This window comes from Carcharhinus amblyrhynchos, chromosome 34 (assembly GCF_965287045.1).
Source record: "Carcharhinus amblyrhynchos chromosome 34, sCarAmb.v2.hapA, whole genome shotgun sequence".
NCBI classification, from domain to species: domain Eukaryota; kingdom Metazoa; phylum Chordata; class Chondrichthyes; order Carcharhiniformes; family Carcharhinidae; genus Carcharhinus; species Carcharhinus amblyrhynchos.
In genome coordinates, this window is record NC_137357.1 from 2429989 (window position 1) to 2502077 (window position 72089).

Genomic DNA, 72089 nt, shown 5'->3' on the forward strand with positions numbered 1-72089 from the left:
AGGGTAAATTAGCAGGGTAAATACGTGGGGCTATGGGAACAGGCCCTTCTACGCCGGAGGGATTCGATGGCGTTCCACCATCTGCCGTGGTGGGATTCGAACCCAGCTCCCCAGAGCTTTGGCTTCTGGATTAATAATCCAGTGTAATACCAAGAAGACAGCGCCTTCCCCATGTATTGCTACAGAAGGCTGTGGAGACGGAGAGGTTCTTAATCAGTAAGGGGATCGAAGATTCCAGGGAAAAGGCGGGAGAGTGGGATTGAGAAACCTATCAGCCATGATTGAGTGACGGAGCAGGCTTGATGGGTTGAATGGCCTCATTCTGCTCCAATATCTTAGTGTCTTCAGTATGCTTGATAAATACAAGCTATTTTCGAATGCCAACGGCTGTTGAGGTGGGTGGCACAGTAGTTAGCACTGTTGCCTCACAGCGCCAGGGACCCGGGTTCGATTCCCGGCTCGGGTCACTGACTGTGTGGAGTCTGCACATTCCCCCCGTGTCTGCATGGGTTTCCTCCGGGTGCTCCGGTTTCCTCCCACACTCCAAAGATGTGTAGGTTAGGTGGATTGGCCATGCTAAATTGGCCCTTAGTGTCCAAAGATGTGTAGGTTAGGTGGATTGGCCATGCTAAATTGCCCCTTAGTGTCCAAAGATGTGCAGGTTAGGTGGATTGGCCATGCTAAATTGCCCCTTAGTGTCCAAAGATGTGCAGGTTAGGTGGATTGGCTATGCTAAATTGCCCCTTAGTGTCCAAAGATGTGTAGGTTAGGTGGATTGGCCATGCTAAATTGCCCCTTAGTGTCCAAAGATGTGTAGATTAGGTGGATTGGCCATGCTAAATTGCCCCTTAGTGTCTAAAGATGTGCAGGTTAGGTGGATTGGCCATGCTAAATTGCCCCTTAGTGTCCAAAGATGTGCAGGTTAGGTGGATTGGCCATGCTAAATTGTCCCTTAGTGTCCAAAGATGTGCGGGTTAGGTGGATTGGCCATGTTAAATTGCCCCTTAGTGTCCAAAGATGTGTAGATTAGGTGGATTGGCCATGCTAAATTGCCCCTTAGTGTCCAAAGATGTGCAGGTTAGGTGGATTGGCCATGTTAAATTGCCCCTTAGTGTTCGGGGGGGGGTGGGGTACTAGCTTGGGTAAATGATTAGGGCATAGGGCCTGAGTGTTTGGTGCAGATTCGATCGACCTTCTTCTGCACAGGCAAGGATTCTATGCTTGAATATTTGGTATCAAGATACATGTGAAAATCAGGGCGATCTCTGTTCCAATCCACATTTGCAGCTGAATGTCTGACGCAGCCTTTTGGCTTTGCTGGAAATGATTCATGCAACTCAGTTCCGTTTATGTGTGTCTCAGAAGAGCCGGCAACAGAGCCGAAACTGGAGTTAATCCTTAACTTGGTGTTGCTGGGGACGGAACTTGGGACTCTTAATGGTATTAGCCCTGCTGACTGCTAAGTTATCCGCCTCTGATTGCACGTAGCCCTGTGGGGTCAGAAGTGTAATCATCTGATGTTACTTTTCAACAAAATAGCAGGTAAACAGCCCTGTTGCCCATGGATATAGACTTCAAACCCAGGGTAACAGACACTTGCGACTGGGTTACTGAGTCTGAGTGCACCAGCCTTGCAAATCATTGCTACACAGTTCTGCCTGTGCGTAGGGAAGTGGCAGATCAAATAAAGGGGCTCGTTTCTCCGCGACCTCCCCACCCTACAGCAGAGGAGACCCTCCAGTCCCAATACCAAGCCCTCCCCCCCATATCCCACTTATTTACTCAGCTAATCCCTCTGACTCGAAGGGACAATTTAGCATGGCCAATCCACCTAACCTGCACATCTTTGGACACTAAGGGGCAATTTAGCATGGCCAATCCCCCTAACCTGCACATCTTTGGACACTAAGGGGCAATTTAGCATGGCCAATCCGCCTAACCTACATATCTTTGGACACTAAGGGGCAATTTAGCATGGCCAATCCACCTAACCTGCACATCCTGGGACACTAAGGGACAATTTAGCATGGCCAATCCACCTAACCTACACTTTTGGACACTAAGGGGCAATTTAGCATGGCCAATCCACCTAACCTACACATCTTTGGACACTAAGGGGCAATTTAGCATGGCCAATCCACCTAACCTGCACATCTTTGGACACTAAGGGGCAATTTAGCATGGCCAATCCGCCGAACCTACATATCTTTGGACACTAAGGGGCAATTTAGCATGGCCAATCCACCTAACCTGCACATCCTGGGACACTAAGGGACAATTTAGCATGGCCAATCCACCTAACCTACACTTTTGGGCACTAAGGGGCAATTTAGCATGGCCAATACACCTAACCTGCACATCTTTGGACACTAAGGGGCAATTTAGCATGGCCAATCCACCTAACCTACACATCTTTGGACACTAAGGGGCAATTTAGCACGGCCAATCCACCTAACCTGCACATCTTTGGACACTAAGGGGCAATTTAGCATGGCCAATCCCCCTAACCTGCACATCTTTGGACACTAAGCGGCAATTTAGTATGGCCAATCCACCCTAACCCGCACATCTTTGGACACTAAGGGGCAATTTAGCATGGCCAATCCACCTAACCTACACATCTTTGGACACTAAGGGACAATTTAGCATGGCCAATCCACCTAACCTACACATCTTTGGACACTAAGGGGCAATTTAGCATGGCCAATCCACCCTAACCTGCACATCTTTGGACACTAAGGGGCAATTTAGCATGGCCAATCCACCTATCCAACACGTCTTTTGGACTGTGGGAGGGAACTGGAGCTCCCGGAGGAAACCCACGCAGACACAGGGAGAATGTGCAAACTCCACGCAGGCAGTGACCCGAGCCGGGAATCGAACCCGGGACCCTGGCACTCTGAGGCAGCAGTGCTAACCCACTGTGCCACCGTGTGACTCATTGAACCTAACCTCACCTTTACCCACTATCCACACACGAACACATCCCAAAATAATTTCCTATATCGAGACTGATACTGTACAATCTGAATACTAAAGGCTAGTTACCTTTACAAAGGAACAGTCTCCTCTTGCAAAAGGACTTGCAAAGCTTCCAATATTGCTGGCAGCTGCCCCACCCCGCCAGGGACCCAGGTTCGATTCCCGGCTCGGGTCACTGTCCATGTGGGAGTCTGCACATTCTCCCCATGTCTGCGTGGGTTTCCTCCGGGGGCTCTGCTTTCCTCCCACAGTCCAGCAGATATGCTAGTTAGGCGCTAAATTCTCCCTCAGTGTGACCCGAACAGGAGTGTGGCAACTCGGGGATTTTCACAGTAGCTTCATCGCGGTGTTAACGTCAGAGTAATTGTGATATGTATATATAACTTCGATGTATTATCACTGCCTTTTTCCAAACTGTCGCTGTGCCTCAGGGATCAGTGCTGGGATCTTTGCTGTTTGTAAAACATACAAATGACGTGGAGGAAAGTGTAACTGGATCGAATCGTAAGTTTGCGGATGACACAAAGATTGAGGGATTTGCAAATAGCGATGAGGACCATCAGAGGATACAGCAGGATATAGATCGGTTGGAGACTTGGGCAGAGAGATAGCAGATGGAGTTTAATGCGGATAAACATGAGGTGATGCATTTTGGAAGATCGAATACACATGGGAAACAGCAGAACCCTTCAGAGTGTTGATAGGCAGAGGGATCCGGGCGTACAGGTACACAGGTCACTGAAAGTGGCAACGCAGGTGGAGAAGGTAGTCAAGAAGGCGTACGGCAATGCTTGCCTTCATCGACCGGGGCACTGAGTTTAAAAATTGGCAAGTCACGTTGCAGCTTTATAGAACCTTAGTGAGGCCGCACTTGGAATATAATGTTCAATTCTGGTCGCCACACTACCAGAAGGATGTGGAGAGGGTACAGAAAAGATTTACCAGGATGTTGCCTGGTATGGAGGGGATTAGTCACGAGGAGAGGTTGGAGAAACTTGGTTTGTTCTCACTGGAGTGACGGAGGTTGAGGGGGAGACCTGATAGAAGTCTAGAAGATTATGAGGGGCATGGAGAGAGTGGATAGTCAGAAGCTTTTTCCCAGGTGGAAGAGTCAGTTACTCGGGGGACACAGGTTTAAGGTGCGAGGGGCAAGGTTTAAAGGAGATGTCCGAGGCAGATTTTTTACACAGAGGGTGGTGGGTGTCTGGAATTAGCTGTCGGGGAAGGTAGTGGAAGAGGATACGATAGTGACTTTTAATGGATATCTGGACAAATACATGAATAGGATGGGAATAGACAGATCTGGGCCAATTGGGAGTGGCTTAGTGCTTAAGAGCTGGGATAAGTTGAGCCGAAGGGCCTGTTTCCATGTTGTAAATCTCTGTGACGCTACGATACGGGGAGAAAGTGCAGACTCCACACAGACAGTGACCCGAGCCGGGAATCGAACCCGGGACCCTGGCACTCTGAGGCAGCAGTGCTAACCCTCAGGATTGAAGACAAAGCTGAGGAGGAATTTCTGTGTTGTTAACCTATTAAATTCACTGCCCCAGAGAGGCTGGTTCTTTGATTCCATTCAAGACTCTGTTCGATTTCTTTTTCGACAAGGGTTTCACTGATGATAGGAGAGAGGGGGAGATTGGCATGAAAATTGAGTTAAGACGAGAATCAGATCAGCCATAATTTGTATTCAGTGTTGGGTAAGGATAGAGTAGCCAAATGGGCTTATTGCTGTTCCGACTCCCACTGAGGCTCTGAACCAAGCCAGAGAAATGTTGAGCAGTTGAAAAGGGAGAGAACACATAGGGGAGTAATGGATCTGCCCACCAACACCTCCACTTTCTCAGGAGGCTAAGGAAATTTGGCATTTACTTTGACACATGCCCCATAGAAAGCATTCTTTCTGGGTGTATCACAGCTTGGTCTGGGCTCCTGCTCTGCCCAAGACCGCAAGGAACTACAAAAGGGTTGTGAATGTAGCCCAATCCATCACGCAAACCCAACCATTGACTCCGTCTACACTTCCCGCTGCCTCAGGAAAAGCAGCCAGCGTAATCAAGGACGCCCGGACATTCTCTCTTCCACCTTCTTCCATCGGGAAAAAGATACAAAAGTCTGAGGTCCCGTACCGACCAACTCAAGAACAGCTTCTTCCCTGCTGCTGTCAGACTTTTCAATCAACCTACCTTACGTTAAGTTGATCTTTCTCTACACCCCAGCAATGACTGTAACACTACATTCTGCACTCTCTCCTTTCCTTCTCTCCTATGTATTCTATGAATGGTATGCTTTATCTGTATCGTGCGCAAGAAACAGTACTTTTCACTGTATCCCAATACATGTGACAATAATAAATCAAACAATACTTTTCACTGTATCCCAATACACGTGACAATAATAAATCAAACAATACTTTTCACTGTATCCCAATACACGTGACAATAATAAATCAAACAATACTTTTCACTGTATCCCAGTACACGTGACAATAATAAATCAAACAATACTTTTCACCGTATCCCAGTACACGTGACAATAATAAATCAAACAATACTTTTCACTGTATCCCAGTACACGTGACAATAATAAATCAAACGATACTTTTCACTGTATCCCAGTACATGTGACAATAATAAATCAAACAATACTTTTCACTGTATCCCAGTACACGTGACAATAATAAATCAAACGATACTTTTCACTGTATCCCAATACACGTGACAATAATAAATCAAACGATACTTTTCACTGTATCCCAATACATGTGACAATAATAAATCAAACAATACTTTTCACTGTATCCCAGTACACGTGACAATAATAAATCAAACAATACTTTTCACTGTATCCCAGTACATGTGACAATAATAAATCAAACAATACTTTTCACCGTATCCCAGTACACGTGACAATAATAAATCAAACAATACTTTTCACCGTATCCCAGTACACGTGACAATAATAAATCAAACAATACTTTTCACTGTATCCCAGTACACGTGACAATAATAAATCAAACGATACTTTTCACTGTATCCCAATACACGTGACAATAATAAATCAAACGATACTTTTCACTGTATCCCAATACACGTGACAATAATAAATCAAACAATACTTTTCACTGTATCCCAATACATGTGACAATAATAAATCAAACAATACTTTTCACTGTATCCCAATACATGTGACAATAATAAATCAAACAATACTTTGCACTGTATCCCAGTACACGTGACAATAATAAATCAAACAATACTTTTCACTGTATCCCAATACATGTGACAATAATAAATCAAACAATACTTTTCACTGTATCCCAGTACACGTGACAATAATAAATCAAACAATACTTTTCACTGTATCCCAATACATGTGACAATAATAAATCAAACAATATTTTTCACTGTATCCCAATACACGTGACAATAATAAATCAAACAATACTTTTCACTGTATCCCAGTACACGTGACAATAATAAATCAAACAATACTTTTCACTGTATCCCAATACATGTGACAATAATAAATCAAACAATACTTTTCACTGTATCCCAATACACGTGACAATAATAAATCAAACAATACTTTTCACTGTATCCCAGTACACGTGACAATAATAAATCAAACAATACTTTTCACTGTATCCCAGTACACGTGACAATAATAAATCAAACAATACTTTTCACTGTATCCCAATACACGTGACAATAATAAATCAAACAATACTTTTCACTGTATCCCAATACACGTGACAATAATAAATCAAACAATACTTTTCACTGAATCCCAGTACACGTGACAATAATAAATCAAACAATACTTTTCACTGTATCCCAATACACGTGACAATAATAAATCAAACAATACTTTTCACTGTATCCCAGTACACGTGACAATAATAAATCAAACAATACTTTTCACTGTATCCCAATACATGTGACAATAATAAATCAAACAATACTTTTCACTGTATCCCAGTACACGTGACAATAATAAATCAAACAATACTTTTCACTGTATCCCAATACATGTGACAATAATAAATCAAACAATATTTTTCACTGTATCCCAATACATGTGACAATAATAAATCAAACAATACTTTTCACTGTATCCCAGTACACGTGACAATAATAAATCAAACAATACTTTTCACTGTATCCCAATACACGTGACAATAATAAATCAAACAATACTTTTCACTGTATCCCAGTACACGTGACAATAATAAATCAAACAATACTTTTCACTGTATCCCAGTACACGTGACAATAATAAATCAAACAATACTTTTCACTGTATCCCAATACACGTGACAATAATAAATCAAACAATACTTTTCACTGTATCCCAATACACGTGACAATAATAAATCAAACAATACTTTTCACTGTATCCCAGTACACGTGACAATAATAAATCAAACAATACTTTTCACTGTATCCCAGTACACGTGACAATAATAAATCAAACAATACTTTTCACTGTATCCCAGTACATGTGACAATAATAAATCAAACAATACTTTTCACTGTATCCCAATAAATGTGACAATAATAAATCAAACAATACTTTTCACTGTATCCCGGTACATGGGACAATAATAAATCAAACAATACTTTTCACTGTATCCCAATACACGTGACAATAATAAATCAAACAATACTTTTCACTGTATCCCAGTACACGTGACAATAATAAATCAAACAATACTTTTCACTGTATCCCAGTACACGTGACAATAATAAATCAAACAATACTTTTCACTGTATCCCAGTACACGTGACAATAATAAATCAAACAATACTTTTCACTGTATCCCAGTACATGGGACAATAATAAATCAAATTAAAGCAAATATGATGTCACTTGTGGTCAGGACAAGATATGAAATTTGCAAGTGAAATGTGGCAGCAGCAATTAGTATATAACGGACAAACTAATTGCTTCAGACTGCGAAATTTCAAAAAGTACGCCTGCAAATCTTGTGCAAAATGTTCCAAGACATTCAACTAGAACCCCGACAGTGCACAAGGAGGCCATTTGGCCCATCGAGTCTGTACTGGCTCCCGTTGTAGTCAGAAGTCTCACAACAGGTTGAAGTCCAACCTGTTTATTTCCTGACTACAATCCCACCCAGCCACATTTCCGTATCGCCATGTGTTTACCCTGGCTGGCACGTCTGACACTAAGGGGCAGTTTAGCATGGCCAATCCCCCCCCTAACCATCACACTTTGCGAGGAAACCGGAGAAACCCCGGACGGAGAATGTACAGAGTCCACGCAGAGAGTGAGCCGGGAATCGAACCCGGGTCCCCGGCGCTGCGAGGGGGGGCGGGGCAGGGCTAACCCACCCACAGGCAGGCGGCTCTGACGGACTGAATTCTTTCTCACCCAGGACACGGTGGAATCAACCAGCTGGGAGGCATGTTTGTCAATGGGAGACCTCTCCCTGATGTGGTGAGACAGCGGATTGTGGATTTAGCACACCAGGGGGTAAGGCCGTGCGACATCTCCCGACAGCTGCGAGTCAGTCACGGCTGTGTCAGCAAAATCCTCGGCAGGTGAGAACAGAGTCGTACCCGCGCGCGGGGAGGCCCCTCGGCCCATCTAGTCTGGACTGACCCATTGGGAACGCTGAACTCTCAAACTAACCCCACTTGCCAGCACTGGGCCCATCGCCCTGAGTGTTACGATGTGCCTAGTGTTCATCCAAGTACTTTTTGAAGGGTGTGAGACCTCCCCCACCCTCCCAGGCAACGCGTTCCAGACCCTCACCACCCTCTGGGTAAAAGATTTCTTCCTCACGTCCCACTACACCTCCCACCCCTCACCTTGAACCTGTCTCCCTCGTGACTGAGCCTCCGACTAAGGGGGAACGGTTCCTCCTTTTCCCTTCTGCACCGTCTCTCCGGCACAGATTCTCTCCGAGCCCATCCGCTATATTCCCGTAACCTCATGTATTTAGACCACAACTCCCTAACCTGCACATCTTTGGACACTAAGGGGCAATTTAGCATGGCCAATCCACCTAACCTGCACATCTTTGGACACTAAGGGGCAATTTAGCATGGCCAATCCACCTAACCTACACATCTTTGGACACTAAGGGACAATTTAGCATGGCCAATCCACCTAACCTGCACATCTTTGGACACTAAGGGGCAATTTAGCATGGCCAATCCACCCTAACCTGCACATCTTTGGACACTAAGGGACAATTTAGCATGGCCAATCCACCCTAACCTGCACATCTTTGGACACTAAGGGGCAATTTAGCATGGCCAATCCACCTAACCTGCACATCTTTGGACACTAAGGGGCAATTTAGCATGGCCAATCCACCCTAACCTGCACATCTTTGGACACTAAGGGGCAATTTAGCATGGCCAATCCACCTAACCTGCACATCTTTGGACACTAAGGGGCAATTTAGCATGGCCAATCCACCCTAACCTGCACATCTTTGGACACTAAGGGATAATTTAGCATGGCCAATCCACCTAACCTGCACATCTTTGGACACTAAGGGACAATTTAGCATGGCCAATCCACCCAACCTACACATCTTTGGACACTAAGGGACAATTTAGCATGGCCAATCCACCTAACCTGCACATCTTTGGACACTAAGGGACAATTTAGCATGGCCAATCCATCTAACCTACACATCTTTGGACACTAAGGGGCAATTTAGCATGGCAAATCCACCTAACCTCCACATCTTTGGACACTAAGGGACAATTTAGCATGGCCAATCCACCTAACCTACACATCTTTGGACACTAAGGGGCAATTTAGCATGGCCAATCCACCTAACCTACACATCTTTGGACACTAAGGGACAATTTAGCATGGCCAATCCACCTAACCTACACATCTTTGGACACTAAGGGGCAATTTAGCATGTCCAATCCACCTAACCTGCACATCTTTGGACACTAAGGGGCAATTTAGCATGGCCAATCCACCTAACCTACACATCTTTGGACACTAAGGGGCAATTTAGCATGGCCAATCCACCTAACCTACACATCTTTGGACACTAAGAGGCAATTTAGCATGGCCAATCCATCTAACCTACACATCTTTGGACACTAAGGGGACAATTTATTATGGCCAATCCACCTAACCTGCACATCTCTGGATGCTAAGGGGTAATTTAGCATGGCCAATCCATCTAACCTACACATCTTTGGACACTAAGGGGACAATTTATTATGGCCAATCCACCTAACCTGCACATCTCTGGATACTAAGGGGCAATTTAGCATGGCCAATCCACCTAACCTACACATCTTTGGACACTAAGGGGCAATTTAGCATGTCCAATCCACCTAACCTGCACATCTTTGGACACTAAGGGGCAATTTAGCATGGCCAATCCACCTAACCTACACATCTTTGGACACTAAGGGGCAATTTAGCATGGCCAATCCACCTAACCTACACATCTTTGGACACTAAGGGACAATTTAGCATCGCCAATCCACCTAACCTGCACATCTTTGGACACTAAGGGGCAATTTAGCATGGCCAATCCACCTAACCTACACATCTTTGGACACTAAGGGGCAATTTAGCATGGCCAATCCACCTAACCTACACATCTTTGGACACTAAGGGACAATTTAGCATGGCCAATCCACCTAACCTACACATCTTTGGACACTAAGGGGCAATTTAGCATGGCCAATCCACCTAACCTACACATCTTTGGACACTAAGGGACAATTTAGCATGGCCAATCCACCTAACCTACACATCTTTGGACACTAAGGGACAATTTAGCATGGCCAATCCACCTAACCTACACATCTTTGGACACTAAGGGGCAATTTAGCATGGCCAATCCACCTAACCTACACATCTTTGGACACTAAGGGGCAATTTAGCATGGCCAATCCACCTAACCTACACATCTTTGGACACTAAGGGGCAATTCAGCATGGCCAATCCACCTAACCTGCACATCTTTGGACACTAAGGGGCAATTTAGCATGGCCAATCCACCTAACCTACACATCTTTGGACACTAAGGGACAATTTAGCATGGCCAATCCACCTAACCTACACATCTTTGGACACTAAGGGACAATTTAGCATGGCCAATCCACCTAACCTACACATCTTTGGACACTAAGGGGCAATTTAGCATGGCCAATCCACCTAACCCGCACGTCTTTTAGACTGTGGGAGGAAACCGGAGCACCCGGGGGAAACCCACGCAGACACGGGGAGAATGTGCAGGCTCCACACAGACAGTGACCCGAGCCGGGAATCGAACCCGGGTCCCTGGCGCCGTGAGGCAGCCGCGCTAACCCACCGTGCGACCCAGGGAGTGTTGAATCAGTGATGTTTCAAAGAGACTGGTGCGAGAGGGAGATCCCGTTCTATCCTGTTTCATCCTTTGACCCTGGAATGTGTCACAGGTACTACGAGACGGGGAGCATCATGCCAGGGGTCATAGGCGGCTCGAAACCCAAGGTTGCCACGCCAATGGTGGTGGAAAAGATCGCAGAGTACAAGCGGCAAAACCCAACAATGTTTGCCTGGGAGATCCGAGATCGGTTGATTGCTGAGGGAGTGTGTAACAGCGAGACGGTGCCCAGTGTGAGCTCCATTAACAGGTAAGAGATAGCGACATGAGTGCAGTCTCAACCCTTCTTGTCAACTGTGAAGCTTGCAATTTGGAAGGTCTAACCCAGATAGGAAATATACAGCAAATGGTAGAACCCTTAGGAGTATTGATAGGCAGAGGGATCTGGGCGTACAGGTACACAGGTCACTGAAAGTGGCAACGCAGGTGGAGAAGGTAGTCAAGAAGGCGTACGGCAACGCTTGCCTTCATCAGACAGGGCACTGAGTTTAAAAATTTGGCAAGTCAAGCTTTGTAGAACCTTAATTAGGCCACACTCGGAATATAACGTTAAGCTAAAGCACGCTGGCACAGTGGTTAGCACTGCTGCTTCACAGCTCCAGGGACCCAGGTTCCATTCCCAGATTGGGTCACTGTCTGTGTGGAGTTTGCACATTCTCCCTGTGTCTGCATGGGTTTCCTCTGGGTGCTCCGGTTTCCTCCCACAGTCCAAAATATGCCAGTTTAGGTGGATTGGCCATGATAAATTGCCTCTTAGTGTCCAAAGATCTACAGATTAGGTGGATTGGCCATGCTAAATTGCCTCTTAGTGTCCAAAAATATGCAGGTTAGGCGGATTGGCTATGCTAAATTGCCCCTTAGTGTCCAAAGATGTGCAGGTTAGGTGGATTGGCCATGCTAAATTGCCTCTTAGTGTCCAAAAATATGCAGGTTAGGGGGATTGGCCATGCTAAATTGTCCCTTAGTGTCCAAAGATGTGTAGGTTAGGTGGATTGGCCATGCTAAATTGCCCCGTAGTGTCCAAAGATGTGCAGGTTAGGTGGATTGGCCATGCTAAATTGCCCCTTAGTGTCCAAAGATGTGCAGGTTAGGTGGATTGGCCATGCTAAATTGTCCCTTAGTGTCCAAAGATGTGCAGGTTAGGTGGATTGGCCATGCTAAATTGCGCCTTAGTGTCCAAAGATGTGCAGGTTAGGTGGATTGGCCATGCTAAATTGCCCCTTAGTGTCCAAAGATGTGCAGGTTAGGTGGATTGGCCATGCTAAATTGTCCCTTAGTGTCCAAAGATGTGTAGGTTAGGTGGATTGGCCATGCTAAATTGTCCCTTAGTGTCCAAAGATGTGCAGGTTAGGTGGATTGGCCATGCTAAATTGCCTCTTAGTGTCCAAAGATGTGTAGGTTAGGTGGATTGGCCATGCTAAATTGTCCCTTAGTGTCCAAAGATGTGCGGGTTAGGTGGAATGGCCATGCTAAATTGCCCCTTAGTGTCCAAAGATGTGCGGGTTAGGTGGATTGGCCATGCTAAATTGCCCCTTAGTGTCCAAAGATGTGCAGGTTAGGTGGATTGGCCATGCTAAATTGCCCCTTAGTGTCCAAAGATGTGTAGGTTAGGTGGATTGGCCATGCTAAATTGTCCCTTAGTGTCCAAAGATGTGCGGGTTAGGTGGAATGGCCATGCTAAATTGCCCCTTAGTGTCCAAAGATGTGCGGGTTAGGTGGATTGGCCATGCTAAATTGCCCCTTAGTGTCCAAAGATGTGCAGGTTAGGTGGATTGGCCATGCTAAATTGTCCCTTAGTGTCCAAAGATGTGTAGGTTAGGGGGATTGGCCATGCTAAATTGCCGCTTAGTGTCCAAAGATGTGTAGGTTAGGTGGATTGGCCATGCTAAATTGTCCCTTAGTGTCCAAAGATGTGTAGGTTAGGTGGATTGGCCATGCTAAATTGCCCCTTAGTGTCCAAAGATGTGTAGGTTAGGGGGATTGGCCATGCTAAATTGCCGCTTAGTGTCCAAAGATGTGTAGGTTAGCGGGATTGGCCATGCTAAATTGCCCCTTAGTGTCCAAAGATATGTAGGTTAGGTGGATTGGCCATGCTAAATTGCCCCTTAGTGTCCAAAGATGTGTAGGTTAGGTGGATTGGCCATGCTAAATTGCCCCTTAGTGTCCAAAGATGTGTAGGTTAGGTGGATTGGCCATGCTAAATTGCCTCTTAGTGTCCAAAGATGTGCAGGTTAGGTGGATTGGCCATGCTAAATTGCCCCTTAGTGTCCAAAGATGTGTAGGTTAGGTGGATTGGCCATGCTAAATTGCCCCTTAGTGTCCAAAGATGTGTAGGTTAGGTGGATTGGCCATGCTAAATTGCCCCTTAGTGTCCAAAGATGTGTAGGTTAGGTGGATTGGCCATGCTAAATTGCCCCTTAATGTCCAAAGATGTGTAGGTTAGGTGGATTGGCCATGCTAAATTGCCCCTTAGTGTCCAAAGATGTGCAGGTTAGGTGGATTGGCCATGCTAAATTGCCCCTTAGTGTCCAAAGATGTGTAGGTTAGGTGGATTGGCCATGCTAAATTGTCCCTTAGTGTCCAAAGATGTGTAGGTTAGGTGGATTGGCCATGCTAAATTGCCCCTTAGTGTCCAAAGATGTGTAGGTTAGGTGCTAAATTCTCCCTCAGTGTCCAGGAGTGTGGCGACGAGGGGGATTCTCACAGTAACTCCGTTGCATTGTTAACGTCAGCTGGATTGCGACAATAGTAAGTAAACTTAAAATTAAGTGTAAAAATGCCCTTCTGATTGCCAGAATAATCCGGACCAAAGTTCAGCAGCCGTTCCATCTGCCTCTGGAGGAGCACAGTGCGAGTCGGCTCAGCCCTGGACACACACTGGGTAAGTGGGGGCGGAGATGTGTCTGTCACGGTGGGGGATGTGTGTCTCACGAAGGAACAGGGGGTTTGGGGGGTGGTTTCCGAGGGGAGATGGGGAATAGGTGGAGAGGTGGATCAGGAGGACCGGGGGAGAGATCAGTCAGGATCTGAGTGAAGGGGACAGAACAGGATCGAGGGGCTGAATGGCCCGCTTCTGCTCCCTATTCCCCACGTCAGGATATTGGTTGCTTCACTCTGCCATCTGCAAAATTGGGGAGCCTTTGAGGTGCGCTGTGGGTATTACGTAAACCTCCGAAATGTGTTTGAGCGCGGAGGTTTCTCCAAACGTGCGCACGGTGCAGTGTATTCCTGTCACGTACACACACACGGTGCAGTGTATTCCTGTCACGTACACACACACGGTGCAGTGTATTCCTGTCACGTACACACACGGTGCAGTGTATTCCTGTCACGTACACACACGGTGCAGTGTATTCCTGTCACGTACACACACGGTGCAGTGTATTCCTGTCACGTACACACACACACGGTGCAGTGTATTCCTGTCACGTACACACACGGTGCAGTGTATTCCTGTCACGTACACACACGGTGCAGTGTATTCCTGTCACGTACACACACACGGTGCAGTGTATTCCTGTCACGTACACACACGGTGCAGTGTATTCCTGTCACGTACACACACACGATGCAGTGTATTCCTGTCACGTACACACACGGTGCAGTGTATTCCTGTCACGTACACACACACGGTGCAGTGTATTCCTGTCACGTACACACACGGTGCAGTGTATTCCTGTCACGTACACACACGGTGCAGTGTATTCCTGTCACGTACACACACGGTGCAGTGTATTCCCGTCACCTACACACACGGTGCAGTGTATTCCCGTCACCTACACACATGGTGCAGTGTATTCCTGTCACGTACACACACGGTGCAGTGTATTCCTGTCACGTACACACACGGTGCAGTGTATTCCTGTCACGTACACACACGGTGCAGTGTATTCCCGTCACCTACACACATGGTGCAGTGTATTCCTGTCACGTACACACACGGTGCAGTGTATTCTTGTCACGTACACACACGGTGCAGTGTATTCCCGTCACGTACACACACGGTGCAGTGTATTCCCGTCACCTACACACACGGTGCAGTGTATTCCCGTCACCTACACACATGGTGCAGTGTATTCCTGTCACGTACACACACACGGTGCAGTGTATTCCTGTCACGTACACACACGGTGCAGTGTATTCCTGTCACGTACACACACGGTGCAGTGTATTCCTGTCACGTACACACACGGTGCAGTGTATTCCTGTCACGTACACACACGATGCAGTGTATTCCTGTCACGTACACACACACGGTGCAGTGTATTCCTGTCACGTACACACACACGGTGCAGTGTATTCCTGTCACGTACACACACACGGTGCAGTGTATTCCTGTCACGTACACACACGGTGCAGTGTGTTCCTGTCACGTACACACACGGTGCAGTGTATTCCTGTCACGTACACACACATGGTGCAGTGTTTTCCCCCTCACGTACACACACGGTGCAGTGTTTTTCTTGTGTCTCTGTGCGCATGGAGCAATGTTTTGTGTTATTTTTGTAAAAGTATGTTTATTGAAAAATTGAAGCTTAACCATCTGAGAGCCCTGAAATTGCGAAACATTCTCACATGTTGCGGACAAACATTGCTTGGAACTGACTGGCAATATTTTTCCTGCCAGTGAGGGCAGGGAATTTGGCGCTCAGCCGAGCATCCTTTCACTGCAGCAGGACTGGAGAACCCCAGTGGAGAATTCTGGCCTCTATCTTATGGAAAATTCCAGTTTGGCAAAAACCTCCATCGTGAGACTCTTAGCGTCCCTTAACCTCTTCAACCGTAACCTACCCAACTCCGGCGCCGCAATGCCCTCCAAAATCCTTTCATTCCTTACTCCTGATTTAACGCAGACGTTCCAGCTGTCACAGTTTTGATCCCATCAACTCACTTCCCAAAATATTTCCCCTGTCCTTATCAACCTACCTCTCAAATCCACCTCTAAACCATTCTTATCGACCATCTCTCTCCAAACCTGCACATCTTTGGACACTAAGGGGCAATTTAGCATGGCCAATCCACCTAACCTGCACATCTTTGGACACTAAGGGGCAATTTAGCATGGCCAATCCACCTAACCTGCACATCTTTGGACACTAAGGGGCAATTTAGCATGGCCAATCCACCTAACCTACACATCTTTGGACACTAAGGGACAATTTAGCATGGCCAATCCACCTAACCTACACATCTTTGGACACTAAGGGACAATTTAGCATGGCCAATCCCCCTAACCTACACATCTTTGGACACTAAGGGGCAATTTAGCATGGCCAATCCCCCTAACCTACACATCTTTGGACACTAAGGGGCAATTTAGCATGGCCAATCCCCCTAACCTACACATCTTTGGACACTAAGGGGCAATTTAGCATGGCCAATCCATCTAACCTGCACATCTTTGGACACTAAGGGACAATTTAGCATGGCCAATCCACCTAACCTACACATCTTTGGACACTAAGTGGCAATTTAGCAAGGCCAATCCACCTAACCTACACATCTTTGGACACTAAGGGACAATTTAGCATGGCCAATCCACCTAACCTACACATCTTTGGGCACTAAGGGGCAATTTAACATGGCCAATCAACCTAACCTACACATCTTTGGACACTAAGGGGCAATTTAACATGGCCAATCCACCTAACCTGCACATCTTTGGACACGAAGAGGCAATTTAGCATGGCCAATCCACCTAACCTACACATCTTTGGGCACTAAGAGGCAATTTAGCATGGCCAATCCACCTAACCTACACATCTTTGGATACTAAGGGACAATTTAGCATGGCCAACCCAACTAACCTGCACATCTTTGGACACTAAGGGACAATTTAGCATGGCCAACCCAACTAACCTGCACATCTTTGGACACTAAGGGACAATTTAGCATGGCCAACCCAACTAACCTGCACATCTTTGGACACTAAGGGACAATTTAGCATGGCCAATCCACCTAACCTGCACATCTTTGGACACTAAGGGACAATTTAGCATGGCCAATCCACCTAACCTGCACATCTTTGGACGCTAAGGGGCAATTTAGCATGGCCAATCCACCCTAACCTACACATCTTTGGACACTAAGGGACAATTTAGCATGGCCAATCCCCCTAACCTACACATCTTTGGACACTAAGGGGCAATTTAGCATGGCCAATCCACCTAACCTGCACATCTTTGGACACTAAGGGGCAATTTAGCATGGCCAATCCACCTAACCTACACATCTTTGGACACTAAGGGGCAATTTAGCATGGCCAATCCACCTAACCTACACATCTTTGGACACTAAGGGGCAATTTAGCATGGCCAATCCACCTAACCTACACATCTTTGGACACTAAGGGGCAATTTAGCATGGCCAATCCACCTAACCTACACATCTTTGGACACTAAGGGGCAATTTAGCATGGCCAATCCACCTAACCTACACATCTTTGGACTGTGGGAGGAAACCGGAGCACCCGGAGGAAACCCATGCAGACACGGGGAGAATGTGCAGACTCCACACAGACAGTGAGCCGATCCGGGAATCGAACCCGGCTCCCTGGCAGCAGTGTGCTGACCCACCGACCCCTGCAGAACCAAAACGTCTTATCTCTTGGATTGAACACTCCAGTGAATCCTGCAGGTGTGTACCGGCTCCCAGGACAGCGCAGCTTAAACCTCTGCGGCTGGCTGGGCCTCTGTAGGTGCGGAGGAGACCGATGGAGAGATAGGACTGATATCCGTGTCCGGCCAACGCAGATCGCTCGGGGAGAAGCAGCAGATTCTGGGATCCGGAAACTGACTGAGTGCCAGAATGAGCCGGAACTGGTGATCTGTGACCCAGGCACATAATCCCTTCAGAAGAGAAACAGCTTGTACACAGTAACAAGAGAAGAACAATCCATTAACGTTCGGCTTGATGGCACTGAGTTTACTGAATAACAGAGTTTTTTGAGTTCTCCCTCTTGTCTGAGAGTGCACCAACCCGACATCTTAAACAGCACGGTCACATTTTCAAGATTTACTTCCGCCGTTTCGCTTCTAATACGATTTAACTACTTTTTAAACGCCTTCGCGGCAAAAACTGGCACCCAAAATGCGGGCATGATGCTGCCCCGCAGCGCCAGGGACCCGGGTTCCATTCTGGGTCAGTGTCTGAGCGCAGACTGCACCTTCTCCGTCGAGTCTCTCCCTCCGGGTTATCTCCCACAGGAGAAAGATGTGTAGGTTAGGTGGATTGGCCATGCTAAATTGTCCCTTAGTGTCCAAAGATGTGCAGGTTAGGGTGGATTGGCCATGCTAAATTGTCCCTTAGTGTCCAAAGATGTGCAGGTTAGGTGGATTGGCCATGCTAAATTGTCCCTTAGTGTCCAAAGATGTGTAGGTTAGGTGGATTGGCCATGCTAAATTGTCCCTTAGTGTCCAAAGATGTGCAGGTTAGGTGGATTGGCCATGCTAAATTGTCCCTTAGTGTCCAAAGATGTGTAGGTTAGGTGGATTGGCCATGCTAAATTGTCCCTTAGTGTCCAAAGATGTGTAGGTTAGGTGGATTGGCCATGCTAAATTGTCCCTTAGTGTCCAAAGATGTGTAGGTTAGGTGGATTGGCCATGCTAAATTGCCCCTTAGTGTCCAAAGATGTGTAGGTTAGGTGGATTGGCCATGCTAAATTGTCCCTTAGTGTCCAAAGATGTGTAGGTTAGGTGGATTGGCCATGCTAAATTGTCCCTTAGTGTCCAAAGATGTGTAGGTTAGGTGGATTGGCCATGCTAAATTGCCCCTTAGTGTCCAAAGATGTGCAGGTTAGGTGGATTGGCCATGCTAAATTGTCCCTTAGTGTCCAAAGATGTGTAGGTTAGGGTGGATTGGCCATGCTAAATTGTCCCTTAGTGTCCAAAGATGTGTAGGTTAGGTGGATTGGCCATGCTAAATTGCCCCTTAGTGTCCAAAGATGTGCAGGTTAGGTGGATTGGCCATGCTAAATTGTCCCTTAGTGTCCAAAGATGTGTAGGTTAGATGGATTGGCCATGCTAAATTGCCCCTTAGTGTCCAAAGATGTGCAGGTTAGGTGGATTGGCCATGCTAAATTGCCCCTTAGTGTCCAAAGATGTGCAGGTTAGATGGATTGGCCATGCTAAATTGCCCCTTAGTGTCCAAAGATGTGCAGGTTAGATGGATTGGCCATGCTAAATTGCCCCTTAGTGTCCAAAGATGTGCAGGTTAGGTGGATTGACCATGCTAAATTGCTCCTTAGTGTCCAAAGATGTGCAGGTTAGGTGGATTGGCCATGCTAAATTGCCCCTTAGTGTCCAAAGATGTGCAGGTTAGGGGGATTGGCCATGCTAAATTGTCCCTTAGTGTCCAAAGATGTGCAGGTTAGGGGGATTGGCCATGCTAAATTTCCTTCTGAGAAAGGCTATGTCATACCCAATTCCAAATCCTTGCCCGTGAATAAAATGTGTGCGAATCTTTTAACCTTTTGCGTGTTTTCTCTCCAGTCCCCAACTCGACCGTCACACCACCGGAATCTCCTCCCGCCAGCGACTCCCTGGGCTCCTCCTATTCCATCAATGGCCTGCTCGGAATCGTCCAGCAAAACAACGAACCCAAGAGGAAAGCGACTGAAAGTAAGCAAACTGGCGTGATCTGCACCAGAATTGGTCTCTTGACTCTGATCTCTGCTTCCCCACTTTGGCTTGATTCAATTCCCCCAAACCTCTTGTAAAACTCACGCTGCTAATATGGCGATATCCCCCACCTCCAAGCCTGCTACACAAGTTGGCCTGTTGTAACCCTACGAGCTTAATCGGGGAACTCAAACCCCAGAGAGTCGTGCCGAGGGTGATCGCCCCTTAGCATCCCGGCAAAAAATAAATCCCGCCAATCCCTAAACGTCCCTGGAGTCACGTGTAGGCCAGACGTGGGTAAGGATGGCAGATTTCCTTCCCTAAAGGGAATCCGAGGGCTTTCTCCCCACAGTGGGTCCTCAGTAGATTCTTAATTCCAGTTTTTATTGAATTCAAGTTCCACCCTCTGCCGTGGACGGGATTCGAACCCGGGCTCCCCCAGAATGTTAAGAGTCGAGCGATGGTACCACTTGGCCAACACTGCCCCCTACAGGATGTGGGGAGCTCGTTGGAACCCATGTCGATTTGATGGGCGAAACGGACTCCTTTTGCCGCCCATTTTAGATTTTACGCGAAGGGGAAATGCGGGAGAATGTGTGGGGCGGAGATTGGATTCGATGGGGAAGCCTCCTCCTGCTCCGAGTTTCCATATTCCCCCGTCTAACTCCCTCCCACCTGAAATTGTTGACCCTTTATCCATTCCCGGGACACGGCCGTCGCCAACTGGATCCGTCGCCTATCCCTCGGTGCCCCTAGAGAAGGTGGTGGTGGGGAGCCGCCATCTTGAATCGTGGGGTTGGCCCACGATGCCACCCGGGAGGGAACGGCCGATATATTTCCAAGTTGGGATGGGTGAGGGGCTCAGAGGGGAACTTGCAGGGGGTGGTGTTCCCCATGTATCTGCTACCCTTGTCCTTCTAGATGGAAGGGTCATGGGTTTGGAAGGGGTTGTCTAAGGATGCAGTGCATCTTGTAGATGGTACACACTGCTGCTACTGAGTGTCGGTGGCAGAGGGGGTGAGTGCTTGTGGATGGGGTGCCCATCAAGCTTTGTCCGGGATGGTGTCGAGTTCCTTGAATGTTGGTGGACCCATCCAGGCAAATATATAGATGATCTGGAGGAGGGAACCGAGTGTAGGGTGTCGAAATTTGCTGATGACACCAAGATTGGGGGAACGGCAAATTGTGCGGAGGGTGTGGAGAGTCTGCAGAAGGATCTAGATAGGCTGGGCGAATGGGCCAGGAAATGGCAAATGGAATTTAATGTTGGCAAGTGTGAGGTGGTCCACTTTGGTAGGAATAATGGTAGGAAGGATTATTACTTACGGGGCGAAAAACTGCAGCAGGCGACGGTGCAGAGGGATCTGGGCGTCCTTGTGCATGAGTCGCAAAAACCCAGCTTGCGGGTGCAGCAGGTGGTCAGGAAGGCGAATGGGATGCTGGCCTTCATAGCGAGGGGGATTGAATATAAAAGTAGGGAGGTCTTGCTGCAGCTGTATAGGGCATTGGTGAGGCCGCAGCTGGAGTACTGTGTGCAGTTTTGGGCGCCGTACTTACGCAAGGATATTTTGGCCCTGGAGGGAGTGCAGAGGAGGTTTACTAGGCTGATACCGGAGTTGAGGGGGTTGAGCTATGAGGAGAGGCTGAATAAACTAGGCTTGTACTCGTTAGAGTTTAGAAGAATGAGGGGAGATCTCATTGAGACGTATAAGATGATGAATGGGATGGATAGGATAGAGGTGGAGAGACTCTTCCCGCTCAAAAAGGACAGTAGGACGAGGGGACACAGCCTCAAGATAAAGGGGGGGGCGGTTTAGAACGGAGTTGAGGAGGAACTTCTTCACTCAAAGGGTGGTGAATCTCTGGAATTCTCTGCCCGTTGAAGTGGTGGAGGCTACCTCGCTAAATATTTTTAAGAAGCGGGTTGATGGGTTTTTGATAAGAGAGGGGATTAAGGGTTATGGGGAGAGGGCGGGAATGTGGAACTGAGCCACGACAGATCAGCCATGATCTTATTGAATGGCGGGGCAGGCTCGAAGGGCTAGATGGCCTACTCCTGCTCCTATTTCTTATGTTCTTATGTTATGTTCTTATGTAATGGGACACAGTGAAAAGTATTGTTTGACTTATTATTGTCACATGTACCGGGATACAGTGAAAAGTATTGTTTGATTTATTATTGTCACGTGTATTGGGATACAGTGAAAAGTATTGTTTGATTTATTATTGTCACGTGTACTGGGATACAGTGAAAAGTATTGTTTGATTTATTATTGTCACGTGTATTGGGATACAGTGAAAAGTATTGTTTGATTTATTATTGTCACATGTACTGGGATACAGTGAAAAGTATTGTTTGATTTATTATTGTCACGTGTATTGGGATACAGTGAAAAGTATTGTTTGATTTATTATTGTCACGTGTATTGGGATACAGTGAAAAGTATTGTTTGATTTATTATTGTCACGTGTACTGGGATACAGTGAAAAGTATTGTTTGATTTATTATTGTCACGTGTATTGGGATACAGTGAAAAGTATTGTTTGATTTATTATTGTCACGTGTATTGGGATACAGTGAAAAGTATTGTTTGATTTATTATTGTCACGTGTACTGGGATACAGTGAAAAGTATTGTTTGATTTATTATTGTCACGTGTATTGGGATACAGTGAAAAGTATTGTTTGATTTATTATTGTCACGTGTACTGGGATACAGTGAAAAGTATTGTTTGATTTATTATTGTCACGTGTATCGGGATACAGTGAAAAGTATTGTTTGATTTATTATTGTCACGTGTATTGGGATACAGTGAAAAGTATTGTTTGATTTATTATTGTCACGTGTACTGGGATACAGTGAAAAGTATTGTTTGATTTATTATTGTCACGTGTATTGGGATACAGTGAAAAGTATTGTTTGATTTATTATTGTCACGTGTATTGGGATACAGTGAAAAGTATTGTTTGATTTATTATTGTCACGTGTACTGGGATACAGTGAAAAGTATTGTTTGATTTATTATTGTCACGTGTATTGGGATACAGTGAAAAGTATTGTTTGATTTATTATTGTCACGTGTACTGGGATACAGTGAAAAGTATTGTTTGATTTATTATTGTCACGTGTATCGGGATACAGTGAAAAGTATTGTTTGATTTATTATTGTCACGTGTATTGGGATACAGTGAAAAGTATTGTTTGATTTATTATTGTCACGTGTACTGGGATACAGTGAAAAGTATTGTTTCTTGCGCGCTATACAGAAAAAGCATACCATTCGAGTTGGCACAGTGGTTAGCACTGCTGCCTCACCGTGCCAGGGACCTGGGCTCAATTCCTGGCCTTGGGTCACTGTCTGTGTGGAGTCTGCACATTCTCCCCATGTCTGCGTGGGTTTTCTCCGGGTGCTCCGGTTTCCTCCCACAGTCCGAAAGACATGCTGGTTAGGTGCTAAATTCTCCCTCCGAACAGGAACGCGGCAGCTCGGGGATTTTCACAGTAACTTCACTGCAGTGTTAATGTCATGACTTGTGACACTAATAACTACACTTCCTGTGATTTATTATTCGACGCGAGTTCTGACGAGAGAGGCTCTTAAAGTAACAGATACACTGAATTTATAAGATAGCCAGAACCTGAGAGAGTGCGAGTGGAGACAGGGAGGAAGGTGGGGGAAAAATCCAACCAAAAATGAAAGTGGCAGAGGGTGGGATTTCCCAGCTGTACTCGCTCCAAGGACAAAAATTCCCACCTGAAGTCAAAAAACGGCCAAATCCTCTGCCTTGCCCACTACGATTCCTGTTGGGGTGGGAAGATTTCGCCCTCAGTTGGGGTACAGGTTCATAGTTCCTTGAAAGTGGAGTCACAGGTGGACAGAGTGGTGAAGGCGGCATTCGGCATGCTTGGTTTCATTGGTCAGAACATTGAATACAGGAGTTGGGACATCTTGTTGAAGTTGTACAAGACATTGGTAAGGCCACACTTGGAATACTGTGCACAGTTCTGCTCACCCTATTGTAGAAAGGATATTATTAAACTAGAAAGAGTGCAGAAGAGATTTACTAGGATGTGAATGGGACTTGATGGTTCGAGTTATACGGAGAGGCTGGATAGACTGGGACTTTTTTCTCTGGAGTGTAGGAGGTTTAGGGGTGATCTTCTAGAGGTCTATAAAATAATCAGGGGCACAGATCAGCTAGATAGTCAATATCGAGAAAAGATTTACTAGGATGCTACTGGGACTTGATGGTTCGAGTTATAAGGAGAGGCTGGATAGACTGGAACTTTTTTCTCTGGGGCGTAGAAGGTTAAGGGGTGATCATATAGAGGTCTATAAAATAATGAGGGGCACAGATCAGCTAGATAGTCAATATCGAGAAAAGATTTACTCGGATGTGAATGGGACTTGATGGTTCGAGTTATAAGGAGAGGCTGGATAGACTGGGACTTTTTTCTCTGGAGTGTAGGAGGTTTAGGGGTGATCTTATAGAGGTCTATAAAATAACGAGGGGCACAGATCAGCTAGATAGTCAATATCGAGAAAAGATTTACTAGGATGCTACCCAGGACTTGATGGTTCGAGTTATAAGGAGGGGCTGGGATAGACTGGGACTTTTTTCTCTGGAGCATAGAGGGGTGATCTTCTAGAGGTCTATAAAATAGTGAGGGGCACAGATCAGCTAGATAGTCAATATCGAGAAAAGATTTACTAGGATGCTACCCAGGGCTTGATAGTTTGAGTTATAAGGAGAGGCTGGATAGACTGGGACTTTTTTCTCTGGAATGTAGAGAGGTGATCTTCTAGAGGTCTATAAAATAATGAGGGGCACAGATCAGCTAGATAGTCAATATCGAGAAAAGATTTACTAGGATGCTACCCAGGACTTGATGCTTTGAGTTATAAGGAGAGGCTGGATAGACTGGAACTTTTTTCTCTGGAGTGTAGGATGATCTTCTAGAGGTCTATAAAATAATGAGGGGCACAGATCAGCTAGATAGTCAATATCGAGAAAAGATTTACTAGGATGCTACCCAGGACTTGATGGTTCGAGTTATAAGGAGAGGCTGGATAGACTGGAACTTTTTTCTCTGGGGCGTAGAGGGTTAAGGGGTGATCGTATAGAGGTCTATAAAATAATGAGGGGCACAGATCAGCTAGATAGTCAACGTCTTTTCCCCAAAGGTAGGGGAGTCTAAAACTCAAGGGTTTAAGGTGAGAGCGGAGACATATGAAAGTGTCCAGAGGGGGCAATTTTTTCACACAGAGCGTCTGGAACGAGATGCCAGAGGCGGGTATAATTTTGTCTTTTAAAAAGCGTTTAGACAGTTACATGGGTAAGGTGGGTATCGAGGGATAGGCGCCAAATGCGGGCAAGCTTAGTGGTAAAAACTGGGCGTGTTTCCATGCTGGAAACCTTTATGGTTCTATGCATCATGTCTTTGGTCCCTGGCACTGTGAGGCAGCAGTGCGAACTACTGTGCCACTGTTCACATAAGCATTTTGGGGCCACACCACACTGCCCTCCCCCCCCCGATAATCTCAACTTTCCAAATATTTGAATGAGTGAGTGAGCGAGGACCTGGCAGATGGAGTATAACGTTGGCAAGTGTGAAGTTATCCACTTTGGCAGGAAAAAAATTCGGAGGGATTATTATTTAAAGGGCGAAAAGCTGCTACGGTGCAGAGGGATCTGGGCGTCCTTGTGCATGAGTCGCAAAAACCCAGTCTGCAGCGGGCGATCAAGAAGGCAAATGGCCTTTATAGCGAGGGGGATAGAATATAAAAGCAGGGAGGTCTTGCTGCGACTGTACAGGGTACTGGTGAGGCCGCAGCTGGAGTACTGTGTGCAGTTTTGGTCGCCGCACTTGCGCAAGGATATATTAGCCTTGGAGGGAGTGCAGAGGAGGTTCAGTAGGCTGATACCGGAGATGAGGGGGTTGGACTATGAAGAGAGACTAAATAGACGGGGTCTGTACTCGGAGTTTAGAAGGATGAGGGGGGATCTTATAGAGACGTATAAGATAATGAAGGGGATGGATAGGGTAGAGGTAGAGAGATTCTTCCTGCTTAGAAAGGATAGCAGGACTAGAGGGCACAGCCTCAAGATAAGGGGGGGGGGCAGTTTAGATCGGAGTTGAGGAGGAACTTCTTCACTCAAATCTCTGGAATTCACTGCCCATTGAAGTGGTGGAGGCTACCTCACTGAATATATTTAAGTCACGGGTAGATAGGTTTCTCATAGACAAGGGGAGAGAGAACGGGAACTGATCCACTTCAGATTAGCCATGATCTTATTGAATGGCGGGACAGGCTCGAAGGGCTAGATGGCCAACTCCTGCTCCTATTTCTTATGTTCTTATGTTCAATATTGCAATTAGTGTTATTAAACCGTAATCGTTCTTTCCCCATCCACCGTTCTGTTAGCACTTTGATGTTTTACGATGCACAAGGTGTCGTATAAATTCAAGTTGTTCTTGGTGTCACAAAGGAGGCCATTCCCGGTTGGAATTCAGGCAGATTTTCCCAGGCCGGCTCCGAATTATAAATCGCCAGAACGTAGCACGGTTTTTACACAGCTTTCAGAGAATCGTTGCCAGTTAGTAATGCTTCGTCTCCGTTTCGACATCTTAATAACAAATGATTAACTTTCCAAAACTCGAGCCTCCTGACTCATTTACAGGACTCTCAATTTAGCTGAAATCGCGTCCTCTATTTTGAGAGCGAGAACGAGCGCTGGATTTCTAGACCTTTAAAAAGTTAAATCAACCTTATTGAACTGTGCTCCGAAACTCTCAGGGGTCAGCCCAAAAAAAATGAGCAAAATTTGACTCAATTTGCTTTCTTGTTGTCACGTGTATTAGTACCAAGTGGAAGGTACATTTCTTGCGAGCTACACAGACAAAACGGAGAGAAGGAAAGGAGAGAGAGCAAAGGATGTAGGGTTACAGTCATAGCTCGGGCGTAGAGAAAGATCAACTTAATTAAAAGTCTGACGGCAGCAGGGAAGAAGCTATTCTTGAGTCGCAGATCTCAGATTTGTGCATCTTTTTCCCGATGGAAGAAGGTGGAAGAGAGAATGTCCGGGGTGCGTGGGGTCCTTGATTACGCCGGCTGCTTTTCCCAAGGCAGTGGGAAGTGTAGACGGAGTCAATAGATGGGAGGTTGGTTTGCGTGATGGATTGGGCTACATTCACGATCTTTTGTCGTTCCTTGCAGTCTTGGGCAGAGCAGGAGCCCGTACCAAGCTGTGATACATCCAGGAAGAATGGCGCATCTGTAAAACTGCATTAGTTCAGATTAAAGCAAGTAACTCGGAGCAATTATCCTTCTGCAATCTCAGCTGGTAAGCTGTGTGGTGCAGACAAATTGGCACCGTATCTACAGCTGAAATTTAAAACATACCCCACACAAGAAACATGACACAAAATATCTTCCTTGAAGGGTACGCTGGCAAAACCCAGCTTCATCCCTCGTCCACCGATTCTTTCATTGTATCAATGACATCAATACCTTTTGAAATTCAAATGTATAAAAATATACAATATTCCCTTCTGTAAGACAAGCTCCCCGCATTAGTACATAACACACTCTTGTTCAACCTTATTGAACCCTACTCTGAAACACCCAGGGGACAACTGAATGACTGAAGCCTAATTTGAAACAATGTTGCCCACTTTGTTTGCAAGAATAGAAAAGCAGAATATTACTTCAGCACAGAGCGGCTACAGAACGCCGCAGTGCAGAGGGATCTGGGTGTCCTTGTACATGAATCACGAAAAGTTAGCATGTCGGTACAGCAATGTGATGTTACAGTGCCTTTAACAAACATATTTTGTGTCATCTTTCTTGTGTGGGGAATGTTTTAAGCCTCAGCTGTAGTTACGGTGCTGATTTCTCTGCTCCAGACAGCCCACCAGCTGAGATTGCAGAAGGATAATTGCTCCTGGAGTTTGTTTTAATCTGAACTAATGCAGTTTTAATTTTTTTTTGGTTGTCCCCTGGGTGTTTCAGAGTAGGGTTTGATAAGGTTGAACAAGAGTGTGTCGTGTACTATTGGGGGGAGCTTGTCTTACAGAAGGGAATATTGTATATTTTTGTACATTTGGATTTCAAAAGAGCAGCACTCCCTCTCTCTCTCTCTCTCCCTCCCTCTCTCTCTTTCTCTCTCTGTCCCTCACTGGAGATTGAAGTCTGGGACCCACTAGAAAATAGGTCCCTTTCCCCAGAATTGTTTATAGGCGAGTGGACTGGCAGCCAAAGTAAGCCTGTGTGTTTCTGCTAACTGATTCAGAAGGGGAGTCTAAGTCTATAAAAGGATTATCACTTCAATGGAGCTAGACAGTTAAGAATTGTATATCAGTTGGTAAAAGTGATGCAAATTCTTTCTGTGATATTTAAACCCTGTTCCTAGTTAAAATTTATTTGAATAAAAGATTCCTAAAAGGACAGTGGGATCATATCTGGACATCTCATTCTCGACACAATGCCAAAATCTAGGCTGACTTCATAGAAACCCTACAGTGCAGAAGGAGGCCATTCGGTCCATCGAAACAAATGATGGTCAGAGGGTCGCTCCTCGGGTGGTAGGGTCAACTTCAAGAGGGCATGTGTTCAAGGTGAGTTGGGAGGGGGGGTAAGTTTAGGTGGGATGTGTGGGGGAGGTTCTTCACACAGTGGGTGGTAGGAACTTGAAGTTCTTGACCCTTTCTATCGTGTCCCCGTTGATATAGACAAGAGTATGTTCTCCTTATCGCTTCCTCTAATCAATGACAATCTCTTGTGTTTTGTTGGCATTGAGGGAGAGATTTATCATTGCACCAGTTCACCAAATTTTCTATCTGTGTACTCTCTATTCTCTTTACCATTTATATAGACGATCCGGAGGAGGGGGCTGAGTGTAGGGTGACGAAATTTGCTGACGACACGAAGATGAGTGGAAAAGCGAATTGCGCGGAGGGTGTGGAAAGTCTGCAGAGGGATCTGGGTAGGCTGAGCGAGTGGGCGAGGACCTGGCAGATGGAGTATAATGTTAGCAAGTGTGAGGTTATCCACTTTGGCAGGAATAATAGTCGGAGGGATTACTATTGAAAGGGAGAAAAGCTGCTACGGTGCAGAGGGACCTGGGCGTCCTTGTGCACGAGTCGCAAAAACCCAGTCTGCAGCGGGCGATCAAGAAGGCAAATGGCCTTCATAGTGAGGGGGATAGGATATAAAAGCAGGGAGGTCTAGCTGCAGCTGTATAGGGCATTGGTGAGGCCGCAGCTGGAGTACTGTGTGCAGTTTTGGTCGCCGCACTTGCGGAAGGATATTTTGGCCTTGGAGGGAGTGCGGAGGAGGTTCACTCGGCTGATACCGGAGATGAGGGGGTTGGATTATGAGGAGAGACTAAATAGACTGGGTCTGTACTCGTTGGAGTTTAGAAGGGGGGATCTTGTAGGGATGTATAAGATAATGAAGGGGATGGATAGGGTAGAGGTAGAGAGATTCTTCCCGCTTAGAAAGGATAGCAGAACTAGGGGGCACAGCCTCAAGATAAGGGGGGGGCAGTTTAGATTGGAGTTGAGGAGGAACTTCTTCACTCAAATCTCTGGAATTCTCTGCCCGTTGAAGTGGTGGGGGCTGCCTCGCTGAATATATTGAAGTCACGGGTAGATAGGTTTCTGATAGACAGGGGAGAGAGAGCGGGAACTGATCCACTTCAGATTAGCCATGATCTTATTGAATGGCGGGGCAGGCTCGAGGGGCGAGATGGCCTACTCCTGCTCCTATTTCTTATGTTTCCTGCACTCTATCTCGTCATTATTTGAGATCTGACCCATTACAGGGGTCAGCAAACTAGAAAGTGGAGTTGCGGGGAACGGAATTTGGCCACGGGGTGTATAAGGAGAAGAGTGAGGGGCTGACGACGCAACCTTCTGGGGCAGCAGAGCTGAGGATAATTCAAACATCAGTACAATACAGAAACAGCCTCTTCAAGCTGGGTGGCACGGTAGCACAGTGGGTTAGCACTGCTGCTTCACAACCCCAAGGAACTGGGTTCGATTCCCGGCTCGGGTCACTGTCTGTGTGGAGTTTGCACATTCTCCCCGTGTCTGCGTGGGTTAGGTGGATTGGCCATGCTAAATTGCCCCTTAGTGTCCAAAGATGTGTAGGTTAGGTGGATTGGCCATGCTAAATTGTCCCTTAGTGTCCAAAGATGTGTAGGTTAGGTGGATTGGCCATGCTAAATTGTCCCTTAGTGTCCAAAGATGTGTAGGTTAGGTGGATTGGCCATGCTAAATTGTCCCTTAGTGTCCAAAGATGTGCAGGTTAGGTGGATTGGCCGTGCTAAATTGTCCCTTAGTGTCCAAAGATGTGCAGGTTAGGGTGGATTGGCCATGCTAAATTGCCCCTTAGTGTCCAAAGATGTGCAGGTTAGATGGATTGGCCATGCTAAATTGTCCCTTAGTGTCCAAAGATGTGCAGGTTAGGTGGATTGGCCATGCTAAATTGTCCCTTAGTGTCCAAAGATGTGCAGGTTAGGTGGATTGGCCATGCTAAATTGCCCCTTAGTGTCCAAAGATGTGCAGGTTAGGTGGATTGGCCATGCTAAATTGCCTCTTAGTGTCCAAAGATGTGCAGGTTAGGTGGATTGGCCATGCTAAATTGCCCCTTAGTGTCCAAAGATGTGCAGGTTAGGTGGATTGGCCATGCTAAATTGCCCCTTAGTGTCCAAAGATGTGCAGGTTAGGGGGATTGGCCATGCTAAATTGCCCCTTAGTGTCCAAAGATGTGCAGGTTAGGGGGATTGGCCATGCTAAATTGCCCCTTAGTGTCCAAAGATGTGTAGGTTAGGTGGATTGGCCATGCTAAATTGTCCCTTAGTGTCCAAAGATGTGTAGGTTAGGTGGATTGGCCGTGCTAAATTGTCCCTTAGTGTCCAAAGATGTGTAGTTTAGGTGGATTGGCCATGCTAAATTGCCCCTTAGTGTCCAAAGATGTGTAGGTTAGGTGGATTGGCCATGCTAAATTGCCCCTTAGTGTCCAAAGATGTGCAGGTTAGGTGGATTGGCCATGCTAAATTGTCCCTTAGTGTCCAAAGATGTGTAGGTTAGGGGGATTGGCCATGCTAAATTGCCCCTTAGTGTCCAAAGATGTGTAGGTTAGGGTGGATTGGCCATGGTAAATTGCCCCTTAGTGTCCAAAGATGTGCAGGTTAGGGTGGATTGGCCATGCTAAATTGCCCCTTAGTGTCCAAAGATGTGTAGGTTAGGGGGATTGGCCATGCTAAATTGCCCCTTAGTGTCCAAAGATGTGCAGGTTAGGTGGATTGGCCATGGCTGTGGGAGGAAACCGGAGCAACCGGAGGAGACCCACGGAGCGGGGGAGAAGGTGCAGACTCCACACAGACAGTGACCCCAAGCCGGGCATCGTACCCGGATCCCTGGCGCGGTGGGGCAGCAGCGCCCACCCCTGTGCCAGCGTGCTGTCGAGGGAACGAGTGTGATGTGAGCCCAGCCCTGCGTGGATGGCGCCAGGGGCGAGATGCCAGGAGTCGGAAACGTTTGAGAGGTGGTTAGACTTGGCAGGGGAGAACAGCGACTGGCATCGCCCGTCAGGTTTTGACGCTCTCTCTTTCTCTGGCAGGCGAGCAGGACAGCTGCGTGATTGGCGGCGACTCCCAGAGCGGCAGCGGGGGTGCCCGCAAGCAACTGCGCACCGAGGGTTTTGCACAGCAGCTGGAGGTGCTGGACTGCGCTTTTGAGCGCCAACATTACCCAGAGGCCTTCCCAACTGCCAGCCACAGTAAAGGGGAACAGGTGAGCGAGGGGGAGGCCTGGCACCGTCTCTGAAGGCGCCGGCCGTGCCACTGTGCCAAGGAGATTTCGCAGCCGGATGTACGCCCTGTGCTAAGGCCCGCTGACTCAGCTGCCCGCTGTCCCAGTCACTTGGCACTGCCAAGCTTGGGCAAACGAGGGTTTCTCCGCAGACCCAGCTTGATCGAGCGCTGTGGCACAGCGGGTCAGCACACTGCGGCTTCAACAGCACCAGGGACCCGGGTTCGATTCCCGGGCTCGGGTCACTGTCTGTGTGGGAGTCTGCACATTCTCCCCGTGTCTGCGTGGGTTTCCTCCGGGTGCTCCGGTTTCCTCCCACAGTCCAAAGATGCGCAGGTTAGGTGGATTGGCCATGCTAAATTGCCCCTTAACACGCAATTTAGCATGGCCAATCCACCTAACGTACACATCTTTGGACGCTAAGGGGCAATTTAGCATGGCCAATCCACCTAACCTACACATCTTTGGACACTAAGGGGCAATTTAGCATGGCCAATCCACCTAACCTACACATCTTTGGACACTAAGGGGCAATTTAGCATGGCCAATCCACCTAACCTACATATCTTTGGACACTAAGGGGCAATTTAGCATGGCCAATCCACCTAACCTACACATCTTTGGACACTAAGGGACAATTTAGCATGGCCAATCCACCTAATCTACACATCTTTGGACACTAAGGGACAATTTAGCATGGCCAATCCACCTAATCTACACATCTTTGGACACTAAGGGACAATTTAGCATGGCCAATCCACCTAACCTGCACATCTTTGGACACTAAGGGACAATTTAGCACGGCCAATCCCCCAACCCACACATCTTTGGATACTAAGAGGCAATTTAGCACGGCCAATCCCCCTAACCCACACATCTTTGGACACTAAGGGACAATTTAGCATGGCTAATCCCTCTAACCTGCACATCTTTGGACACTAAGGGGTAATTTAGCATGGCCAATCCACCTAACCTGCACATCTTTGGACACTAAGGGGCAATTTAGCGTGGCCAATCCACCTAACCTGCACATCTTTGGACACTAAGGGGCAATTTAGCATGGCCAATCCCCCTAACCTGCACATCTTTGGACACTAAGTGGTAATTTAGCATGGCCAATCCACCTAACCTGCACATCTTTGGACACTAAGGGGCAATTTAGCATGGCCAATCCACCTAACCTACACATCTTTGGACACTAAGGGGCAATTTAGCATGGCCAATCCACCTAACCTGCACAGCTTTGGACACTAAGGGACAATTTAGCATGGGCAATCCACCTAATCTACACATCTTTGGACACGAAGGGACAATTTAGCATGGCCAATCCACCTAACCTACACATCTTTGGACACTAAGGGGCAATTTAGCATGGCCAATCCACCTAACCTGCACATCTTAGGACACTAAGAGGCAATTTAGCATGGCCAATCCCCCTAACCCACACATCTTTGGACACTAAGAGGCAATTTAGCACGGCCAATCCCCCTAACCTGCACATCTTTGGACACTAAGGGACAATTTAGCATGGCCAATCCACCTAACCTACACATCTTTGGACACTAAGAGGCAATTTAGCATGGCCGATCCCCCTAAGCTACACATATTTCGACACTAAGGGGCAATTTAGCATGGCCAATCCACCTAACCTACACATCTTTGGACACTAAGGGGCAATTTAGCATGGCCAATCCCCCTAACCTACACATCTTTGGACACTAAGGGGCAATTTAGCATGGCCAATCCACCTAACCTGCACATCTTTGGACACTAAGGGGCAATTTAGCATGGCCAATCCACCTAACCTGCACATCTTTGGACACTAAGGGGGAATTTAGCATGGCCAATCCACCTAACCTCCACATCTTTGGACGCTAAGGGACAATTTAGCATGGCCAATCCACCTAACCTACACATCTTTGGACACTAAGGGGCAATTTAGCATGGCCAATCCACCTAACCTGCACATCTTTAGTCTGTGGAAGGAAACACACAGAGAATACCCACACAGACACGGGGAGAGTGTGCAGACTCTGCACAGGCAGTGACCCAGAACTGAACCTGGGTCTCTGGCGCTGTGAGGCAGGAGTGCTAACCCACTGTGCCATCTCAACTTTGCTACGCGGGGAAGCAGTAATGGGTGTGGTCTCCTTTGGGTGCAAGTATCTGGATTTACGATCTCGTAATCCTGTTCCTGTTGCAGACTCCTCTGTACCCACTCACTTCCTTAAACAACGGACTGGATGAAGGGAAATCGAGCTTAACCTCTCCGAGCACACCAATCGGCAGGAATATTACAGGATCGCAAGCCTACTCAGTGGTGACTGGTGAGTATTTAGTATTTTTTTGCAAAGAGCTCTGTGATAATTAAGCCAAACAATTGTAACGGAAAGATATGGAAATGAGAGCACGTTACACAGTAAAGATCTCTGCAGCGAGTCGAGAATTAACCTGGGGTGCATTATTAAAATTAACTGTACATTCCAAAACATCATCCTTCACAGACACGGGAACTCGGGTTCGATTCCAGCCTTGGGTCGCTGTCAGTGTGGGTTTCCTCCGGGTGCTCCGGTTTCCTCCCACACTCCAAAGATGTGCAGGTTAGGTGGATTGGCCATGCTAAATTGCCCCTTAGTGTCCAAAGATGTGGAGGTTAGGTGGATTGGCCATGCTAAATTGTCCCTTAGTGTCGAAAGATGTGTAGGTTAGGGTGGATTGGCCATGCTAAATTGCCCCTTAGTGTCCAAAGATGTGGAGGTTAGGGTGGATTGGCCATGCTAAATTGCCCCTTAGTGTCCAAAGATGTGGAGGTTAGGTGGATTGGCCATGCTAAATTGTCCCTTAGTGTCGAAAGATGTGTAGGTTAGGGTGGATTGGCCATGCTAAATTGCCCCTTAGTGTCCAAAGATGTGTAGGTTAGGTGGATTGGCCATGCTAAATTGTCCCTTAGTGTCCAAAGATGTACAGGTTAGGTGGATTGGCCATGCTAAATTGCCCCTTAGTGTCCAAAGATGTGGAGGTTAGGTGGATTGGCCATGCTAAATTGTCCCTTAGTGTCCAAAGATGTGCAGGTTAGGTGGATTGGCCATGCTAAATTGCCCCTTAATGTCCAAAGATGTGTAGGTTAGGGTGGATTGGCCATGCTAAATTGCCCCTTAGTGTCCAAAGATGTGCAGGTTAGGTGGATTGGCCATGCTAAATTGTCCCTTAGTGTCCAAAGATGTGTAGGTTAGGTGGATTGGCCATGCTAAATTGCCCCTTAGTGTCCAAAGATGTGTAGGTTAGGTGGATTGGCCATGCTAAATTGCCCCTTAGTGTCCAAAGATGTGCAGGTTAGGTGGATTGGCCATGCTAAATTGCCCCTTAGTGTCCCAAAGATGTGTAGGTTAGGTGGATTGGCCATGCTAAATTGCCCCTTAGTGCCCAAAGATGTGTAGGTTAGGTGGATTGGCCATGCTAAATTGCCCCTTAGTGTCCAAAGATGTGTAGGTTAGGGGGATTGGCCATGCTAAATTGCCCCTTAGTGTCCAAAGATGTGTAGGTTAGGGGGATTGGCCATGCTAAATTGCCCTTAGTGTCCAAAGATGTGTAGGTTAGGGGGATTGACCATGCTAAATTGCCCCTTAATGTCCAAAGATGTGCAGGTTAGGTGGATTGACCATGCTAAATTGTCCCTTAATGTCCAAAGATGTGCAGGTTAGGTGGATTGGCCATGCTAAATTGTCCCTTAGTGTCCAAAGCTGTTTAGCTTGAAAATTTATTGATTGACATTATAAGTAGGCATACATTAACACTGCAATGGAGTTACTGTGAAAATCCCCTCGTTGCCAGACTCCTGCCCGGGTTACACTGGGGGAGAATTTAGCACCTAACCAGCTAGGACTGTGGGAGGAAAGCGAAACACCCGAAGGAAACCCACGCAGACACGGGGAGAATGTGCAGACTCCACGCGGACAGTGACCCGAGGCTGGGAATCGAACCCCGGGGCCCCTGGCGCTGTGAGGCAGCAGTGTGCTAACCCACTGTGCCACCGTGCTGTCCCTGTATATGGATTGGCCATGCTAAATTGCCCCTTAGCACCGGGGTGGGGGGGGGCCTGGGTTAACGTTCTGTCGAAGGGTGGGCATTTATTGCCCATCTCCAGTTGCCCCTTCGGAAGGTGGTGGCCATCTTGAATCGCCGTGCTGTGGGTTGTCCCACAGTGCCCGCTGGGCAGGGAATTTCATCGGATCCCCAACGCGAAGACGGAGGCCATTCAGCCCATCGAGCTGGCACCGGCCACCTTCCCACCCTATCCCCGGAACCCCCCGCCTGACCCTAAGGGGCAAATTTGGCGCGGCCAAATGCCCGGACGTCTTCGGGCTGGCAGGAACCCGGCGTAGTCGGCAGGAACCCACGCGGACGCGGGGAGAATGTGCAGTCCCCCCCCCCCTCCACCAATCCCCGCCCCCCCAACATAGACCCAAAGCTGGAATCTGGGCACTGTGGGGCAGCTGTGCCAACCGCTGTGACACCCCCCCCCCTCCCTGTGGCACCGTGACCGCAATTTTGACCCAGCGACTACGAAGGAATCCAGCCAGGCAAGTATTCCATCGTGACTCGCGTTCTTGTAGATGGGTTTATCAGGGGGTGAGTTCCTCTCCGCAGGACTCCCGAGCCTCTGGTAGCCATTACGTTGAGTCCCGTTGAGTCTCTGGTCAACGGTAAACCCCCCCCCACAACTATCCTGAGTTCCGTGGTGGTAACATAACTGGATGTCGAGGGCCAGTGGTTACAAGGTGTCTTATTGGTGATGGTCTTGGCTGGCGTGGCATTGTTACTTGTTTGACGTTTGTGTTCCAGGGCGTGAGATGGTAAGCTCCACGCTGCCAGGGTACCCCCCGCACATTCCTGTAAACAGCCAGGGCAGTTACACGTCGTCTGCCATCGCTGGAATGGTGTCTGGTAAGCGCATCTTGTATCGTGTTCACTGAGTCTCAGGTGTCCGGACCTGCAACTGGGTAAATGAGTGTACAGGAAGCTGTCCCTCAACAAAGTTTATTCACAGGGAAGAACTCCACTAACACCGCAGTGAAGTTACTGTGAAAATTCCCCAGTCGCCGCATTCAGGTACACTGAGGGACAATTTAGCATGGCCAATCCCCCTAACCTACACATCTTTGGACACTAAGGGGTAATTTAGCATGGCCAATCCACCTAACCTACACATCTTTGGACACTAAGGGGCAATTTAGCATGGCCAATCCACCTAACCTACACATCTTTGGACACTAAGGGGCAATTTAGCATGGCCAATCCACCTAACCTACACATCTTTGGACACTAAGGGGCAATTTAGCATGGCCAATCCACCCTAACCTGCACATCTTTGGACACTAAGGGGCAATTTAGCATGGCCAATCCACCCTAACCTGCACATCTTTGGACACTAAGGGGCAATTTAGCATGGCCAATCCACCCTAACCTGCACATCTTTGGACACTAAGGGACAATTTAGCATGGCCAATCCCCCTAACCTACACATCTTTGGACACTAAGAGGCAATTTAGCATGGCCAATCCACCTAACCTACACATCTTTGGACACTAAGGGGCAATTTAGCATGGCCAATCCACCTAACCCACACATCTTTGGACACTAAGGGACAATTTATCATGGCCAATCCACCTAACCTGCACATCTTTGGGACACGAAGGGACAATTTAGCATGGCCAATCCCCCTAACCTGCACATCTTTGGACACTAAGGGACAATTTAGCATGGCCAATCCACCTAACCTACACATCTTTGGACACTAAGGGGCAATTTAGCATGGCCAATCCACCTAACCTGCACATCTTTAGATACTAAGGGACAATTTAGCATGGCCAATCCACCTAACCTGCACATCTTTGGACACTAAGGGACAATTTAGCATGGCCAATCCCCCTAACCTGTACATCTTTGGACACTAAGGGGCAATTTAGCATGGCCAATCCACCTAACCTGCACATCTTTGGACACTAAGGGACAATTTAGCATGGCCAATCCACCTAACCTACACATCTTTGGACACTAAGGGACAATTTAGCATGGCCAATCCGCCTAACCCACACATCTTTGGACACTAAGGGACAATTTAGCATGGCCAATCCACCTAATCTACACATCTTTGGACACTAAGGGTCAATTTAGCATGGCCAATCCACCTAACCTGCACATCTTTGGACACTAAGGGACAATTTAGCATGGCCAATCCACCTAACCTACACATCTTTGGACACTAAGGGACAATTTAGCATGGCCAATCCACCTAACCCACACATCTTTGGACACTAAGAGTCAATTTAGCATGGCCAATCCACCTAACCTACACATCTTTGGGCACTAAGAGCCAGTTTAGCATGGCCAATCCACCTAACCTACACATCTTTGGACACTAAGGGACAATTTATCATGGCCAATCCACCTAACCTACACATCTTTGGACACTAAGGGACAATTTAGCATGGCCAATCCGCCTAACCCACACATCTTTGGACACTAAGGGACAATTTAGCATGGCCAATCCACCTAATCTACACATCTTTGGACACTAAGGGTCAATTTAGCATGGCCAATCCACCTAACCTGCACATCTTTGGACACTAAGGGACAATTTAGCATGGCCAATCCACCTAACCTACACATCTTTGGACACTAAGGGACAATTTAGCATGGCCAATCCACCTAACCCACACATCTTTGGACACTAAGAGTCAATTTAGCATGGCCAATCCACCTAACCTACACATCTTTGGGCACTAAGAGCCAGTTTAGCATGGCCAATCCACCTAACCTACACATCTTTGGACACTAAGGGGCAATTTAGCATGGCCAATCCACCTAACCTGCACATCTTTGGACTGTGGGAGGAACCCAGAGGAAACCCATGTGGAAAATGCACACTGACAGCGACCCGAGGCCGGAATGGAACCCGGGCCCTGTGCAGGCAGCGGAGCCGACCAACTGTGGTGCCCACTCACGCCATGAGGGAATCCCTCCCGTAAAGTGGCTCGGAACGAGTTGGCGAGCGACTGGGCCGTGCCAACCACCTCTGACCCTAAAACACAGAGGCCACTTTCCTCTGCTTCCCGCTAATCCTTGACGTTACCAATTGCGGTTGACGATCGAGCTCTGAATGGCCTGTTGACTCTTGCCACTTTCTATCCCGAGGGTGAGACATGCACCTCGTGGGCAGAAGACACTCCGTTGGCGATCGAACTGTTGGCGCACCGCGTTGCTACGAGGTTTGAGGGCCGGTTTGACGAATAAAAGCCCCCCGCCACAGGGTGGAGAACTCTCTCAGTCACTCAATAAACCCAAGTGTTTATCTGTGCCTCACTTCTGGCGATGATTTCAAGAGATTTCCTCCTTCTGATTGCAGGAAACGACTACTCAGGAAGCCCCTACGCTCACTCCCACTACACGTCTTACAACGAGGGCTGGCGTTTTACCAACTCTGGAATAATAAGTAAGCAAACTCCTGTTAAAGTCCGATTCCCTTTCAATGGATCATCGCTGTCGCCTGTTTTCCCAGATCCCTTTAAGAGCATGCGCCCGTTTCGTTTCCACGCTACACGACCCAGTTGGTTGTTTGGTTTTGGGGGTGGGGGGTCGTGCGAGAGGGGGGGGTTGCGTCTCCAGAGACGTACAGGGCAGGCGAAGGCCCCAAGCGTGACGCGGTGGGTAGCGCTGCTGACTCGACGAGGAGCCAGGGAGCCGGGTCCGGTTCCCGATTTGGGTCACCGTCTGTGTGGAGTTTGCATGTTCTCCCCGTGTCTGCATGGGTTTCCCCCATGACCATGCTAAATTGCCCCTTAGTGTCCAAAGATGTGTAGGTTCGGTGGATTGGCCATGCTAAATTGCCCCTTAGTGTCCAAAGATGTGCAGGTTAGGTGGATTGGCCATGCTAAATTGTCCCTTAGTGTCCAAAGATGTGTAGGTTAGGTGGATTGGCCATGCTAAATTGCCCCTTAGTGTCCAAAGATGTGCAGGGACAATTTAGCATGGTCAATCCACCTAACCTACACATCTTTGGACACTAAGGGACAATTTAGCATGGCCAATCCATCTAACCTGCACATCTTTGGACACTAAGGGACAATTTACCATGGCCAATCCACCTAACCTACACATCTTTGGACACTAAGGGACAATTTAGCATGGCCAATCCATCTAACCTGCACATCTTTGGACACTAAGGGACAATTTAGCATGGTCAATCCACCTAACCTACACATCTTTGGACACTAAGGGACAATTTAGCATGGCCAATCCATCTAACCTGCACATCTTTGGACACTAAGGGACAATTTAGCATGGCCAATCCACCTAACCTACACATCTTTGGACACTAAGGGACAATTTAGCATGGCCAATCCCCCTAACCTGCACATCTTTGGACACTAAGGGGCAATTTAGCATGGCCAATCCACCTAACCTACACATCTTTGGACACTAAGGGGCAATTTAGCATGGCCAATCCACCTAACCTGCACATCTTTGGCCACTAAGGGACAATTTAGCATGGCCAATCCACCTAACCTGCACATCTTTGGACACTAAGGGACAATTTAGCATGGCCAATCCACCTAACCTGCACATCTTTGGACACTAAGGGGCAATTTAGCATGGCCAATCCACCTAACCTACACATCTTTGGACACTAAGGGACAATTTAGCATGGCCAATCCACCTAACCTACACATCTTTGGACACTAAGGGGCAATTTAGCACGGCCAATCCACCTAACCTGCACATCTTTGGACACTAAGGGGCAATTTAGCATGGCCAATCCACCTAACCTGCACATCTTTGGACACTAAGGGGCAATTTAGCATGGCCAATCCACCTAACCTACACATCTTTGGACACTAAGGGGCAATTTAGCCTGGCCAATCCACCTAACCTACACATCTTTGGACACTAAGGGACAATTTAGCATGGCCAATCCACCTAACCTACACATCTTTGGACACTAAGGGACAATTTAGCATGGCCAATCCACCTAACCTACACATCTTTGGACACTAAGGGGCAATTTAGCATGGCCAATCCACCTAACCTACACATCTTTGGAGTGTTGAGGTCCTTGATGCTCGAATCCTACCAGTAAAAGTAGTAGTTGACAGGAATCGAACCTTGCCGCAGTGACGTTTAGCCCTTTGTGTGTGTTAGTGTGGTGTTATTTTGCCGCCATGACGCTCCTCCAACCGTCTCTTCTTGTCTCTTCTCTTCTAGGCTCCCCTTACTATTACAGTTCCGCCCCCAGGAGCAGCGCGCCTCCCGCTGCCGCCACTGCGTACGACCACCTCTAGTTTCCATGGCAACCGGGGGACCGTGCGGAGCGCCACCCTGGGGTGCTGTGGCGTCGTGGCGCCCTGCCAGATTTGGGAAGAGAGGGACGGTGGAAACGCTCTATTTAAGTGACGGACGGGGGGGGTGGGGGCGGGGTTGTGGGGTGGGGGGGTAATAATTTCGCCGTCGGACTTCTCTGTGATATTGCCCCGCTGGAAATGGCGGCCTCCGTTCTCCCGTCCTGTGTCTGCAGGTAGTTTACGAGGACGATATCAGACTAGGCCGAGGCCCATTCGAATTACGGAACGCGACAGAGCTATCGGCGTTGTAAACTACACATCTCACACTCAGCGCGGGGCCATAGACAATACGCCTGGAGGGCTAATAATGTGAATCGGGGGTGACGGGGGGGGCGTTGTTGCGGGGCTCCGTCCCCCAAGAGAAACAGTGAACGGGAGATGATGTCTCCGCCGTGCATGGATTCAGCGGCCTGTGAACAGGCCCTCTGCCCTCTCCCGAGGGAGGCGATCGTCATGGGAGACCCAGCGCGTCAGAACCTGCGTCAGCTCTGCCCCCCCCTGGGCTGGGGGGGGGGCGGCCACAGTGAAGGGAAGGACTGTTAATGAGACTTGGGAAATAAAGCCTTTACTAGGCCGAGGCTCTCTATTAATAAGTCTCCACAAAAGAAGCCTTTACTAGGCCGAGGCTCTCTATTAATAAGTCTCCACAAAAGAAGCCTTTACTAGGCCAAGGCTGATGATCAATGAGTCATTACACAAGAAGCCTTTACTAGGCCGAGGCTGTCAATTAATAAGTCTCTGCAGAAGAAGCCTTCACTAGGCCGAGGGTATCGATTAATAAGACTCCACAAAAGAAGCCTTTACTAGGCCGAGGCTCTCTATTAATAAGTCTCCACAAAAGAAGCCTTTACTAGGCCAAGGCTGATGATCAATAAGTCATTACACAAGAAGCCTTTACTAGGCCGAGGCTCTCTATTAATAAGTCTCCACAAAAGAAGCCTTTACTAGGCCGAGGCTGATGATCAATGAGTCATTACACAAGAAGCCTTTACTAGGCCGAGGCTGTCAATTAATAAGTCTCTGCAGAAGAAGCCTTTACTAGGCCGAGGCTGTCGGTTAATGAGTATTCATGAAAGAAGCCTTTACTAGGCCGAGGCTTTTGATTAATGAGTCTCCACAAAAGAAGCCTTTACTAGGCCGAGGCTGTCGGTTAATGAGTCTTCACGAAGGAAGCCTTTACTAGGCCGAGGCTATCGATTAGTAAGTCTCCACTAAAGAAGCCTTTACTAGGCCGAGGCTGTCAGCTAATGAGTCTTCACGAAGAAAGCCTTTACTAGGCCGAGGCTATCGATTAGTAAGTCTCCACTAAAGAAGCCTTTACTAGGCCGAGGCTGTTGGCTAATGAGTCTTCACGAAGGAAGCCTTTACTAGGCCGAGGCTATCGATTAGTAAGTCTCCACTAAAGAAGCCTTTACTAGGCCGAGACTGTCGGTTAATGAGTCTTCACGAAGGAAGCCTTTACTAGGCCGAGACTGTCGGTTAATGAGTCTTCATGAAGGAAGCCTTTACTAGGCCGAGACTGTCGGTTAATGAGTCTTCACGAAGGAAGCCTTTACTAGGCCGAGGCTGTCGGTTAATGAGTCTTCACGAAGGAAGCCTTTACTAGGCCGAGACTGTCGGTTAATGAGTCTTCACGAAGGAAGCCTTTACTAGGCCGAGACTGTCGGTTAATGAGTCTTCATGAAGGAAGCCTTTACTAGGCCGAGGCTGTCAATTAATAAGACTCCGCAAAAGAAGCTTTTACTAGGCCGAGACTGTCGGTTAATGAGTCTCCACTAAAGAAGCCTTTACTAGGCCGAGGCTGTTGGCTAATGAGTCTTCACGAAGAAAGCCTTTACTAGGCCGAGGCTATCGATTAGTAAGTCTCCACTAAAGAAGCCTTTACTAGGCCGAGGCTGTTGGCTAATGAGTCTTCACGAAGAAAGCCTTTACTAGGCCGAGGCTATCGATTAGTAAGTCTCCACTAAAGAAGCCTTTACTAGGCCGAGGCTGTTGGCTAATGAGTCTTCACGAAGGAAGCCTTTACTAGGCCGAGGCTATCGATTAGTAAGTCTCCACTAAAGAAGCCTTTACTAGGCCGAGACTGTCGGTTAATGAGTCTTCACGAAGGAAGCCTTTACTAGGCCGAGACTGTCGGTTAATGAGTCTTCATGAAGGAAGCCTTTACTAGGCCGAGACTGTCGGTTAATGAGTCTTCACGAAGGAAGCCTTTACTAGGCCGAGGCTGTCGGTTAATGAGTCTTCACGAAGGAAGCCTTTACTAGGCCGAGACTGTCGGTTAATGAGTCTTCACGAAGGAAGCCTTTACTAGGCCGAGGCTGTCAATTAATAAGACTCCGCAAAAGAAGCTTTTACTAGGCCGAGACTGTCGGTTAATGAGTCTCCACTAAAGAAGCCTTTACTAGGCCGAGACTGTCGGTTAATGAGTCTCCACTAAAGAAGCCTTTACTAGGCCGAGGCTGTTGGCTAATGAGTCTTCACGAAGAAAGCCTTTACTAGGCCGAGGCTATCGATTAGTAAGTCTCCACTAAAGAAGCCTTTACTAGGCCGAGGCTGTTGGCTAATGAGTCTTCACGAAGAAAGCCTTTACTAGGCCGAGGCTATCGATTAGTAAGTCTCCACTAAAGAAGCCTTTACTAGGCCGAGGCTGTTGGCTAATGAGTCTTCACGAAGGAAGCCTTTACTAGGCCGAGGCTGTTGGTTAATGAGTCTTCATGAAGGAAGCCTTTACTAGGCCGAGACTGTCGGTTAATGAGTCTTCACGAAGGAAGCCTTTACTAGGCCAAGGCTGTCGGTTAATGAGTCTTCACGAAGGAAGCCTTTACTAGGCCGAGGGTGTCGCTTAATAAGACTCCGCAAAAGAAGCTTTTACTAGGCCGAGACTGTCAATTAATAAGACTCCGCAAAAGAAGCTTTTACTAGGCCGAGACTGTCGGTTAATGAGTCTTCATGAAGGAAGCCTTTACTAGGCCGAGACTGTCGGTTAATGAGTCTTCACGAAGGAAGCCTTTACTAGGCCGAGACTGTCGGTTAATGAGTCTTCACGAAGGAAGCCTTTACTAGGCCGAGACTGTCGGTTAATGAGTCTTCGCCAAAGGAGCCTTTACTAGGCCGAGGCAGATCCTCAGTCCCTCTACCTCCACTCAAGACAAAACGTGACTCGTGCCCAGGTAGTGCTGGAAGAGAGCAAGTTTCGACTCTACGGCCTTGTAAATCCAGGCCCCGCTTTGAACCTGTGACTGGGCTTTTCCGTTCCCCCCTCCATTTCACTCGTGGCCGGCGGCGAGATCTCAAAACGAACCTCCGCCGCGTCCCAATTAGCCTGCTCGATCTCTTAGACTAACAAAAACTCTTTGATACTTCAAATTGGTGTTGGGTTGAGGAAACTGCGGAGGTATGAAGTGTAATATTAACTTGGGAACATAGCGGATAAGAGCGGGAAGAGGCCATTCAGCCCAACTCAACCCTGCTATCCCCCCTTTGATCCCAATCGCCCCCTATCCGGCCTCCTCTTGAATACACTCAATGTTTAACCAATTCCTGAATTCTACAGGCTCACCGGATGAAGAACCGTCTCCTCATCTCCGTCCTAAATGGCCTACCCTCAATCCTCAGGCCTGGTTCTGGACTCCCTCCCACCATCAGGAACATCCTCCCTGCATCTCCGCTGTCGAGTTAGAATTGTATAAGTCTCTATGAGATCCCCCCACCCCTCATTCGTCTGAACTCCAGCGAAAACCAGCCTAACCTCGTCAATCTCCCCTCAGTCCCGCTGGGTTCAGCCTGGAAAGCCGTTCCCTCGACAGCAAGAACATTCTTCCTCAGGCAAGGGGACCAGAGCTGCGCACAATCCTTGAGGTGCAACCTCGACCAAGGCCTCTGTATATACAGCCACCACACACTGGCTTCATCGAATCAGTTATAGAAACCCTACAGTGCAGAAAGAGACCCCTCGGCCTGTCGGGTCTCCACCGAACACAATCCCACCCAGGCCCTACCCCCATATCATACCCACTAATCCCTCTAACCTACACATCTTTGGACACTAAGGGGCAATTTAGCATGGCCAATCCACCTAACCTACACATCTTTGGACACTAAGGGACAATTTAGCATGGCCAATCCACCTAACCTACACATCTTTGGACACTAAGGGGCAATTTAGCATGGCCAATCCACCCTAACCTGCACATCTTTGGACACTAAGGGGCAATTTAGCATGGCCAATCCACCTAACCTACACATCTTTGGACACTAAGGGGCAATTTAGCTTGGCCAATCCACCTAACCTACACATCTTTGGACACTAAGGGGCAATTTAGCATGGCCAATCCACCTAACCTACACATCTTTGGACACTAAGGGGCAATTTAGCATGGCCAATCCACCTAACCTGCACATCTTTGGACACTAAGGGGCAATTTAGCTTGGCCAATCCACCTAACCTACACATCTTTGGACACTAAGGGGCAATTTAGCATGGCCAATCCACCTAACCTACACATCTTTGGACACTAAGGGGTAATTTAGCACAGCCAATCCATCTAACCTACACATCTTTGGACACTAAGGGGCAATTTAGCATGGCCAATCCACCTAACCTACACATCTTTGGACACTAAGGGGCAATTTAGCATGGCCAATCCACCTAATCTACACATCTTTGGACACTAAGGGGCAATTTAGCATGGCCAATCCACCTAACCTACACATCTTTGGACACAAAGGGACAATTTAGCATAGCCAATCCACCTAACCTACACATCTTTGGACACAAAGGGACAATTTAGCATGGCCAATCCACCTACCTGCACATCTTTGGACACTAAGGGGCAATTTAGCATGGCCAATCCACCTAACCTGCACATCTTTGGACACTAAGGGGCAATTTAGCATGGCCAATCCACCTAACCTGTACATCTTTGGACACTAAGGGGCAATTTAGCATGGCCAATCCACCTACCTGCACATCTTTGGACACTAAGGGGCAATTTACCATGGCCAATCCCCCCTAACCTGCACATCTTTGGACTGTGGGAGGAAAGCGGAGCACCCCGAGGAAACCCACACAGACACGGGGAGAATGTGCAAACTCCACACAGGCGGTGCCCTGAGCCAGGAATCGAACCCAGGGCCCTGAAGCAGCAGTGCCAACCCAGTGTGCCACCGCACTGCCCATACATTCTCACGACAGATCTGCCCCAGCCTATATCCCATGCCGGTATCGTGGTCCGCTATTTGCAATCGCAGTTTGTGTGGAAATATTGGCGGTTTGGGAGCGTCGCAGATACTTGGCCCATTTCCCTTCGCTGCGTACGTATGTAAGCGACGGAACTGTCGAGAGGAACACTATTCTGATGTCGCATGATTTTGAACCTTGAAAATAAAACTTGTCCACCCTCAAACCTGTTTGGGAGTCCGTATTGTGAGAGCGAATTTACTGATGGAGGCTGAAACCAAAAGCAAAAACCTCTGTCAGAAAAAAATTCATGCTCAGAGTGTCGAATGCAGGAGTTGGGACGTCTTGTTGACGTTGTACAAGACATTAGTAAGGCCACACTTGGAATACAGTTCCGCTCCCCCTATTATAGAAAGGATATTATTCAACTGGGAAGAGTGCAGGAAAGATTTACTACAGGGATTTGATGGTTCGAGTTATAAGGAGAGGCTGGATAGACTGGGACTTTTTTCTCTGGAGCGTAGAGGGATGATCTTCTAGAGGTCTATAAAATAGCGAGGGGCACAGATCAGCTAGATAGTCAATATCGAGAAAAGATTTACTAGGATGCTACCCAGGACTTGATGGTTCGAGTTATAAGGAGAGGCTGGATAGACTGGGACTTTTTTCTCTGGAGCGTAGAGGGATGATCTTCTAGAGGTCTATAAAATAGTGAGGGGCACAGATCAGCTAGATAGTCAATATCTTTTCCCCAAAGGTAGAACATAAGAAATAGGAGCAGGAGTAGGCCATCTAGCCCTTCGAGCCTGTCCCGCCATTCAATAAGATCATGGCTGATCTGAAGTGGATCAGTTCCCGCTCTCTCTCCCCTTGTCTATCAGAAACCTATCTACCCGTGACTTCAATATATTCAGCGAGGTAGCCTCCACCACTTCAACGGGCAGAGAATTCCAGAGATTTGAGTGAAGAAGTTCCTCCTCAACTCCGATCTAAACTGCACCCCCCCTTATCTTGAGGCTGTGCCCTCTAGTCCTGCTGTCCTTTCTAAGCAGGAAGAATCTCTCTACCTCTACCCTATCCATCCCCTTCATTATCTTATACGTCTCTATAAGACCCCCCCTTCTAAACTCCAAGGAGTACAGACCCAGTCTATTCAGTCTCTCTTCATAGTCCAACCCCCTCAGCTCCGGTATCAGCCGAGTGAACCTCCTCTGCACTCCCTCCAAGGCCAAAATATCCTTGCGCAAGTGCGGCGACCAAAACTGCACACAGTACTCCAGCTGTGGCCTCACCAGTGCCCTGTACAGTTGCAGCAAGACCTCCCTGCTTTTATATTCTAAAACTGGAGGGCAGAGGTTGAAGGTGAGAGGGGATAGACACGAAAGTGTCCAGAGGGGCAATTTTTTCGCACAGAGTGTCTGGTACGAGTTGCCAGAGGCAGTAGTAGAGGCGGGTACAATTTTGTCTTCTAAAAAAACATTTAGACAACTACATGGGTAAGATAAATAGGGAACTTTATTCCCTGGAGCGTAGGAGAATGAGGGGAGATTTGATAGATGTGCATAAGTTGAGATGGGTATAGATAGAGTGAACGCAAGCAGGAGAATGAGGGGAGATTTGATAGATGTGCATAAGTTGAGATGGGCATAGATAGAGTGAACGCAAGCAGGCTTTTTCCACTGAGGTTAGGGGAGAAAGAAAACAGAGGGTGAGGGTGAAAGGGGGAGAAGTTTAAAGGGAATATTAGGGGGGGGGTTCTTCACACAGAGAGGGAGCTGCCGGATAAAGTGGTGAAAGCGGGCTCACTTATAAGAAAAACTTGGACGGGTACATGGACGAGAGGGGTGTGGAGGGATATGGTCCAGGTCAGTGGGACTGGGCAGAAAAATGGTTGGGCACAGACAAGCGGGGCCAAGAGGCCTGTTTCTGTGCTGTAAACCTCTGCGACTCTGTGAGCGGAAAGAGATGACGTTTCCAGATGGCCCTTGGTCGGAATGCACCTCGGGGAGAGGGAATGAGAGATGAGGCGCAGTCGCAGGAGCAAGGGGAAAGTCTAAGAGGCGATAATGGCGATCCATAGCGAGACTCGTCTCAGGTGACGAAGGGGCACTGCTCCCAAAGCTCGTGACACCAAATCCAACCCGTTGTGGGATCCTTTTATTGTGCCTACCCCCAGCCCAATGTCGGAATCTCCATGAGAATGGTAGGTGCCACCAGCTGGAATCGGAGGGCAAACTGTGAGAGATGAAGGGGAGATGGGTGGCAGAGAGGGAAAATAAATATTTTCCCCTTTTAGCGCTGGTAAGGGATCATCTGGGCTCGAAATGTTGGTTCTTTGCTCCCTCGACACTTCCAGACCTGCTGAGATTTTCCAGCATTTGGGGAATGTATTTTGTCCGCTCCTGAGGCAACACGATAGCAAGACAGGAGCGTAACAGAGGATATTATTTCACGTAACGTGGGCGGCGCAGTGGTGAGCACTCCTGCCCCACAGGGGCCCGGGTTCAATTCTGGCCACTGGCCCGTGTGAAGTTCGCACATTCTCCCCGTGTCTGAGTGGGTTTCCTCCCACGCTCCAATGCAAGTTGGCTCGATTGGCCGCGCTAAATTTGCCACATCGTGTCAGGGGTTGGGGGGGGCGCCCTGACACGATGTGGCCAACGCCAAATTGAAAATTCGTACGGGGATAGGTGGGTTGGCAGTTCGATGGGCTGAATGGCCTCCCCCTCCACTGCCACGGGGTTCTACGATTCTCTGATCGATCAGCACGTTCGAATCTGCTCCAACGTTCAATGAGATCACACCGGAGCTCTCCCTGGTCTCAAATCCATCTCTTCCCCATCTCACAAGGGGAAAGGTTCCATCTACGTTGACCCAATCCATCCCTTCTAGGATTTTATATACCTCGATCAGATTCCCTCTCACCTTTCCCAACTCCAGCGAGTACCAAGCCAAACGGGTTAATCCCTCCTCGTACACCAACCCTTTCATCCCCGGAATCCAACCTTCTCCGATAGCAAGGAACACTCTTACTCAGACACACAAACTGGGAGCACAGAATCCCAGAAGGAGGCTATCAGACCTCCACCAACAGGGTATCTCAACGAAGCTCTCCAACCTGCTCTATCCCCATGAACACAATCCACCTAACCTACACATCTTTGGACACTAAGGGGCAATTTAGCATGGCCAATCCATCTAACCCACACATCTTTGGACACTAAGGGGCAATTTAGCATGGCCAATCCACCTAACCTGCACATCTTTGGATACTAAGGGGCAATTTAGCATGGCCAATCCACCTAACCTACACATCTTTGGACACTAAGGGGCAATTTAGCATGGCCAATCCACCTAACCTACACATCTTTGGACACTAAGGGGCAATTTAGCATGGCCAATCCACCTAACCTACACATCTTTGGATGCTAAGGGGCAATTTAGCATGGCCAATCCACCTAACCTGCACACCTTTGGACACTAAGGGGCAATTTAGCATGGCCAATCCACCTAACCTGCACACCTTTGGACACTAAGGGGCAATTTAGCATGGCCAATCCACCTAACCTGCACATCTTTGGACACTAAGGGACAATTTAGCATTGGCAAATCCGCTTCTTAGTGTCCATAGACTTGCAAGTTACGTGGATTGGCCATGCTAAATTGCCCCTTAGTGTCCAAAGATGTGCAGGTTAGGTGGATTGGCCATGCTAAATTGTCCCTTAGTGTCCAAAGATGTGTAGATTAGGTGGATTGGCCATGCTAAATTGCCCCTTAGTGTCCAAAGATGTGCAGGTTAGGTGGATTGGCCATGCTAAATTGTCCCTTAGTGTCCAAAGATGTATGGGTTAGGTGGATTGGCCATGCTAAATTGTCCCTTAGTGTCCAAAGATGTACGGGTTAGGTGGATTGGCCATGCTAAATAAGATTGTATCGTACCTAAACTACTCATGGCTGTTGGAGGCTGCGTGTTTCTCAAGACTGGCAGGAGGTTGTGATTTTGGAGATGTATAAAACGATACAATCCGGGATTAACTGCTCGGTGGTTTGAGGTTAAAGCAGTTCAAAAAACTGAAAGATATCATAAGGTGGGGAGAAAATTTAGCTGAGGTTTTCTTTAAGCTTCCTCTTAATTTTATTTTGTCAGTTGACCTTTTGCGAGATGCAGGTGAACATTTTTGCTTTTCCATCTCCGGTCTACATTACAACAAAAATGTTAAATGTTTGAGGCTTGCTGAGGCAGAACGCTATTAACAAGAAAATTGTAAACGCTACTCAGTGGCAAAGTGTCTTGAGAAATACTGTGAAGAACAGCGGGTGGAACTGGAAAGAGAAAGTGCTGGAAAAACATCCCAGTCTGGTATCGCCTGGGGACGGAGAAACAGAGTTAACAGCAGGGTACCATGACCAGGACACCCACCCTGCACTCCTTTTACACACTGAGGGGCAATTTAGCATGGCCAATCCACCTAACCTGCTCAAGAGAAAATACTTTTCACTGTATCCCAGTACACGTGACAATAATAAATCAAACAATACTTTTCACTGTATCCCAGTACACGTGACAATAATAAATCAAACAATACTTTTCACTGTATCCCAGTACACGTGACAATAATAAATCAAACAATACTTTTCACTGTATCCCAGTACGTGTGACAATAATAAATCAAACAATACTTTTCACTGTATCCCAATACACGTGACAATAATAAATCAAACAATGCTTTTCACCGTATCCCAGTACACGTGACAATAATAAATCAAACAATACTTTTCACTGTATCCCAGTACACGTGACAATAATAAATCAAACAATACTTTTCACTGTATCCCAATACATGTGACAATAATAAATCAAACAATGCTTTTCACCGTATCCCAGTACACGTGACAATAATAAATCAAACAATACTTTTCACTGTATCCCAATACACGTGACAATAATAAATCAAACAATGCTTTTCACCGTATCCCAGTACACGTGACAATAATAAATCAAACAATACTTTTCACTGTATCCCAATACATGTGACAATAATAAATCAAACAATACTTTTCACTGTATCCCAGTACACGTGACAATAATAAATCAAACAATACTTTTCACTGTATCCCAGTACACGTGACAATAATAAATCAAACAATACTTTTCACTGTATCCCAGTACACGTGACAATAATAAATCAAACAATACTTTTCACTGTATCCCAGTACACGTGACAATAATAAATCAAACAATACTTTTCACTGTATCCCAGTACACGTGACAATAATAAATCAAACAATACTTTTCACTGTATCCCAGTACACGTGACAATAATAAATCAAACAATACTTTTCACTGTATCCCAGTACACGTGACAATAATAAATCAAACAATACTTTTCACTGTATCCCAGTACACGTGACAATAATAAATCAAACAATACTTTTCACTGTATCCCAGTACACGTGACAATAATAAATCAAACAATACTTTTCACTGTATCCCAGTACACGTGACAATAATAAATCAAACAATACTTTTCACTGTATCCCAATACACGTGACAATAATAAATCAAACAATACTTTTCACTGTATCCCAGTACACGTGACAATAATAAACTAATGTTTATGGGAAATGTGTCCCTTTTTGACACCGGTGGACTCTCCGTACTAAAGTAACAGTCAAGCTCCTTTTGCGGGGTGTGGTAAAGAGTAAAGGGGGGTGCATTACGCAGGAGTTTCCTCTGAGGCCAGCATTGTACGCAGCCGTGCCAATTTATTTATTGGATTAAGGAATTAAATCTCATTAGGAGAGTGGCTATCGCCGGGGTTAACTTGTCCCCGGAGAGCCCGGGGCCTACTTGAACATGCAAATAAAAGCCTGTCGTATGCTAATGGATGGTTCGGGCAGGTTGGCTTGCGAGCGTATTTGTTTCCACGGCAGTTTTGTTAGACAATTGATTTACGTCTGGTGAAGCCGCGTCACTCCACTGATCACAGGGTCATTACAGGATTACATTTCACCTTATATGGAAAAGCCCTCGGAGAGGAGAGCGAAAAGAATGGTCAATTAAAGGGAGCTCATCGTAAATGCGAAGGTCTTTAAATTTAACTCGAATGCAGCCCGCCTCCCCGCTCCAAATTTGTATTCCTTAACAAGGCTGTGGAAAAGATCACAGATAAATTCCTCTCTCTCTCTCTGTCCCTGTAGCTGGAGATGTGTACTCTCACTCTGCATCTCGCTGGCAGTCGCTAACAAAGGCAAAATTCATTCCATCTCATTCTACATTCTCTGCGGGAGTGGTGGGCACAGTGGTGAGCACACAGTGCCGGGGACCTGGGTTCAATTGCCAGCCTTAAATGACTGTGCAGAGTCCGCACATTCTCCCCCCCCCAACCCCTGGGTCGGCATAGCTTTGCTCCGGGTTCTCCGGTTTCCTCCCACAGTCCAAAGATGTGTAGGTTAGGGGGATTGGCCATGATAAATTGCCCCTTAGTGTCCAAAGATGTGCAGGTTAGGGGGATTGGCCATGCTAAATTGCCTCTTAGTGTCCAAAGATGTGCAGGTTAGGTGGATTGGCCATGCTAAATTGCCCCTTAGTGTCCAAAGATGTGTAGGTTAGGTGGATTGGCCATGCTAAATTGTCCCTTAGTGTCCAAAGATGTGCAGGTTAGGTGGATTGGCCATGCTAAATTGCCCCTTAGTGTCCAAAGATGTGCAGGTTAGGTGGATTGGCCATGCTAAATTGCCCCTTCGTGTCCAAAGATGTGTAGGTTAGGGGGATTGGCCATGCTAAATTGTCCCTTAGTGTCCAAAGATGTGCAGGTTAGGTGGATTGGCCATGCTAAATTGCCCCTTAGTGACCAAAGATGTGCAGGTCAGGTGGATTGGCCATGCTAAATTGTCCCGTAGTGTCCAAAGATGTACAGGTTAGGTGGATTGGCCATGCTAAATTGTCCCTTAGTGTCCAAAGATGTGTAGGTTAGGGGGATTGGCCATGCTAAATTGTCCCTTAGTGTCCAAAGATGTGCAGGTTAGGTGGATTGGCCATGCTAAATTGCCCCTTAGTGACCAAAGATGTGCAGGTCAGGTGGATTGGCCATGCTAAATTGTCCCTTAGTGTCCAAAGATGTGCAGGTTAGGTGGATTGGCCATGCTAAATTGTCCCTTAGTGTCCAAAGATGTGCAGGTTAGGTGGATTGGCTATGCTAAATTGTCCCTTAGTGTCCAAAGATGTGTAGGTTAGGTGGATTGGCCATGCTAAATTGTCCCTTAGTGTCCAAAGATGTGTAGGTTAGGTGGATTGGCCATGCTAAATTGTCCCTTAGTGTCCAAAGATGTGTAGGTTAGGTGGATTGGCCATGCTAATAGAGTAAATACATGGGGATAGGGTCGGGCTTGAGTGGGATTGTGGTCAGTGCAGGCTCAATGGGTCGAACGGCCTCTTTCTGCTCTCTAGGGTTTGTATATCGAGAGCTGGTGAGAATGAATGAAGTCACGGAGCAGATTGGAGCCGGTCTCACTCGTTGCCATTCACCAATCTGTCCTCAACTGTCCTTCAAGTCAGGGACCTGAGTCAAAGATCATAGAATCATAGAAAGCCTACAGTGCAGAAAGAGGCCCTTCAGCCCATCGAGTCTGTACTGAACACAATCCCACCCAGGCCCTATCCCCCCATATCCCACCCTCTAACCTACGCATCCCAGGACGCAAAGGGGCAATTTTTAGCACGGCCAATCCACCTCGTCTTTGGACTGTGGGAGGAAACCGGAGCACCCGGAGGAAACCCACGCAGACACGGGGAGAATGTGCCGGCTCCGCACAGGGAGCCGGGGATCGAACCCCACTGGGGTGCGAACCCCACTGGGCTTGTCATGCCGCCTCGCTCAGTGGGATTCACACGCGGGATTTGCAGGATTGTCGCTGGCAAGGCCCCTACTTTCTGCCCAACCCCTTGGGGAGACGGAGTCCTTCCGAGGGTCCACGGCCTCAGAATGAAGGCCCGACCCTCTAGGGCCGAGACGAGGGGGAGTTTGTGCAGTCAGGGGGTTCGGGGGATCTGCAGAACTCAACGTCACAGAGGAGGGTGGGTCACTGAGTGTGTTTAAGACAGAGATAGATCGGTTCTTGATTGGGAAGGGGGGGTCAGAGATTCCAGGGAAAAGGTGGGCAAATTGGGTTGGTGGAGCAGATCCGATGGGCCGAATGGTCTAATTCTGCTTCTTAACGGTCAACCACATTGCTCTGAGTCAGAGCCCATTCAATGAGTGCTCATCCAAACATTTATTTAAGACTTCCAGCCTCTACGATTGTCCCAGGGCAGCACATTCCAGATTCCCCACCACCCTCTGAGCGGAAAAATCCCCTCTGAATCTCTCACCCAAAACTGCCCCCCTATGATTGACCCCTCAACCACTCCCTCCTCACTCGGTCCGTGCCCCTTTTCCATAACATGTGGGTCTTGATCCCACGACCTCAGGTCCAAAGCTTTAACAGTTGAGCTCATTTCTCCAGTAAAGACGGCAGATTCCCTTCCCGAAAGGGAACCAGTTGGGTTTTTCCAACAATAGTTTCATCAGTAGATTCTTAATTCCAGTTTTTTTTTCATTATTGAACTCTGCCCTGGCGGGATTTGAACTCAGGTCCCCGGACATTCTCTCTTCCACCTTCTTCCTTTGGGAAAAAGATACAAAACTCTGAGGTCATGTACCGACCGACTCAAGAACAGCTTCTTCCCTGCTGCTGTCAGACTTTTGAATGGACTTACCTCGCATTAAGTTGATCTTTCTCTACACCCTAGCTGTGACTGTAACACTACATTCTGCACTCTCTCATTTCCTTCTCCCCTATATGCTCTATGAATGGTATGCTTTGTCTGTATTGTATGCAAGAAACAATACATTTCACTGTATCCCAGTACACGTGACAATAATAAATCAAACAATACTTTTCACTGTATCCCAGTACACGTGACAATAATAAATCAAACAATGCTTTTCACCGTATCCCAGTACACGTGACAATAATAAATCAAACAATACTTTTCACCGTATCCCAGTACACGTGACAATAATAAATCAAACAATACTTTTCACTGTATCCCAGTACACGTGACAATAATAAATCAAACAATGCTTTTCACTCTATCCCAGTACATGTGACAATAATAAATCAAACAATACTTTTCACTGTATCCCAGTACTTGTGACAATAATAAATCAAACAATACTTTTCACTGTATCCCAGTACACGTGACAATAATAAATCAAACAATACTTTTCACTGTATCCCAATACATGTGACAATAATAAATCAAACAATACTTTTCACTGTATCCCAGTACACGTGACAATAATAAATCAAACAATACTTTTCACTGTATCCCAGTACACGTGACAATAATAAATCAAACAATACTTTTCACTGTATCCCAATACATGTGACAATAATAAATCAAACAATACTTTTCACTGTATCCCAGTACACGTGACAATAATAAATCAAACAATACTTTTCACTGTATCCCAGTACACGTGACAATAATAAATCAAACAATGCTTTTCACCGTATCCCAGTACACGTGACAATAATAAATCAAACAATACTTTTCACTGTATCCCAGTACACGTGACAATAATAAATCAAACAATGCTTTTCACTCTATCCCAGTACATGTGACAATAATAAATCAAACAATACTTTTCACTGTATCCCAGTACTTGTGACAATAATAAATCAAACAATACTTTTCACTGTATCCCAGTACACGTGACAATAATAAATCAAACAATACTTTTCACTGTATCCCAATACATGTGACAATAATAAATCAAACAATACTTTTCACTGTATCCCAGTACACGTGACAATAATAAATCAAACAATACTTTTCACTGTATCCCAGTACACGTGACAATAATAAATCAAACAATACTTTTCACTGTATCCCAATACATGTGACAATAATAAATCAAACAATACTTTTCACTGTATCCCAGTACACGTGACAATAATAAATCAAACAATACTTTTCACTGTATCCCAGTACACGTGACAATAATAAATCAAACAATACTTTTCACTGTATCCCAGTACATGTGACAATAATAAATCAAACAATACTTTTCACTGTATCCCAATACACGTGACAATAATAAATCAAACAATACTTTTCACTGCATCCCAATACGTGACAATAATAAATCAAACAATACTTTTCACTGTATCCCAGTACATGTGACAATAATAAATCAAACAATACAAAAGTATTGTATCCCAGTACACGTGGCAACAATAAATCAAATCAAATTTCTCCTCACCTCAGTACTCAGAGATTTAACTAATTTAAATTTAATCGAAATGTCAGCTCTTGTCTTGGTGAGCGTAAATCCGTTGTAAAGTCTATCATTGTACTAACTGGGAAATGGGAAATCTTGTCTCGAAATATTATTAAAATAAAAATCAGTGATGTTTGCTAGTTGGAAGAGTGGAGGTTTCCTTTGCTTTCTGTGTTTTACAATAAGCCGTGTTGACGTGTGTTGAGATATAGTGAAAAGTATTGTTTCTTGCGCACTATACAGACAAAGCATACCGTTCATCGAGTATAAAGGGGAGAAGGAAAAGGATTTGATAGCAGTTGAGGCCAAAGATCCACAGTAGCACAGTGGTTGGCACTGCTGCCTCACAGCTCCAGGGGCCCGGGTTCAAATTCCAGCTCAGGTCACTGTCTGTGTGGCGACTGAGGGATTCTGACAGTAACTTAATTGCAGTGTTAATGTAACACTTGTGACACTAATAAATACACTGAAAACTTTTTAAAAAATCTGTGTGCTTATCCCCAACGCTGGGCAACACAATGGTCCACTGGGTTAGCACTGCTGCCTCACAGCGCCAGGGACCCGGGTTTGAATCCTGGCTCGGGTCACTGTCTCTGTGGAGTTTGCACATTCTCCTCGTGTCTGCATGGGTTTCCTCCGGGTGCTCCGATTTCCTCCCACATTCCAAAGATGTGCAGGTTAGGTGGATTGGCCATGCTAAATTGTCCCTTAGTGTCCAAAGATGTGCAGGTTAGGTGGATTGGCCATGCTAAATTGTCCCTTAGTGTCCAAAGATGTGCAGGTTTGGTGGTTGGCCATGCTAAATTGCCCCTTAGTGCCCAAAGATGTGCAGGTTAGGTGGATTGGCCATGCTAAATTGCCCCTTAGTGTCCAAAGATGCGCAGGTTAGGTGGATTGGCCATGCTAAATTGTCCCTTAGTGCCCAAAGATGTGCAGGTTTGGTGGTTGGCCATGCTAAATTGTCCCTTAGTGTCCAAAGATGTGTAGGTTAGGTGGATTGGCCATGCTAAATTGTCCCTTAGTGTCAAAAGATGCGCAGGTTAGGTGGATTGGCCATGCTAAATTGTCCCTTAGTGTCCAAAGATGTGTAGGTTAGGTGGATTGGCCATGCTAAATTGCCCCTTAGTGTCCAAAGATGTGCAGGTTCGGTGGATTGGCCATGCTAAATTGTCCCTTAGTGTCCAAAGATGTGTAGGTTAGGTGGATTGGCCATGCTAAATTCTCCCTTAGTGCCCAAAGATGTGCAGGTTAGGTGGATTGGCCATGCTAAATTCTCCCTTAGTGCCCAAAGATGTGCAGGTTAGGGTGGATTGGCCATGCTAAATTGTCCCTTAGTGTCCAAAGATGTGTAGGTTAGGTGGATTGGCCATGCTAAATTGCCCCTTAGTGTCCAAAGATGTGCAGGTTCGGTGGATTGGCCATGCTAAATTGTCCCTTAGTGTCCAAAGATGTGTAGGTTAGGTGGATTGGCCATGCTAAATTCTCCCTTAGTGCCCAAAGATGTGCAGGTTAGGTGGATTGGCCATGCTAAATTCTCCCTTAGTGCCCAAAGATGTGCAGGTTAGGGTGGATTGGCCATGCTAAATTGTCCCTTAGTGTCCAAAGATGTGTAGGTTAGGTGGATTGGCCATGCTAAATTCTCCCTTAGTGTCCAAAGATGTGCAGGTTAGGTGGATTGGCCATGCTAAATTGTCCCTTAGTGTCCAAAGATGTGCGGGTTAGGTGGATTGGCCATGCTAAATTGTCCCTTAGTGTCCAAAGATGTGTAGGTTAGGTGGATTGGCCATGCTAAATTGCCCCTTAGTGTCCAAAGATGTGTAGGTTGGAGGGATTAGTGGGTAAATATGTTGGGATACGGGGATGGGGCCTGGGTGAGTGCAGACTCGATTGGCCAAATGGCCTCTTCCTGTACTGTTGGGTTTCTATGAGAATGAAACGTTGTGAGATTTCAAGAAGAAATCCGATATCGCTCTTGGGGATAAAGGGATGGAGGGATATTGGGGGGATCAGGATATTGAACTTGATACTCTACATGAATGATGGCGCAGACTCGAAGGGTAGAATGGCCTCCTTTCTGGTTTCTGTGTTAGCGCCTTTGCCAAGGCGTGGAGACCTCTGCTGATAGTCCTGGCTTCCCAAACAGGGCAGGAGGAATCGGTGTTGCGAGCTAGCCAGAGGTTAGCCTGTCGACGCGGGACGTTGGAGGGTTTGAGCGGGGAAATCCGGATCTTCGGAAAATGAGGTTGTGCCGAGCCGGGTTAGGCTGATCCGGTGTGGCAGGTGTGCGCGCCCCATTCCCAGGCCGGTTTGCTCACGCAGGGATTAGGGGACGTGCAATGATTCTTGATGTTTTATGACTTTTTCTCGCAAACAAAAGTTCCCGAGATGGAATAATTGACTTGGAAGCGTCGCCCACAAGGGGGGGACAAGAACAGGGTGGGTTAGCACTGCTGCCTCACAGCGCCAGGGATCCAGGTTCCATTCCCGGCTCGGGTCCCCTGTCTGTGTGGAGTTGGCTAGTCATGTTGCTGTATAGAGCCTTAGCTAGGCCGCACTTGGAAATATAGTGTTCAATTCTGGTCGCCAGACTACCAGAGGGATGTGGAGGCTTTGGAGAGGGTAACAATAAGAAATAGGAGCAGGAGTAGGGCCATCTAGCCCCTCCAGCCTGCCCCGCCATTCAATAAGATCATGGCCGATCTGAAGTGGATCAGTTCCCGCTCTCTCTCCCCTTGTCTATCAGAAACCTATCTACCCGTGACTTCAATATATTCAGCGAGGTAGCCCCCACCACTTCAACGGGCAGAGAATTCCAGAGATTTGAGTGAAGAAGTTCCTCCTCAACTCCGATCTAAACTGCACCCCCCCTTATCTTGAGGCTGTGTCCTCTAGTCCTGCTATCCTTTCTAAGCGGGAAGAATCTCTCTTATCTTGAGGTTGTGCCCTCTAGTCCTGCTATCCTTTCTAAGCGGGAAGAATCTCTCTACCCTTACTCTATCCATCCCCTTCATTATCTTATACGTCTCCATAAGATCCCCCCTCAGCCTTCTAAACTCCAACGAGTACAGACCCAGTCTATTCAGTCTCTCCTCACAGTCCAACCCCCTCATCTCCAGTATCAGCCGAGTGAACCTCCTCTGCACTCCCTCCAAGGTCAATATATCCTTGCGCAAGTGTAGCGACCAAAACTGCACACAGTACTCCAGCTGTGGCCTCACCAGTGCCCTGTACAGTTGCAGCAAGACCTCCCTACTTTTATATTCTATCCCCCTCGCTCTAAAGGCCGTTCACCTCCTTGATCGCCCGCTGCATACAGGGTTTTTGCGACTCATGCACAAGGACGCCCAGATCCCTCTGCACCGTAGCAGCTTTTCTCCCTTTCAATAGTAATCCCTCTGACTATTATTCCTGCCAAAGTGGATAACCTCACACTTGCCAATGTTGTACTCCGTCTGCCAGGTCCTCGCTCACTCACTCAGCCTACCCAGATCCCTCTGCAGACTTTCCACACCCTCCGCGTAATTCGCTTTTCCACTCATCTTCGTGTCATCAGCAAATTTCGTCACCCTACACTCGGCCCCCTCCTCCCGGGTCGTCTCGGTGAACAGTTGAGGCCCCAGCACCGATCCCCGCGGCACGCCACTGGTCACCAATACAGAACAGATGAAGCCTGGTGTGGAGGGCACTATCAACGAGGAGAGATTGGATCGACCTTGCTCGCGGGAATGGCGGAGGCTGCGGGAGGCCCTGATAGAATCCTACCAAATTACGAGTATGTTTCGAATGGGTGGTTGGAGTCTTTTTTGCCAGGTGGGCTAGGGTTTCAAGTAAGAGTAGGAAAGTTCAAAGAAGGGGGGCAGTGGGGTGGTGGAAACAGGTCCAATAGCCACGCTTAAGAGGCATCTCAATGGATACATGAGTAGGGAGAGAGTAGAGGGCTATAGACCACGTAGAGTGTCCAGTTTGGGAAGGGTCAGGTTTGGTGGGCCGAAGGGCCTTGCCCCTGTGCTCCACTGTCTTTCCTTCTTTGTTCCGGCTTGTCTCCGGGGCAGGAGACCGATTGCCGGTGAACTGGGAATCTCGAGACCCAGGGTGATGTTCTGGGGGACCCCGGTTCGAATCCCACCTCGGTAGATGGTGAAATTCAATTAAAAAAATCTGGAGTTAAGAATCTATGAAACCAGGGTGATGTTCTGAGGGAACCTGGGTTCGAATCCCACCTCGGTAGATGGTGAAATTCAATTAAAAAAATCTGGAGTTAAGAATCTACGGGTAGCCATGAAACCAGGGTGATGTTCCAGGGGACCCCAGGTTCGAATCCTAGGGATGGGCAATAAAATGCGGGCCCAGCCTGTGAGGCCTATGTCTCAAGGATAAATGTAAAATCTTCCCTTGCCCTCCCTGTCCAGCACAAAACCTTCCTCGCTCACCCTCAACACCTTTTACCTTCTCTACAACAACAACACAACAGCTGCCCTTTCACTGCCTAGGCCTCAAACACGCCCTCAATGGAATATATTGCGATCGCGGCTCCTGATCGGTGCAGGCTTGGAGGGCTGGAGGGGCCTATCCCTACGCCTGAGGGCCTGTCCCTACGCCTGAGGGCCTGTCCCTATGTCTAAGGCCTGTCCCTGTGCCTGAGGCCTATCCCTACGCCTGAGGGCCTGTCCCTATGTCTAAGGCCTGTCCCTATGCCTGAGGCCTGTCCCTATGCCTGAGGGCCTGTCCCTATGCCTGAGGGCCTGTCTCTATATCAGAGGGCCTGTCCCTATGCCAGAGGCCTGTCACTATGCCTGAGGGCCTGTCCCTATGTCTAAGGCCTGTCCCTATGCCTGAGGGCCTGTCCCTATGCCTGAGGCCTGTCCCTATGCCTGAGGCCTGTCACTATGCCTGAGGGCCTGTCCCTATGTCTAAGGCCTGTCCCTATGCCTGAGGGCCAGTCTCTATGCCTGAGGCTTGTCCCTATGCCTGAGGCCTGTCACTATACCTGAGGGCCTGTCCCTATGTGTAAGGCCTGTCCCTATGCCTGAGGCCTGTTTCTATGCCTGAGGGCCTATCCCTCTGTCTAAGGGCCTGTCCCTATCTCTGAGGGCCTGTCTCTATGCCTGAGGGTGTATCTTGATGAACAGAAAGCATATAGAGGGATAGAAGCCATGCACCAGTACAAACTAGATGGGCCGAATGGCCTCTTCTTGCGCTCTTTGTCCTCTGTTTAACGTCACTCGATCTGCCTGGAACGGAGTGACTTCTATAAAACTCCCAGAGGGATCGGAAGCTGAAAACAGCTAGAAAAGGGTCTGGGGGATTTACAAATGTGTTTTAAACATCTGTGGGGGGCGAAAGAAGTGAAGTGACGTGATTGGAAAATACTGAGTTAAAGCAGGAGATCTGTTATACAATGCAACTGATATTTCTCAGCCCTTTGCGTGAAGAGGGTTTAATTCCCTTGCCATCGAGCTGGAGGTACTGCCTGAAGATTGAGACATGTGTCTCTCCGTCATTTAAAACCTCTCGCCAAGTGTCAGTCCTTCAGAGCGAAGAAACCATCCAAGGAAAAACAGCCAGTAGAATATTCCAGAAAGGGTGCCAGATCGGGGTACGTTTCCCCCTCCCCACCTCACCCCGATCCTAAGACAGAGGCCACAGCCCATCTAGCCTGCACTGACTCTCCGACAGAACATCCCAACCAGGCCCCATCCCTATAACTCCACACATTTACCCTGTCAACCTGCACATCTTTGGACACTAAGGGACAATTTAGCATGGCCAATCCCCCCTAACCTACACATCTTTGGACACTAAGGGGCAATTTAGCATGGCCAATCCACCTAACCTACACATCTTTGGACACTAAGGGACAATTTAGCATGGCCAATCCACCTAACCTACACATCTTTGGACACTAAGGGGCAATTTAGCATGGCCAATCCACCTAACCTGCACATCTTTGGACACTAAGGGACAATGTAGCATGGCCAATCCACCTAACCTACACATCTTTGGACACTAAGGGGCAATTTAGCACGGCCAATCCACCTAACCTACACATCTTTGGACACTAAGGGACAATTTAGCACGGCCAATCCACCTAACCTGCACATCTTTGGACACTAATGAGCAATTTAGCATGGCCAATCCACCTAACCTACACATCTTTGGACACTAAGGGACAATTTAGCATGGCCAATCCACCTAACCTACACATCTTTGGACACTAAGGGACAATTTAGCATGGCCAATCCACCTAACCTACACATCTTTGGACACTAAGGGACAATTTAGCATGGCCAATCCACCTAACCTACACATCTTTGGACACTAAGGGACAATTTAGCATGGCCAATCCACCTAACCTACACATCTTTGGACACTAAGGGGCAATTTAGCATGGCCAATCCACCCAACCTGCACATCTTTGGACACTAACGGGCAATTTAGCATGGCCAATCCACCTAACCTGCACATCTTTGGACACTAAGGGGCAATTTAGCATGGCCAATCCACCTAACCTACACATCTTTGGACACTAAGGGACAATTTAGCATGGCCAATCCACCTAACCTACACATCTTTGGACACTAAGGGGCAATTTAGCATGGCCAATCCACCTAACCTACACATCTTTGGACACTAAGGGGCAATTTAGCATGGCCAATCCACCTAACCTGCACATCTTTGGACACTAAGGGACAATTTAGCATGGCCAATCCACCTAACCTACACATCTTTGGACACTAAGGGGCAATTTAGCACGGCCAATCCACCTAACCTACACATCTTTGGACACTAAGGGACAATTTAGCACGGCCAATCCACCTAACCTGCACATCTTTGGACACTAATGAGCAATTTAGCATGGCCAATCCACCTAACCTACACATCTTTGGACACTAAGGGGCAATTAAGCACGGCCAATCCACCTAACCTACACATCTTTGGACACTAAGGGGCAATTTAGCATGGCCAATCCACCTAACCTGCACATCTTTGGACACTAAGGGACAATTTAGCATGGCCAATCCACCTAACCTACACATCTTTGGACACTAAGGGGCAATTTAGCACGGCCAATCCACCTAACCTACACATCTTTGGACACTAAGGGACAATTTAGCACGGCCAATCCGCCTAACCTACACATCTTTGGACACTAAGGGGCAATTTAGCATGGCCAATCCGCCTAACCTGCACATCTTTGGACACTAAGGGGCAATTTAGCATGGCCAATCCCCCTAACCTGCACATCTTTGGACAGTAAGGGGCAATTTAGCAAGGCCAATCCCCCTAACCTGCACATCTTTGGACACTAAGGGACAATTTAGCACGGCCAATCCCCCTAACCGGCACATCTTTGGACACTAAGGGACAATTTAGCATGGCCAATCCCCCTAACCTGCACATCTTTGGACAATAAGGGACAATTTAGCATGGCCAATCCCCCTAACCTACACATCTTTGGACACTAAGGGACAATTTAGCACGGCCAATCCACCTAACCTACACATCTTTGGACACTAAGGGACAATTTAGCACGGCCAATCCACCTAACCTACACATCTTTGGACACTAAGGGACAATTTAGCATGGCCAATCCGCCTAACCTGCACATCTTTGGACACTAAGGGGCAATTTAGCATTGCCAATCCACCCAACCTGCACATCTTTGGACACTAAGGGACAATTTAGCATGGCCAATCCGCCTAACCTGCACATCTTTGGACACTAAGGGGCAATTTAGCATGGCCAATCCACCTAACCTGCACATCTTTGGACACTAAGGGACAATTTAGCATGGCCAATCCACCTAACCGACACATCTTTGGACACTAAGGGACAATTTAGCACGGCCAATCCACCTAACCTACACATCTTTGGACACTAAGGGACAATTTAGCATGGCCAATCCATCTAACCTGCACATCTTTGGACACTAAGGGACAATTTAGCACGGCCAATCCACCTAACCTGCACATCTTTGGACACTAAGGGGCAATTTAACATGGCCAATCCAACTAACCTGCACATCTTTGGACACTAAGGGGCAATTTAGCATGGCCAATCCACCTAACCTACACATCTTTGGACACTAAGGGACAATTTAGCACAGCTAATCCACCTAACCTACACATCTTTGGACACTAAGGGACAATTTAGCACGGCCAATCCACCTAACCTACACATCTTTGGACACTAAGGGGCAATTTAGCACGGCCAATCCGCCTAACCTGCACATCTTTGGACACTAAGGGGCAATTTAGCACGGCCAATCCACCTAACCTGCACAACTTTGGACACTAAGGGGCAATTTAGCACGGCCAATCCGCCTAACCTGCACATCATTGGACACTAAGGGGCAATTTAGCACGGCCAATCCGCCTAACCTGCACATCTTTGGACACTAAGGGGCAATTTAGCACGGCCAATCCACCTAACCTACACATCTTTGGACACTAAGGGACAATTTAGCATGGCCAATCCACCTAACCTACACATCTTTGGACACTAAGGGGCAATTTAGCATGGCCAATCCACCTAACCTGCACATCTTTGGTCACTAAGGGACAATTTAGCATGGCCAATCCACCTAACCTACACATCTTTGGACACTAAGGGACAATTTAGCATGGCCAATCCACCTAACCTACACATCTTTGGTCACTAAGGGACAATTTAGCATGGCCAATCCACCTAACCTACACATCTTTGGACACTAAGGGACAATTTAGCTTGGCCAATCCACCTAACCTACACATCTTTGGACACTAAGGGACAATTTAGCATGGCCAATCCACCTAACCTACACATCTTTGGACACTAAGGGACAATTTAGCATGGCCAATCCACCTAACCTACACATCTTTGGACACTAAGGGACAATTTAACATGGCCAATCCACCTAACCTACACATCTTTGGACACTAAGGGGCAATTTAGCATGGCCAATCCACCTAACCTACACATCTTTGGACATTAAGGGGCAATTTAGCATGGCCAATCCACCTAACCTACACATCTTTGGACACTAAGGGACAATTTAGCATGGCCAATCCACCTAAGCTGCACATCTTTGGACACTAAGGGACAATTTAACATGGCCAATCCACCTAACCTGCACATCTTTGGACCCTAAGGGGCAATTTAACATGGCCAATCCACCTAACCTGCACATCTTTGGACACTAAGGGACAATTTAGCATGGTCAATCCACCTAACCTGCACATCTTTGGGACACTAAGGGGCAATTTAGCATGGCCAATCCACCTAACCTACATATCCTGGGACACTAAGGGACAATTTAGCATGGCCAATCCCCCTAAGCTGCACATCTTTGGGACACTAAGGGGCAGACAGCGACCCAAGCCAGGAATCGAGGCGGGGGTCCCTGGCACGGGAGGGGCAGCAGTGCCAAGCCGCCGTGCCAGCTTTAGCTCACGTTCGCCGCGCCGTCAAATATTTCACGGCGGATATTGGCTGGCGCTTTTGGTTTGTTCCAACCTGGGGGAGTGTGGGGAGGGGAGGGGAGCCGCCTTGCGAACAAAGTGGAACAGGAGATTGAAATAAATACGGTTTCAAATACCCCGCGTTAGGCTTTGCCAGCGAGCACTTTATAATTGCTGTATTAGCACTTACTGCTGCGCCGAAATAGTGCAGCTTTAAGTCAATGTAAATGATCAGGAGGGGTGGCTTAAAATACTGCGATTTGCAAAAGGACAAACTCAATGATCCTTAAAAGATGCACATCTGTTTAATCTCCTTTTTATTTTCTGCATCATCAAGTTTTATTTCCAATTATTCCTTCATCTCCGCCTCCACTCAGGGCTGCGGTTATTACAGAATAAAACAATTTCCACTCTGTAGAAATCGCTTGCACCTGCGAGCTACAAGGTGATAAATTATCCCCTCGACCACTGACACTTCTGTGGAGGGAACACACTGCAACTGGGGTTTTCTTTGAAGAAAGGGAAGAAAACAGCATTTCCTCACACACACACGTTTCTCCGGCGTGGTATTAATAAGTGACTGAGAAACACGCTACCCCAGGTACAAAGGTTAGAAAGAACACAGCTACAGAGGGCTGGCTGCTCTCTGCCTTTCTGTCCCTGTCTCTGTTATTTCCCCCCCAGCGCTCGTCTTGAACTGAAGGGCCGTGAAATTCGAAAAGCCAGGAACAGAAAGTTTCTCTCCGCAGCCCCCCCTCCGACTGTCTGCCTTCTCTTTCCCTCACTTTGCCACACAGGCCTCCTGTATAGAAGAAGTCTCAGGAATGGACGGGCAGTATGGTGGCACAGTGGTTGGCGCTGATGCCCCCCCCACCCACCCCACAGCACCGACTCTCCGACAGAACATCCCACACAGGCCCGATCCCTATAACTCCACACATCTACCCTGCCAACCTACACATCTTTGGACACTAAGGAGCAATTTAGCATGGCCAATCCACCTAACCTACACATCTTTGGACACTAAGGGGCAATTTAGCATGGCCAATCCACCTAACCCACACATCTTTGGACACTTTGAGAGCGTGTACACCCCGATACATTGGCCAGGATATGCAGATTAGGTGGGTTGGCCATGCTAAATTGTCCCTTAGTGTCCAAAGATGTGCAGGTTAGGTGGATTGGCCATGCTAAATTGCCCCCTTAGTGTCCAAAGATGTGTAGGTTAGGTGGATTGGCCATGCTAAATTGCCCCCTTAGTGTCCCAAGATGTGCAGGTTAGGTGGATTGGCCATGCTAAATTGCCTCTTAGTGTCCAAAGATGCGCAGGTTAGGTGGATTGGCCATGTTAAATTGCCCCTTAGTGTCCAAAGATGTGTAGGTTAGGTGGATTGGCCATGCTAAATTGTCCCTTAGTGTCCAAAGATGTGCAGGTTAGGTGGATTGGCCATGCTAAATTGTCCCTTAGTGTCCAAAGATGTGTAGGTTAGGGGGATTGGCCATGCTAAATTGTCCCTTAGTGCCCAAAGATGTGCAGGTTCGGTGGATTGGCCATGCTAAATTGTCCCTTAGTGTCCAAAGATGTGCAGGTTAGGTGGATTGGCCATGCTAAATTACCCCTTAGTGTCCAAAGATGTGTAGGTTAGGGGGATTGGCCATGCTAAATTGTCCCTTAGTGCCCAAAGATGTGCAGGTTAGGTGGATTGGCCATGCTAAATTGTCCCTTAGTGTCCAAAGATGTGCAGGTTAGGTGGATTGGCCATGCTAAATTGCCCCCTTAGTGTCCAAAGATGTGCAGGTTAGGTGGATTGGCCATGCTAAATTGTCCCTTAGTGTCTAACGATGTGCGAGTTAGGTGGATTGGCCATGCTAAATTGTCCCTTAGTGTCCCAGGGTATGTAGGTTAGGGGGATTGGCCATGCTAAATTGTCCCTTAGTGTCCCAGGGTATGTAGGTTAGGGGATTGGCCATGCTAAATTGTCCCTTAGTGTCCAAAGATGTGCAGGTTAGGTGGATTGGCCATGTTAAATTGCCCCTTAGTGTCCAAAGATGTGTAGGTTAGGTGGATTGGCCAGGCTAAATTGCCCCTTAGTGTCCAAAGATGTGTAGGTTAGGTGGATTGGCCAGGCTAAATTGTCCCTTAGTGTCCAAAGATGTGCAGGTTAGGTGAATTGGCCATACTAAATTGTCCCTTAGTGTCCCAGGATATGTAGGTTAGGGGGATTGGCCATGCTAAATTGTCCCTTAGTGTCCAAAGATGTGTAGGTTAGGTGGATTGGCCATGCTAAATTGTCCCTTAGTGTCCAAAGATGTGTAGGTTAGGGGATTGGCCATGCTAAATTGTCCCTTAGTGTCCCAGGATATGTAGGTTAGGGGGATTGGCCATGCTAAATTGTCCCTTAGTGTCCAAAGATGTGCAGGTTAGGTGGATTGGCCATGCTAAATTGTCCCTTAGTGTCCAAAGATGTGCAGGTTAGGGTGGATTGGCCATGCTAAATTGTCCCTTAGTGTCCAAAGATGTGTAGGTTAGGTGGATTGGCCATGCTAAATTGTCCCTTAGTGTCCAAAGATGTGCGGGTTAGGTGGATTGGCCATGCTAAATTGTCCCTTAGTGTCCAAAGATGTGCAGGTTAGGGTGGATTGGCCATGCTAAATTGTCACTTAGTGTCCAAAGATGTGTAGGTTAGGGGGATTGGCCATGCTAAATTGTCGGAAGGTGGGGGAATTTGCAGGATAAATACATGTTGTCGGAGAGATAAAAACGAAGTGGGATTCCTTGTCAAAGAGTCAGGGCAGGCGCGATGGGCCAAATGGCCTTTCCCTGCACTGCAGGGAGTGTCTGATTGCGTTCGCACTTGTCGGGAACCTGACTGAACCACAGGGGTGATGGCTGGCAGTGATACTTAAGAGGAGCGCAAGTCTTTTTGCCCAGACTGTGGATGACTACACACACACACACACAGGCACTCAAGCGTGGCGTATATCAGAACACTTCTGTACCACTCAGCGTCTGTGCCACATCCTGCCTCTTAGCACACTTGCTTTCAAGACAATTTTGCAATTCTTACACGGAAGAAAAACATGCCCGTTATTCCAAGAGATTCCTCTCGTTTCCTGTTGCACGCTCCGTCCTGCGTTGGATCCATTTGGATGTGCCTCAGGACGGACAAAGATATCAAAGAACAAAGAGAAGTGGGGACAGACCCTCCTGTTCGAACCGTGATGCTAAACCCGAACTAAACTCAAACAGAACTATCCGCCGTTACTCAGGCCGTATCCCGCTCCTCTCTCCCGATTTGTGACTCTCACATGTGTCCGTTTCTCCTCCTCTGGCAGCGCGTTCCAGGCACCCGCCACTCTCCGTGTGGGAAAACCTCCCCCCGCACATCTATATTAACCCTTCCCCCCCTCCATCTCACCTTCCCCCCCCCTTGTAATTGCCCCTTCCACCCCTGGGGGGAGACATCCTCTGGCTCTCCGTCCTGTCTCTCATAGTTTTGGAGACCACTTCTCCGCTCAGCCTCCGTTTCTTCCAGTGAAAGCATTCCCACATTATCCGGCCTCTCCTCACAGCCCTCCAGACCAGGCAACACCCTGGTGAACCTACGTTGCCCTCTTGCCAAAGCTTCCAGGCCCCCCTGGCAGCAAGAGCTGCCAGGCAACGCTCCAAATGCGGCCTAACCAAGGGCTTATATGGCTGCAATCAGATTTCACAGAATAGTGTAGAAGGAGGCCATTCAGCCCATCGAGTCTATACCGACCAGAATCCCAACCAGGCCCTACTCCCATAACCCCATAGCTAATCCCCCTGACACTAAGGGGCAATTTAGCATGGCCAATCCACCTAACCTACACATCTTTGGACACTAAGGGGCAATTTAGCATGGCCAATCCCCCTAACCTACACATCTTTGGACACTAAGGGACAATTTAGCATGGCCAATCCACCTAACCTACACATCTTTGGACACTAAGGGGCAATTTAGCATGGCCAATCCACCTAACCTACACATCTTTGGACTCTAAGGGACAATTTAGCATGGCCAATCCATCTAACCTACACATCTTTGGACACTAAGGGACAATTTAGCATGGCCAATCCACCTAACCTGCACATCTTTGGACACTAAGGGACAATTTAGCATGGCCAATCCATCTAACCTGCACATCTTTGGACACTAAGGGACAATTTAGCATGGCCAATCCACCTAACCTACACATCTTTGGACACTAAGGGACAATTTAGCATGGCCAATCCACCTAACCTGCACATCTTTGGACACTAAGGGACAATTTAGCATGGCCAATCCATCTAACCTGCACATCTTTGGACACTAAGGGGCAATTTAGCATGGCCAATCCACCTAACCTGCACATCTTTGGACACTAAGGGGCAATTTAGCATGGCCAATCCACCTAACCTACACATCTTTGGACACTAAAGAGCAATTTAGCATGGCCAATCCACCTAACCTACACATCTTTGGACTCTAAGGGGCAATTTAGCATGGCCAATCCACCTAACCTACACATCTTTGGACTCTAAGGGGCAATTTAGCATGGCCAATCCACCCAACCTGCACATCTTTGGACTCTAAGGGGCAATTTAGCATGGCCAATCCACCTAACCTGCACATCTTTGGACACTAAGGGGCAATTTAGCATGGCCAATCCACCTAACCTACACATCTTTGGACACTAAGGGACAATTTAGCATGGCCAATCCCCCTAACCTGCACATCTTTGGACACTAAGGGACGATTTAGCATGGCCAATCCACCTAACCTACACATCTTTGACTGTGGGAGGAAACCGGAGCCCCCGGAGGAAACCCACGCAGACCCGGGGGGGAGTCCGGAATCGAACCCGGATCCCTGGCACCGTGAGGCAGTGGAGCTCACCACCGCACCATCCAAACCGAGAAGGAACGGAAGCATCAAAGGCTCCACTTGTAAACTGCGACCAAAGTCCTGTTAAGGGAAAGAGAGCGGCAAAACAGGGCGGAAAATGTTCTGAGGCCACCCATGATTTCTGTTAGCCTCCAGAGGAATGCCTCTCGGTCCCTCGTTCCTCCTGTTTCACTGAGTTCAGAAACTAGCCGTTGTCATTTCTCACTCGCTCTGAAACGGTCGGACAGCAGGTCTCTTGTTTCACTTGAATCCCGTAATGACGCAAGTTATTGTTCCGCCGTACCGAATTAGTCGCAAAACATTGAGGGGCGAGACCCGTGGTATCAGTGGCGGTGTGTGTGTGGGTCAAGGGAACTGCTGTGGTTTCGGTTCTTTACTGTGTGTGTGCCTGGCAGAGTTGGCCATCGAAATCATTGCAGGATTGCAAGGCTGTCTTAAGTGCTGGTGGCAGTTAGATTAAACACAGGCCATGCATCAGCAGAATGGCCCCGAAACTACTCTTAATTGGGAGGTGGGAGGATGCGCAGCATTCGTAATGGCCATCCTAATAACCTACCCATCGCGTTTCCACGTATCGTTATCGGTCTCTGTCTCTGCCACTTGTAAACTGCTGTCACTATACATCTGGGACATAAGGATGTTTCGTTTTGTCAACCACCCCCCCCCTCGTTACAGTTCCTCTGTCAGTCCGAACTGTCGCACATTTTTTTCTGGGACTCCCACACCTACTCTGCAAAGGGTTTTTTTCTGCTTTGCCTCGCTCGTTTTGTTTGACGTTGAAACCAAGCAGAATCGGTTCATGGGATCGGAGACTCTCTGCAGGGGGGAGAAGGTCGTTCGGCCCCTCGAGGGTGCGCTGACCATCCCACCCAGGCCCCATCCCCGTAACCCTAGGGGTTTAATACTACCGATTAACATAGAAACTAGAAGCAGGAGTAAATACATAGGGCTACGGGCAATTTAGCATGGCCAATCCACCTAACCTGCACATCTTTGGACACTAAGGGACAATTTAGCATGGCCAATCCAC

At 47.5% G+C, this 72089-nt stretch overlaps 1 protein-coding gene across 1 annotated transcript; it reads left to right on the top strand.

The window, feature by feature from the left end:
* Nucleotides 1–8373: 8373 nt before the first annotated feature.
* pax8 (paired box 8) lies at nucleotides 8374–41142 on the top strand (the record flags this gene model as incomplete). The annotated part of the gene is made up of 9 exons (XM_080217268.1): nucleotides 8374–8549; nucleotides 11418–11615; nucleotides 14161–14246; nucleotides 19855–19983; nucleotides 31614–31786; nucleotides 34008–34131; nucleotides 36647–36748; nucleotides 39210–39296; nucleotides 41066–41142. Coding segments are annotated over 9 exons (1152 nt in total), but the record flags the coding sequence as incomplete, so codon positions are not given.
* Between the last annotated feature and the right edge of the window lie 30947 nt (nucleotides 41143–72089).